At 41.0% G+C, this 72089-nt stretch overlaps 1 protein-coding gene across 1 annotated transcript; it reads left to right on the top strand.

The window, feature by feature from the left end:
* The first annotated feature begins 46733 nt into the window (after window positions 1–46733).
* SLC5A7 (solute carrier family 5 member 7) lies at window positions 46734–70832 on the top strand. Its single transcript, XM_075057426.1, has 8 exons — window positions 46734–46911; window positions 53593–53706; window positions 56745–56900; window positions 61738–61886; window positions 65846–65989; window positions 67872–68025; window positions 69243–69460; window positions 70209–70832. The coding sequence occupies exons 1-8, from the start codon at window positions 46734–46736 to the stop codon at window positions 70830–70832; spliced, it is 1737 nt and encodes a 578-aa protein (XP_074913527.1).
* The last annotated feature ends 1257 nt before the right edge of the window (window positions 70833–72089 follow it).

The following is a 72089-nucleotide window of genomic DNA, read 5'->3' as shown; positions in this document are numbered from 1 at the left end:
ATCTAACAAGGGGATGATGATATTTATTTAATAAGGTGCTTTAACCCAGACACGTAGTGAGGCTAAAGTACTTTTTAAACTGCTTAGAACTTAGTCTGACCCCATCAACAAGGAGCATTTCACACTGCACCGGAGCTGTTTGAGCTACGGCGTGGGAGCAGGCAGAAGCCATGCTATTGAGTTAAGTATGCAAATCTTTAAGCAGGTGAAATTTCAGGTATGTAATTGGATCCTAAGAGGGATTTTCTTGTGAGATACATGATTCTCCCTAACTTGCTAGGGTAATTATTAGTTCATATTTCACTATGGGATATTCTTTTCTACTGTGCATGTATATACTAGCTCTGCAAATATTAAATCATATTCAGATTTAACAGTTCATGACTGTTCTTTCACTAAGATACAATACATACCTCATGCTTTCTGGAGAGAATCCTTATATACTACACTGGTTTTGCTTATAACACCTGTTCTATAAATGACTTTTTTACTATGAGGCATCAGGAATACAGCAGTCAGGATACAGGGTAGTTACTGAGCATATTAACAAAATTTTCATTCTTACCAGCTGCATTAACAGACTGCCTCTACAGAAAAGCTGCAGTCTTTGTCCCTGCCAAAAAGCCAGATGCTCAGATATCCTCTTTGCACCCTGATGCTCACTGGATGACCACTAAAATGCCAACATTATGCCCCTCCCTCCATTAACTTATGAAACATCGTCTTTGTTTTTTTGTTCTGACCTTTACCAAAACAGACTTATCTGTGTATTCTTGAAAGCGGGAACAAAAACATCTAGAAAAAATGATCTGGTGCTGAATTTTTGAAGAGCGTCCATATGTCACAGAGACTTAGTGAGAGATCCAGTCTGAGACGCACCGATGGGGTGTCACTGTCAGCATCGCTTCCCAAGGTCACCGAGCTGGTACTTGACACAACGCGGAGCTCTGCTGTTGTGTTGGAAAGAAAGCATCCGTCTACTGAAAATAAATGTTAAGTATGGCAGGAGATTACAGAAGCAAGAAAACCTCTCAGGACATTTTCGAATGCTTCAAGCAAACTGAAGACAGATGGATCAATATTTAGGAATTATTGTTACCTGTTCTACAGTTTATTAGTAAAGTCAAAGTAACTGCATTAAAATTGTTGAAAAGAATGCTAATAGCTTTTCTTACGAGAATAATCATTAAAGAATACCATAGTATCATTATGAAGTGCACTAGATCTCTTTTCAAACTGTAGCAAGCTGAAAACTTAAGATTCCTGGTACAGAAAACATCACAACACTAGCTTCTTTAGCCACTAGATCAATTTTCCATTTAATGTGGAATAACTTATGTCACTTGATGGTCTTCAGGGACCTTTTCACAATAATCCACTTGACAGGTGAGGCACGTAAGCTTTGCAAGATTTATAATTGATCACTGGTGCTATTGTAGACATGATGGAAATACCATATATAACATAAATACTTTTTAGCAAAATATATTATTGCTTCATAATCAGGTGTAGGTGTTAGTCTCTGATTTGGCATCGCTTTGGCATAATGAGCCTATGGTTCTGCATACACAGAATATAAATATAATGATGTTTTTATAAGGGTTCCAGACGTCTTGCCTGTATATGAAATGTAAATACTGCGTTCAATCTTTAGCCCTTGAAATTGGGTGTGAAGGAGGGATTCTGTTTGGGCCTAAATACAGGCAACCTTTATTTGGGGGCTCTATTCCGATGGAAGCGCAGCTGTTCAAACGCTCTTAACACCCGACAAAGCCAGCATTGTTCTGTGGAAAGGCGTTTGCCGGAGTTGGTGGGGCTCCGGCCAGCTGTAGGTGGGATGACTGCAACAGCGAGAGCCTGTTACTCAGCAGTCCGCTGGACGATGCCTGGTGGCTTCTCGCAGCGGTGACGGACTGCATCTGGCCCGGGGAACGGGCAACGGGGAAACAAAGACCTTGCTCAGACACCGCGCGTGGTGCGGATGTTGCGCTCCTGCAGTCGGCGGAGGAAAGCTTGCGATAATTCTACAGCTAGCAGAAGTGGCTGGTGTGGCCTTTGAGACTTCACCAGCGTCACTTTAGCAGAAATGCTGTTATTCTAACTGTTGATTCAAGGCAACGAACAAAATTCTTGAGCAACTGGAGTGAGGTGCTCGTAAAAGAATACTGATACTCACATTTACACTGACCCTTATGCAGGCACCATTTTCTCAGACACTTCTGACGTGATCTTCACCTGGTTACAAAACAGCAGAATTTGGGGACTATACATTGATTTAGCAAGTAGAACAAGTCAGTGGCATGGAGTACAAGGTCTAGTCCATCTTACTCTGTATTCATACACAAGTTCTATAAAACAAACCACAGGAAGGAAAACCTATTGTAGGAGTCTCAAGCTGGCTGGCAATTCCTGGTCCCTGGGAAGCTGTTCTGTCTGGAGAGTTGCCTACAGGCACAGATACAGAAAACAGGACAGACAGAAAACTTCATCTGTTGCACATCATTGCACCATAAAATTCATAACCACGCAGCATTTTCTGAAAGATTAAAATCTTGCTGAAATACTAAGAAGAACATACAAGAGTCTGTGCAACAATATTATCTGGTGTCATTGCTATAACACTTGGAAATTTCACTGGATAACTATAAATCCTCCTGTTACGAGGCAAAGGGCTAATACTAATCAAGGGGAATGAATAGGTTATTACAAAATACTAACAAGAATTTCTTGTCCATTTACTGGAAATATTCAGCATTTTCTGAGAAATAATATCAGGCTAGATGGCTCACTAATACAGTCTGTGGTCGTAACAGTCATGTACCTGCACAAAAAAAAGCTTTGTTTGAGGATGACATCTGATTGCCAAGGAGGTCTTCCTTTGTATTCATTTTTATAGTTACTGAGTCTGCGCCAGGAGAACACCAAGCTTAGCAGAGTTTTCCTGTAGCTCAGCTAAGGCTATATACCACACAGTCATCACTAGTCTGTAAGAACACTAGTTGGGAGTGAGTAATGCATGCTAACACAGTCCCTCTGTCTTTCTTCCAGGAGTGGTTGGACTTCACCTGGAGTTTTGAATCTGCTAGTACCTTTAAAGTAATGCATTTATTCTTTGAGTTCAGTTGGCTCAGCCCCTCACCTTGAGGTCCTGGGTGCAGCCCCTGTTGGCAGCCTAGCCAAAGCTGCCATCACATTGGCAACATGAGGAAAAAAAAAAGTGCGTATTAGGAGAGGAGCAGAGGAGAGAGAAGAAAATTAATTTGATTCCACTCTTTGAAGTCATTAACACTTAAAAAGAAATATCTTATGCAAGGGATTGCATGAACATGATGCCCTCTTCAGTACTTCATGTGCAAGTGTCCCTAGGGATTGACTTGCTGTAGCCAAGGGCAGAGTACGTACCTCCTCTTCTTGCTGCCGCTATCCCAATATTATATCCAGAGGCTAAGCCGTATGACTCAGCTCCCTCCCCCACATTTTCGTTTCTCTCTTTCCCATCATCCTTTCATTACAGAAAATGAAAAGGGAACACTCTAAGGTCAGTTGTCCCTGCTGACGTTAGCCGCAACACCTATGGGGATGGAAATACAGAATAAAGTCTCTGGTTTTTCAGTTTTCTATATCTCCTATTAGTTTCAGTCAAGATCAGCCATAACACCTTTAAGAATATCAAGGCGCAAAGTTGAACTTACATGCTGATGTTTTCAAATACGGCTTATTTTCCTGCTTTATACGGACTGCCTGTGGTTTTGCAAATTGCGTCGGTTCTTTCGGTTGATAAACCTGTAGATCAGCCAATTGGTCTTAAACTAGTCCTCTGCTAGGAATGCCACATGTTTCACTGGAAACAATGTGATCAACTCTATGAAACTCACAATCTGTATCTTGTTTTTTGGAATTGAAATTAGATTTAGTGGCTTCAGATTTGTGAGTTTGGAACAATATGGTCTAGCTATTAGAAAATAAAATGAAAGATATGGGAAATAAGATTACTCACACAGAGAAATTGATAGGACTGAAATTTCAACAGGGTTATGAATAAAAGTTATTCCCTGAGTTTCTTGAAATTTCATCCTAGCAGTTACTTTCTTCAGCGCTAAAACCTCCTCTGATCACCTGCTTCATACGTTGAATTTATTTCATATTGGGTTAAATCGACCTCTGTATAGCATTTTCATCCTCTTCCCCTGCCTCCTCTTCATCCTGCCCCTGTTGCAATCAGTGGGGCTTTTGCTTTTCTTTCTAGAAGTCTCCATTTTCATTATGTGGGTATACCAAAACTGTCCTGGCATCAGCAATTTGCTTGAGAGAGGCACGTACGTGGAATTTCAGTAGCGGTCCCTGCTGAAAGCAGTGTCACAGACCTGGGGCACGCTTAGCCAAGATGGAGAAACAAGTGCTTTTTGGATGCTCCTGCTACATCCATGAGTTCCTTTGGCCAGTGCCAGCCAGTTGAGTGGTCAAAGGGAATGCCTTCCTCCCTCCCTGCTCCTTCCCTCACCCTCCTCTCTGCAAGAATAAAGCAGGGCAGCGGGATAGGTGGAAAAAAAAAACAACCAACAGGTTTTTTAGCTCGGTGAATTTTAATCCGGAGCTGGCTGGCTGCTCCTGGAAACATGCAATGTGGGAAGCACTCGCTGCTGCTTCATGCAACATCTAAAATGTCTCACCTAAGTGAGACAGATTGGATCCCTTATTATTTTACAGCAGAGAGTGCTTTATTTACAACAGGAATGTATAATTAAAAAAAAAATTATAATCTTGCTAGCACATCTTTATGCAAGCCAACAACAATTATCTTGTTTTAACCTTGAGGTTTTGTTCCTCAGACTTCCTAGATAATGTAAGTCAATTATCAGATGAAGATGTAGGTATTTGTCATTCAGGACTGTGCCACGAGGAACCTGGGGCCACGGAGTAGCTGCATTGCCGTGACCCCAGTTCTGCAATCAGACACCAGTGCGGTTCTGTGTAAGAGCTTACCCAAGTGGAACTGATTGCAGAGTTAAGACCTAAATTTACCCATTAGAGTGCATAGCAGTGGCAAGGTCCTCATGAATAGACTTTAGCTAAATCCCCCCTGTTTCTCTGAATATTCTGATTAAATAAGAACAGTTTGGCTTTTGGTTGATTATACAATTTATTGCAAAAATAATTTTCCTCTCACGAAAAGTCAAGGTTATACTGATGATGTACGTTTATACTAAGAAAGCCTATTTTTTTGTCTTCCGATTAGTTCTTTGAGGCTTTCAAAGGCTTTTATTTTTGCAAACAGAAGCCCTAACGGTCTGGAGAGTGGGTAGTTTGTCACCTTCGGGTAAGCAGGGAAAAGTGCGTTAGGCTCACGGAGAGGCTGATGCTCTCTCGCCAGCCGTTGCGTGCACCGGGTCTCATACCCATCTGTACCATTTGGTGGTATTTTGGTCTAACGGCTATTCGGTCTTAAGAATTTGAATAAAAATATCTCTCTGACAAGGAGAGGGGCATACCCAAGACCTGCAGCATATGTACCTAGGGTGAGGAGTCATTGGTGTAGCTAAAGGGTAGAGCGGGTAGCAGAGGGAAGGGGATGCGACGGCAGAGGGAAGAGGATGCGACGGCAGACGGGACGAAGCAGCCCAGCCTGTAAAGACTCTGGGAAGCGCAGTGTCCGAGCCAAACCTGGGCTCCAGCCCCTCATTCCGGACACAGCGACCGTGACCTCCGGGAACGGCGATGCCGCCTCCTCTCCGGCGGATGGGGATAAAGTTTCAGACCGCCCCGTCACAACCTGTGCATGTTGGATGTAATAAGGGGATTTTGATTTGATGCGTGGACAATATTGTTGATTATCATTGGCTTTCCAGATTAATTCCATGTCCCTTTCCATTCTTCACCTCCAATAATGTTTTCTTTGTTTTATAGACTTGGTGTTTTTACAGACTAAACTTGGTATTTGCTAGGAGGAAGTATTACATGACAAAAGTATTTAGTTTCCCAGGGACCTGGATGAAAAATCAATCTAATACCCTTTGGTATTTATACAAGAAAGAATCCCTAGAAAATTAAATAGGCCTTTTTTTCTTGCCAGTAGCACCTGAAAAAAAAGAGTTACAAAAGGGTTCTTCTTCTCATTCATTTCCCAATGGAAAGATACTTCATTATTGCTTTTGTTACTGTAATTATCATCATGCAATCTGAATAATTACAACAATATACTTCGGCAAACTACAAATGCTGAAAGGAATTAAGTGTAAGAAAATCTAGACGGCATTTTTTCCTTTGCATAATGCAAAAGAAAGTTATAAGAACAACATCTATTTACTTTTCCAAACCAGCTGCTAGTAGTATACTTAAAAAGCGTGAGAAGTTGCTTCACAAATACTTTTCTCAGCCAATATCTAATGGGTAAAAAACCACTTATTCACCCAGGTGTCATAAAATGACCCAATCATAAAATGACCAGACTGCATGAAGTTCATTATCCGATCCGCTGACTTTTTCACGAGAATCAGCTTATTTATAGTATGGTGCAGCTTATCAGCTGCCAAGAGTATGCGTATAGTAGTATTAAACTGTACAGAAAAAAAAACATTTTGTAGCACATTAGTGAGATTCCATTTGTGTGTGTTCCTGACAAATGGCTCCCCTGCAGTTGTCTCAGCATTTACTTGCCAGACAAGACCCATTTACTGCTTCATTTATTGATATGCAATGGAAGTTATAGAATAAGTATCATATCAGTGAATCTAAAGCAGTAATTCATGCGGTTCTTAGAGACATAATGTCTGGAGAGTCTAAAACTAAACTAACTCCAGGAGATGTTTATGAGTACTGTGAATGAAGGAAAAAAAAAACCCACCCAAGAGCGATAACTTGATGATGGGATTTTAATTTAATTTGAAGTAATGCAACCAAACTGCATGAGGGGAAGGAATGGAGGGAACAATCAAGTCTCTTAACCAACACTATTTTATCCTGCCATTAAATTGTTATAATTACCCAGTATTTGACCAGATGGCAAGTCATTTCTAAAGTCAGACCAGGTGTTCAAGATGCAGAGATAATCACAAAGCTGATGACTGTGGTGAAACTAATTAAAAAGTGTGTTGCAGTGGCACAGTGGTGCTGTGGAGACAGAGTGACCAAAAATAACAGGCTAGAAAAGATCTGATGTACTACAACAAAGCGATCTGGAAAATAGTAAGCAAAACCAAGCAGAATTTAATTAATTTAAATTATGAAGTTCAGAGGAGCATTCTAATAAACTATTAGATAGTGCAATCTATTGGGGGCTTTCTGGGGTTTTGCTGCTGGTTTCTAACACAAATGGGAAGACGGAAGTGAAAGGCAGAACTAATAAAGATGAAAACTGTCAACCCGATCAGAAGAAGGGCAAAATACGGGCACAGATGCACATCAAAATGAAATATGGGCACAAAAAATCCTTTTCATGCGGATGAACGCTGATTACATGGCCACAGCTGGAAATTACAGAGAGCTTTATTCATTAAAGACTAACTATCTTCAATTAGGCTTTGCTTTCATGACAAAACAACAGAGTAGCAAAGAAATGAATTGCCATGCTGTGCCTGCGGCTCCCCCGAACACGCTGCCCCGGCACGCTGCTTCTGCTTAATAGACACCTTCACCTTCCTGGGACCAAAAAAGCAATTCGGACAGGAGGGAAAATGCATTTAACTGGGGAGGGGTGAGGGCGAAAGCAAACTTTAAAAACAACCCCAGCAAGTAAACGCCCCGGCATACGATAAGAGAAATCAAAACGTCTTATTGCCAGCTCGGTGCACGTCGGTCCACCCTGCCGGCTCGGTGCTTTGTGATCATCTCTGGCTGTCTGCTCTAAAAATGTAAGTGCGAACGCTCACGCTGTGCCCATGGCCCTGAGGAGATCACTAATTGGCTCCGTGCTATGCCCATACACGAAGCCTGATGCTAAGGGGTCCTGGACACAAGTAAAAGCTGAGACCTATTAAAGACAGCTCTCCATGAGGTTTTTTTCGGTCAAGAAAGGAAGGCATGCCCGGCTGGTTATCTCCTGCAGAAGGGGTGCTCCTCTCTGTGCCCTTGCTGCCTGCACCGGAGCCTGGGGACACCCACGAGGGATGGGGGTTGTAACATCCACAGGCTGAGGAGAGCCTAAAAAATCTTCATTTTTCAGCGAGCATTTTTGCTGTTACGGAACGATGAAAATCAGGGGCACCCCTTCACCCTGTGCTGCCACATTGTGCCGACGATGCATTTTGGCAGAGTTGCACGGGGAGGTTTTGCTAGCAATAGCAATTAGGATTCAGAGTCACTCTGCTGCTTGGCTTTTTTCTCTGTGAGTTTTCAGCTGTGCAAGCTGGCCACGCTTTGCGCAAGGATGCTAGTAGCGTTTGTGGTCTCATCCAGCCCCCCAACATTTGGGAGAGTTCCTCCTTGTTAGAGGTGTCTTTGCCTGCAGAAAAAGCTGGAGATTTCTTGGTGCAGAGATGCTACGATCTGAAATAGGAACAGGTAGCGGACGGAGTTGATAAATCAGTTGATAGTCCAATTAATTCTGCCAGTAAGAGTTTTGCATTCACATTAGTACTAGCAATAACATCTTGTTGGCCCCTCTCCTGACTGGGGCGACAGACCGCAGGAACACTGCTCCTGCAAGCTAGTGTTTCTTCATATCTTCTCCAGAAAGCAAAAGGGGTCAATATGTCAATGGCTGTGAACAACTGGTATCTGTTGTACCTTACTTAGTCATTGATGTCCAGAGTAGAATGAGCTGAAAAACAGTCTGTTAAAACATTCTCTCCCTATTGTTTTTATCAGTTCTCTAGCTGGCTCAAAACCAGAAGATTAATTTTTAATCTATTCCTCTTCTTTTTCTTTTTTTTCTGTCCTTCTTTTTGGGTTTTTTTTTTTGGACCCCAGATTTTGGGACTTTTCAGCCAACTCTGGTTGTGACATTGATGTTGGGAACACATTTCCCTCACTGGAATGAGAAAAATAAAGAGCCATAATTGGAAACAGGAGCGTAGACCCCAGATAACGGTGCAAGTCTATGGAAAACAGTTTACCGAGTTGAAAATACAGCCGCATTCATTCCAGCAGTGCTTCCTCACCACAGAACACACACTGCAGGGTATGTAGCTTTCCAAGTATTTCTAGCCTCTTAGGCAACCGGTATTCTGGCAAAAAATGACCCAAGGCATTTCATATTTGGTGCTTTGCAGTTTCTAATGGATGTTTTTCTAGGGATGATTATGAGCAAGTAGCCCAAGGACTGCAGCTTCTCTGGAAGCTGGTGCAGGCACAATGTCTTTTGCTACTTTTATGATTATTTTCAACAAGTTCATAACCTCCTGCACTAGCTGTTGTTTCTACGCTGTCTTCCTGCTGCCATACTTGCCCGCCGTTTAAACAAGCAGGGGGCTTGCTACTTTTTCCAAACAGGCAAATAAAGATACTTTTAAGGAATTTGGAAATAAAAGCTCATATATGGATTCAATAAGAACACCACAGGCTTGAACTAAGCACACTGCTAAGCCGGGGAAGAAGAAAATTTCCTGTTAACCTACAGATTTTTTAATTAAAAAGGGCCACATAGTTGGCCCTCTGGCCAAGTCTACAGTGACCTGCAGAGGTCTTTAAGGGCCACGCAATCAATTTTTAGTGTTCGATAGGCCTCACATTTGCATGCAGAAGTGAGCGAAAGGCCCTTTTCCCCTCTGGCCCCGCCATACGACGGTCTCTGCTGGTTAGTGGCAGGTAACATTTCGCAGAAAGGACTAAGACTAGGTTAAAGTCTGCTGTCTTCCTTGCACAAGAGAAAGCAGGTAGGAATGTAGGTTTCCCTAAATCAGGTGTGTGCCTTGGCTGTTAAGCATAAAGAGGGAAGAAGCTAAAGAAAGGGAATAAGGGGAGAGAAAAAGAAGGACAAGAAAATGTTTCTTCTTTCCTTTTTCATAACTGACCATTTCCTTATATTAGGAATGTTTAAAAATAATCTCTGGCTATAACTTGATGCATGATATACCTGTAGGAGCTGATCTCGTTGCCTTTCACAGCCAGATTCAACCCCAGAAGGGCTTTGGCTTTCCAAACCCCATCCCTGTGTAATGACCCTGGGAGCATCCCCCCTCCTAGGGGTTTGGCTGCAGGGGCTCACGGCCAGCTCAGAGCTGGTGTAACCAAGGGCAACCCCCATCCCACTCAGGCAATGTCTTTATATCCCTCCTGGGTTTTCTCTCCCTGCTTCCACCTCTTGTACGCTTTGTTTTTTACTGTCAGGATCTCCTTGCTCACCTAGCCGGCCTCCTGGCACCTTTACTTGACTTCCTTCACGTCAGGATGGACCAGACTTGAGGTTGAGGAGGAGATCCTTGAAAATCAACCAGCTCTCCTGGATCTCTCTGCTCTCCAGGGCCATATCCCATGGGACTTTTCCAACAAAGTTCTTGAACACGCCAAAATCTATCCCAAATAGGGGATACAGAGGTCCTAAGAGATCTCCACAGCCTTCCAGGTTATTGCAGAGCAGACATGAGGTCACCAGACATTCATGCAATTTAAAGTAGCCTTGATAGTCATCCGACCCTACGCTCACAGACATGGTTTAATTCATCACACTCTGTGATGAATTTCCATAATTCATCTCAGTATCTGCTTTGGATTTGCTTTTTCAAAATAAACAGTTAAACAAAATTCATATTTTGAACAATACAGTTTGAGGTAACCTTTTTTCCCCAAGAGGAAACCTAGAGGCTCCGTGCTGGTCCCATGCTGGTTTCACAAAAATGCAGCCCCGCTAGCTTCGTGAAAGGCATCAGTCCTGCAAACCTGCTCAGCTGTGACAATTCTGTGCCATTTAAAATTTAATGCATGCTCAAGGACCTCAAAAATCAGGCCCCGCATCGGATTCTCAGTCCAAGTAGATGTAACCTACTGTCATATTTACATATGTTAATTCTGTCACAGAAGGGAGAAGAGCATCTCAGTAATAACTGCACTCATGCTAATAAAACCAAGGCGTCTAGAGAGGATAATTACTCTATGACCTTGCTGCTTCACGGTGAATGACCTTGTAAGATTGGAGAGTAGAGGTGGTTGAAAATGTTCTGGTAGAATGTTTTTCCATTAGAGAATAATCCCAGAACCAGGCCATTCCATAAGAACATATATATTGTCCTGAAGATTTTGACACAAAACGTTGTTTGTTTGAATAATTCTGCAGCTCGCAGCTTAATGTGATGGCAAAGCTCTATTTGAACTAGTGCATCAGGATTTGAAATGCGTAAGGTACAATATAAAGTTCAAAGCAAGAAGCTAAGAATGGAGACTTTCAATAAAGTCACTTCAATGTTTCTCACACTTTTTAATTTGCTCTGTGAAAATTTTTTACTTTCCTCTCCCAACATGAAGAAGAAATGAAAGGTAGAATGTTTTTCATTTTCTAACTAGAGGTACTTAAAGGAGTGTATTACCAAGGCAAAAGACAGACCAACTTCTCCTAGATAGGCAAATAGGTGTCAGTTTAATTATTTTGGACCTCGTTTCAATTTATATAATTAAGGCACTGAGATGATAGCAGTGTTCTCATAGTTTGGGAAGAAATACCTGCATTCTGCAGAGAAAACAGATGTTTTATCAAACTCTGAAGATAATCAGCATATTTACATACACACTTTCATGTTTAACTGCCAATTTCTGTTTCCCAATTAAAGTGGTTTATTTGACTGTTATCTTTAGCTAATTAGTACTTATTTTAGCGAGTGAATACAGAGTAGGTTTCATGGGAAAGTAAACTCATTGGCTCCAAGTAGGTGGAATAGCTTGATGGCTGAAAGAGAATTGCCCCAGATAATGAATTCCTACGTGTTTTGTAATGTAACCTAATGCCTCATGCAGCTACTAAACTCCCAGATGGCCCAGCAGAGGCATATACTCATCAGGTGACATATTAGCCAATTTAAAAGATAATTAGTAAGCACCACTCTTTCTGTATTCTTTAAGCATTAGGAAGATTCACATTCTGCTCTTTCATGTACTGGCCTCCAATTCAAAACATATGGAGCAATTTCTTTTTTTTTTTTCTAGAGGTGCTGCTCTCCTGCTGCTCCCACTGACTTCAGCACATACTTATTTGCTAAAGATGCTGCTGTGCATTTTTGCTAGCGCGGCTTTGTTTTTCCAAGCATCTTCACTTCTTAAGGGAGTCACGCTGTCAGGGTATCTGCCGTTGCAGATGCCTGTTCCAGATTTCAGAGTAGGGGCAATTTATTATTATCTTTCTTATATCAACAGTCCTGATGCTTTACTTTGCCAAGACAGGTATGGTTCAATTACTGGAGGATGTCAGTGCTGTGTGTGTGTTGGCATTAGGACAAGCCAAAAGTTTGATAAAGTTATTCACCAAAACCAGGAGGCAGATGAGGGATGTCCAGGAAATGGGTCCAGAGTCTGGTTTAATTCTGAACCATACTACGGACCTGGATCCTCTGGGTTCCCATCTTTTTAGACAAGCAGATTAGCCCCAACAAACCGAGTGTGCAACTAGGTATATAGCTGAGGGAGTCCAGCTCTTCCTTAGGATTTAGGCTGGGCAGGCTCCGAACCAAAGGGCACAGCTGCTCTGTTCTGGTGTTAAGGAGATTACTAAATCCCTGTCCCCAAAACATCCCAGCCTGATTTCCTTCCCCAAGCAACAAGCAATGAAAGGTGTGAAGTATTGGGCCAAGTCTATGGGAGGAACGTGTTGGGACCTGACCCTTCACCATCTGGATTTCGGACAATTTACCCTGGGTCTGCTTTGCATACCTCGGGTGCTCAGCCCTACAGTTAATTTCTCCACAGACTACCCACATCCATTCTAGCAACTGTTTATAACTTGGAGGGGTTTTAGCTATAGTCAACATACATAGAATTGTTGCATATACCGGATTCAGTTGTCTGTCAAAAAATCTGTTTAGAACTTTTGATCACAGCTGTTCCTTCCTCCATTTTTTTTATCCAATCACTTTTCAGTCATAAACTTCACTTTTTTCCTGTTTGCTCATACCTCAGTCTCAATTTTCTACCATTAAAATCTTGACAGGACAATTATATAGGTATTATAAATAGGAAATTCCATTTGAATACATTGTCATCCACCTACCAGTTAGTCTCATATAAGTGCTTAAGCAGCAGCGTTTAGTAGCAAAATCCTAGAGCCTACCTCTGGATCTGTAATTATTTTATGCTAATCCTTTATATGTCATTCGGGCAGTCCACAAACAGCTCCACCCGTTTGCTCTGTAGGTTGTGGTTCCTGCTGAGTTCAGTGACATGCAGGGGGAGCAGGCGGCCATCCCACTCCTCTCCCCAAATTCAGGCCCTGGAGCTTTTGCAAGACGTTTGCATTTCTGGATGGTTTGGCCTCCACCCCAGGTAAATAACCCACGGAGGGTGTTATTTTCCCAGGCTGCGGCAGGGATGGCACCCAGCTGATCCGCTGGGGGGGGGTTCTATGCTTTGTCATTACTTCTTTTCTTTGTTATATACTTATATATTTTGATATACAGCAATTTCTTCTAAGCTTTCACAGCTGCTCTTCTCCAACAGCCAATAACTGTCCGTCACGGAGTTGTTTATAGCTGTGCAGTCTCCGTTTACAGCCCATGCCCCAACTTTCAAGTCCTTCTCTGTTCTCCCACACTTAAACCCCACGTCAGACCCAGGGACGCCCAGTGCCAAACTCCAGTTCAGACACCAAACTCCCACAACAAGCTGGTGACAAGCCTAGCAGGACACGAGAGGGGCCCGGCAGCGTAAGGCAGCATTAGCAAAAAGCCTGTGACGGCTCTTACTGGGCTTGCTACCTCTCATAAATGCTTATGAGGAGTAAGAAGTCTTTTGTGTCAGAGTGATGTACCAATTACATACCTTCCCAGTCATCGTAAGGACGGGATTCACGGTCTCTGCCCTTTCCAAACTCGGTATTCAGCAACTGATCATTGCACACGCTGCTGATGTGCAGCGGCTCTTTTTTCCCACTGGGAAAAAGAGGAAAAATGGTAGAAAGTTCCCTTCCCCACCTTCAGATGTACCAAACCAGTTCAGCCCCAGTAAATTTCAGTGTGCTGGCAGGGAGCTACCACTGAAATTTCTGTCTCTGTGCCTCCTCTTGGAATAGGTCCCAACCGTAATCACCTAGGTGTCTGTTGCGGATTGCAGAAATGTGGGGAAATATCTGGATTTCATAAGCTGCTGCTTCTGCACTCCTTCAAATTAAGGACAATCATATAGATCTCTGTGAAATGTTGGGGGGAGAGAACTCTAAGACTTAGAAGTGAAATTTGTCACAGCTGTGAATGTATACACAGCCAAGTGTTAAAACCTTGAAAAGGAGATTAAATGTGTAAATGAGAGGCATTTCAAAAAGAGAGCAACAGAAGTCTGCACAGTAAAAATTAGGAATACTATGTAAAAGGTGTTATTCTGAAAGAGGGAACCTACAGGTTCCTGTGAGTGGCGCAAGGTTTAAACCATAATTAATCTCGTTGATGGGCTAGCAATTTTGCCTATTGAAGGCACATTGTTTATAAAAGCTGGTTTATACTAAGAGTATTATGTCTATGAAACTCTAATGATAACAGAGTCAATGGCTCAAATATTAGAAGACAAAGTTTTAACTGTGTGCTGGAGAGCACTTAGTAATGATTGGACTTACAATTTACAATGCAATTATGAAACAGGTTTGTTCTCGGATATCTGTGACATTCAAAGAGAAGACTCTTATAGAAGTTTTGCTGTCCTTAATACCTTCAGGGTTCTGCCAGAGGTTTTGCATTTTACTGTGCTTATTGAAGTAGGCAGCTTTTGGCCCTGAATCTTGGTGACAGGTTCATTAATAGAAACAACACTGTTATGCTGACTTCCACCAGCTGAGAATCTATCTCTTCAGGATGTATTACAGCCTCACATCATGATAGGAAAAAAATATACATCAAAGTCAAATCAAGGTGGTGGAACGGCAATGGGTCTGAGCCGGGCATCATTGCTCAGGAATAGCTCTGACAGGTGCCCAGCGGGTGCTCTCCGTCGGCAGGAGACACAGTATTGACTTCGAAGAGCAAAACCAGCGCTCCCTGAAATCAATAGAGACACCCACACTGACTTCAGCGGGAGCTGCCTCAGACACCGGTGCCCAGCTCTAAAGTTCAAAGACGTTTCATCAATTTTCAGCTAGAGGAAGGGTGCTCAGCAGGACACAGCTCGGGCCTTAGGAGTAAATGTATTTACATCTGGTTGGTGAATAATTCTATATAATGCATATTTTGCACTGCAATATTTATGAATATATGTGGTAGAAGCCTACAAATTGTGTAGCAATGCAGTATCCAGAAGAGTGAGGTAATTTTCAGTGCATCTCAAATAAAGTAAGTCGAGAGAAGTTTAGGTAATATTCTGAAAAATTGGTACAGACTACTCTTTTAACATGGCAAAAATTATCTATAAGATTTAGGGAATAATTATATTCATTAAATTAATGGATGAAAGCTTATATATTGCAGGAGTCTCCTCCTACTCAGCATTCCTATAAATTATAAATAACATTCAATTTCATGTGACTCCATAGAGAAGACAGTGTCCTTAATCTTCAGATAGATTTCAAGCTTATGCCTTCATTAATCTGAAGAGAAGGACTTCCCTTCACCATGCTTTTTGGCAGGAAAAAGAAAAGAAAATCTACACATTTTAGGTGGAGAGTAAAAGTGAGAATTCTTTCCCAGAACCTCTACAATGAAGAAACAGAGGTTTGCACATTCCTATATAACAAAACTATTTAGAAAGAGAAAGAAATGTACATTTTTCACCCTGGTTCTGATTTACAACTCAGAGGTCATAGCTGTTTTCAATTCAGGACAACCCAAGAGCTTTATTAGTTTTGGTTTTGAGCAAACTTATAGGAAAAGCACTGTAAGTTCAGATCTGAGATCAAGGCAAGATTGGGCTTGATTCTGTGGTGCAGTGACAAAACATACCATTTCTTCGTGTTCTTCTGATGTCTTTTCATGGCTGCAACTAATGATGGATGTCATGTAAGATTAGTTGACTTTCAATACAAGACTGTGCTGAACTGAGACTGGGTTTGAAAGGAGGATCCTTAGGCAAAATTGTCTGTATCTGTGCAAGCCAACAAGGCCCTTCATGTTCCAGAGCTGACCTGTAATTATAACTGTAGGTTCAGATTCAAGTCAGATGATTCAGTATGAAGCACTTAAAAATGCAAAGAGATTATACGTTGAGGCTCCATTACTCAATCCCTCTCCCCCCTTCCCCTACCCAGGAGTGCTTTACAACTTTTTTATTATTATTTTCCATTATAAGTGGTGCTTTCTGGTCTCCTTTCCCTTTTTCCTCTCATAACCCCTGAATGTATTGCTTTGTTCAGACATTAAAAAGCTGCAAGTATTATAATAAAATTGCTTAAAATCATTGGAAAGAAGCACTGGAGCACAGGACTTTGCATTCCAGATCGTAAAACCAACACAAATAATTTAGTTCAAATTGGGAGGACTGTAACTCACTGTTCACCAGAGGGGCCTGCTGCTGATCCATATTTTATGGAACGTACATTTTTAATGAATAAGGAGCGGCTTTCCATTTCGAAATGGAATGAAATACTGATTGTTCTGTAATTTAAAAAAAAAAGGGGGGGGGGAGAAAAAGAAATCTCTCGCTGCTGCTGGCTGCAATGACAGACTTGATTGCTCGTTTCCCTTGTGGGTCAATTCTATTACCTCATTTCTCCCGTTCCCCAAAGAGCACTATGCACCCCCTCATTTTTTCCTCCTCTTCCTCTTCCTCCCCCGTCTCCCGACCCTTTTCCCACAGGTACCACCCCAGGACTATCGCTCCTTCCCCCCGAGCGCGATGCCCACAGCGGTCCCCGGTGGGGTGTTGCCTCCACGTCCAAGGACGGTGGAACAGATTTTCCATATCAACACTTGTCTCGGCCATCTGTGCGGGACACCTCCACACTTTCACTCCCCGAACAGGGCCGTTATTCAGAACCCAGGACCCCCCCTCCATAAATCCACGTGCCCTTCTTTGCCCGGAGCCCTTTGGGCAGGGCGGTCTAAAGAGACGATTGTTACCCTGTGGCTGGAACAAGTGGGGTTTGTGCTGCGAGTTTCATCTGTCATTGTGGGTTTATTTTGATTTAAGGTAGCTACTCTACTGTTCTCAGATTGCCTTTCGCCCTTATAAAGGGTGGTGTAGATTGATGGCATTGGCAAAACAACACAAGGAAAGGCGAACTGCAGATGCCAGCTCCCTGTCTGGCTTGAAGAGAAACTTTCTCCTTTCACAAGCACCGTACAAATGCCCAGTCATCCATTCCCTAACAGGAATAAGGGAGAAATTATCCCGGCCTCCGGCTCGTTGCCAGCGTCCCACAGGGATTCACAGACTCTACGGAGCGGCGCTGCATTTCGTATATTTTGACTCCCAGGCATTTCTGCAAGAGCCACCGCTGGATCTCTTGAATCGGCCACCAGCCCTTGCAAAAGGGAAGGGGGAGGATTTGGAAGGCCGGTTAACAAGAAACCTTCCCGCAGAAGAAAACCTTTCCAGGGGCTAAAACCAACTGAAATCAAACTTTGCTTCACCAAGCAGCAACGCCGCTCCTCTGCCTCCCTCTAGTGAACTGGCAGCGCCCGGGACAGGCAGGAAAAAACTTTTGTGTGTGGATTTTGCTCTGTAGCTCTTCTCGTCCTCTTTTCTTTCACTTCGCAGAAGTAGGGGTGATTAAGCCTTTGCTGGTGATTGCAAAACTCCAGGTGTTTGAAAAAGAAAAATCGCTCCATATTTAGTTCTCCTAATAAAACATAAGCAAGATGAATGATTTAATAAATTCTGACGACAGCATCCAGGCAGCTGTTGTCAGTCCTATATTAAATCTGACTAGTAAATGGGATATGGTTATTCCACTTTAAAGAGTATCTTGGAGGATGTTTGGATCAGGTCTCTCCGTCAGCTGCGTCTCAATTAATTTTGTATTATAGAAAGTAGCAGTACAGAGACCGGCAGCCAATGCAATTATTTGCATCCTCCTAACACAATCTTCTGGTGCAACAGCACGTCAAAAATAGTAATTCACATTAGGTGAGTCATATGCCTTTCCTTTAAAATGCAGACAGTCTGTGTATACGGCCATGCAGCACCCTAAGACTACTGCAGTCCTACTGGTTTAAAGCCAACGTTACTTTAAAATTAATTTAAAGCTTCGTATCTGACCAGCAAGTACAGCATGTGAGACATTTTCCATCCTCCACCAATAAAACACTCATTCTAATCTCCAGGTCTATGTTCTTTTTTTTACAGCAAAGCCAAAGGCAGAATCTGACTTCTTGCATTTGATGAATGTTCTTGCTGGAGCAGGAAAGTTAAGAAGCCAACTTGCAAACTCCCCAGCTGCGGCGAGGTCCAGCTCTCTGTTTTGGACTGGTCCTTCCTTCATGCACTGAGTTACCGGTTGGTCACTCTAACGAGCATGCCCGTCAGTCACGTTTCAACAGTCCCACACAGAGGGCATTTGGTTTTATCTTTACATCCTACAGAAGCGCAGTATTTTTCTAAGACAATAAATTTGAAATCAAGAGGGAACACTTAACCAGTTCCACAAGGTGGTATCGCTCTCCCTGATCAAATGTGTGATTAATCTATAGCAGGTGAGAAAGTGAGTCCCAAGAGGGTGATGAGGGAAGACTGATGCTACCTTTACATCATGGTTAATCTGTAACAAGAATCCATTTAAGCCTGGAGATTTGATGAGCCTTTTCAATTTGTACATTTATTCAGCTACAGATTGATTTTAAAATATGTTAGCTGGCCCTTTTGAGGACAAGTGGTTCTTCTAATCAGTTCCACCACAAAACTAGATACTGTTTACATACTATAACTGCAGGCATCCTCGACTTCTGCAGATTTGCATTCTACAGATCTCTCTTCCTTTTTTCTTCTGGCACTGTTATGGCATTATAGAAGCAGAAGACTCGTCTGCCAGCATTAGTGATCCTTTTCTTTTTCTTTTTCTTTTTTTTTTTTACTGTTGCTCTCTGCTCTGTGTATTCCTGACATGCACAAGATTTGTTAGAAACATGCTCACTAATTGGTGTTACTGGTTTTCTCTGCTGCAGGGTGTACTGTGAGAATGTACATTTTAGAGAGAAAAAGGAAATCAATGACTTTCTAGCAGTCTATACACTGTTTTCAAATATCTTCTACCTTACTTCCCATTCAACATCCCAGAGGAGGAAAGAAACTTGGGTGGAAAATCAGTGGAAATAATGTTACTAACTGCAATACTATATGTTAGATATATTATGTGCACATAATATGTATATAGATAGAGTTTTATATATGTATATACTTAGCTCCTCTTTCTTCCAGAAGAATCCCAGCATGGTGGCAAATTCCTGCACTGGTTTTGCCAGTGTTGTAGTGGGGCTTGGAGTAGCTCAAATCCCCAGTATGAGGCAGTACCTGCCCCAGGATGTCTGAAGACAAAGGACACAACTTGAGATAAAAATCACAAAGAGGCAAAATGGTGCTCCTCAGATTTCCAAACCATGTCACCAGACAAGGTCATGCGTCAAATCAGGTGGGATCTGCAAGAAGTTCAACCAGCTGTACCGGTATTTCAGGTAATGATTGAAAGGAGACAGAAAAGCAGTGATTTATTATCCATGTTTCAAATTCCAGCTTCTAAAAGTGACAAGTTCCTGTTTTCTGTGACATGTGAATAATAAACAGTGTCTCATTTTTCCATGCTAAGGCATCAGGTTAGCTCTGGCTCACAAGAAAAAAAAAAAATCCTCCTATTAGGTAATGAACATCATGACCTGCAACTCTCAGCACCTATTAGTCACAAGGGAGAGGACTCCTTAAAAGCTGTATTAGTTAATTCAGCAGCCAGCAGTAGAATAGACAGGACAGTGGTTTTTGCATGTAAATAGATCCGAGCTGATTGCTTTTAGGTCTGTAGCTAATTAGGAAGTCTGGAAACCTCTGATACTAAGCTACTAACCTCAAGAGAAAATCATTGCAAGAGAAGACATTACAGAAATCTATACCCAGCTGTGACTGTTGTTGGGTATGGCTAGCAAAGCTGTTAGCCTGTGCTGCTAGTCTCTCTCTGCCTCGCACAGGTAAAACCACAGAACGGCAGATGAAAACCTTTCCCCAGCCCTTTTTCAGGAGCAATCGACTTAATTGTTTGTCCGGCAGGTGGAACCCTCCTACTTCTTTTGCTCCTACAAAGTCACTCGAAAGCAAAAGGCAGTGCCCTGCTCTCCCTCCCCATCTCTGCTCCCACTATCACTACCCCCAGGAGATGCACAGGACCTTTCCAAAAAAAAAAAAAAAAAAGGAGATAAAGTTGTTTCCTGTGGGCTGCGTTTCATTGCCTGGCTGCAAATGAAACTCTGAAATACTATAAAAATAGAACAAGCCATTAAGCTCTTTTGGCAAATGTGTGTTTATTTTCCCTCCTGTCTGTGGATAAGGAGGTTGCTTACGAAGCTGTATGTTATTAGCCAGAAAGGATTCACACTAACCACATCCACGTTTCCCCAGCTCACCTACGTGCCTCTTAGACATCTTCTTTTCCAACAAGCGAGACAGAACCTCCTCAGGTCCCACGACCGGGGATGCTTTGGCTGGTCAAATGGGAAGATGCTGCAGGGACCATAACGGTACGCGGCGGCTGGGAAGAGGGAGAGGGATGCTGAGGGGGTTTTTTTGGAAACGTGGGGTTGCATGTCAGAAGCGGGGGTGACAGCTCTGCACTCCAAATATCTGAAGTTAAGGCCTGGCTGAGGAGGAAGACGAAGAAGGACCTGCAGCGGGACAGTCGCCCTTGTCACCCACTCGCCTCTCCTTTCACCAGTGGAGGCTGAACTTGGTTCCTTCCTGCCATTCCTGTCAGGTTCCCCCAAAATTCATCATGATTCAAGGACTATCTAGTCAAAGAGCTCTAGGACACTGATTGGAGCTTTAGCACTTAAAGCCTGAACATTCAACACCTTTCGCACAGAGTTTCTGATTTAAGCACAACTTTTGACAAGTGGTTTTTCAATATTGTTTCTTTATTATTACTTTGCTTTCTCACTGTCTTTTTCCATGTTCCACGCAGGGATTGACTCACTCTTCTCCCTTCAAACACATCACATTTTCAGAATATTCCTTCTGTTTGTCACTATAGAATTATTTGATTGGGTAACGTAAAATAATAATCAATTCTTTCCCTTGACATTTTCACCTGTCAATTAATTGCGAATTGGTACTTCTGCTGAGCCCTTTCTTCAGTCAAGGTGAATTTTTTTTTTCTTTTTTTTAACTTTGTATGTAAAACAGACCCTCTTACCTCTGGAGTCACTCTAACCATGTGTAACCACCAAGGCCCAGAGCCAACAGAGTCATATGGGAAGAGAGCTGCCGCTTCCCAGCACCTGATGTATGTCCTCGCATCCCCCCTTTCCCCTCCATCCAGCTGCACGTTCTACCAGCCTTTTCTTTTTAAGCTATATTACATTGCAAATGCTTACCTCTACATCCTCTTTGCTTTTAGCATTACTGCTCCAGAGGTTTTTCCTTCCCATTGCATACACGTGTGTCAGCTTAATTTTTCTCCAGATGGATTAGCTTCATGTTTCCAAGTTCATCATCGCTCCTTCCCCAAGAGTACTTGCAACTGCTCCCCAGTCTCCTTTCTGGGAAGCTCTATCACTCCTAAGGGCTTCAGTGTTTAATGCTCCTACTCCTCTTTTTCTGTTTAACTTTCTTCTCTGAGACAGATCTGTCATTTCCTGGCTTGCCTCAAAAGAATAGATAATGTAAAGAATGAGAGACTCAAGTCTGAAGCTCTTTTGGAATTTTTGCTTCATTATTCATTGCTCTTCAGGAGCTAACACTTTTTTTTTTAGATATTGAATTCACATTGCCTCCACAGCTACACTTAAACACATACCGTATAGAAGTATGCTTTATATAGTCTTATATCAGAATTCTTGTTTTCTTTTTAAATGTTTAGGTTACTATGATTTTTTTTTCTGCTTTGTCACTGCAAATGATTTTGTGTTTTATTACAGTGGGCTGTTGTTTATACCTTGCTATAAGGTATTTATATTTTCCATAAAATAAACAGGAAAGGCAGCACACCTAACTTCATACTGCTCTGACTATCTTCCCTTTTTCATTTCCCAAACTTTTTTTTTTAAACTTCAAAATCTGAAATAATAGTGGTACATCTTCATCATTTGGTACGGAGACTTTTCACTTCCAGTCTCTGATGTTTTCTGACTGACCAATGGCTGGACCTAAATTCCCACTGTATTCCAAGAGGGAGTCTTAAGAAACTCATGTTACCAACATTACTGAAGTGAAAAGGGTTTTTTTGAGGAAAAATGTATATTCATATTTGTATATTCAATGAAATGATATATATTCCATGAAAAAAAAGAGTATATTCAAGACGTACAGGAGTTGTATCAACACTCATCTGAAATTATTAAATTCTGGAGACCTAGAAAACCTGCACTATCCTCTACATCGAATGACGACACATCTCTGAGCATGACTACAGCCAGGTCTCCTGCCCACTTGGCTTCCAGCTGTTTGTGGATGCAGCCAGCTCTGACCCTCTATTTTTTTTTTTTCTTTTGGCATTTCTATGAGTTTTGAACTTGTAAAAGGTCTCTAACTGGCAGCATCAGAAATGGGACATCTGTATTTATTCTCATAACAAGCCTAGCACGAATAGCAGCACCAGTGCTGCTCTGATGCTGGCTCTACCACAGAAAAGAACAGGTCCAGTTCCCCCCTTCTATGCCAATGGATAAATCACCTCAAGTGCAGAGGGAGATGCGCCACGTAAACAACCAAAAAGCGGAGCCCACTACCACGAAAGCTAAATATATCCTTAGAATATGTCATTAAAGTAACGGTGACTCTGCTGAAGCTGAGGTCGCTTGCCAGGGAAAGGAAGAGCCGCACGTGACAGATGGCAGGCACGTCATTTTGGTTATGAGCACAAGAATAAGATACTACAGCGTAAAGATATTGATTTGTAACGTCAGCTCCATTGTGGTAACTGCTTGTGTTTACCACAAGATAATTGAGAGGCAGCTTATTCCTAAGGAAACTGAAATCAAGCTGCCCCGTGTTTACCAATGAGGCAGGATATGCCAATAAGCAATAGCAGTGGAATAGCTAATAGTAAATCCACTCCCTCCTGTACGTGGTGTCCATGCCTGTAAGGATTTCCTGAGGTGTGTACGAAGTCCTTGATGATTAGGATATATGAGAGTCTAACCAGAACTGGAAGCAAATGCCCATCTTCAGCAGCCAGTTCTGGATATTGTTTTGTTCCGAGGTCCCTGAAGATTGACACCGAGAGCAACAGCTCATTCGCAGCAGACACCCAATGTTTGCAATATGTTAATACCTTCTGCCTACATTAGGTCTGAATTGTGAATTGGAAGCAAAACAATTTTCCCAGATTATCCCTTGCTCTTTACTAGCTTATTTTGCTGTAAATAGTTGTTTTCTGTGATTTGGTTTGGAGGCAGGGGACAAAGAAAATAGTGTTGTTCTGTCCTTTTTTCCTTTCCACCTGTGGATATAGAATATATTTGGTGAGATCCAAACCCATTATTCACGCAGGCAGTGAAAAGCTGGGTTTGTGGTGAGTAAAGCTATATATATCATCACAATCTTGATTTTTCCAATAGTCTCCTCTGGTTTTCCCGCAAGAAAGATCCAATACGGCACATCTGTATGACCTTGTTACCCCAGTACCAGCTGGGATAAAGGGCTTAAAAACCCGGTCCTATTTTTCACAGTGCTGCTTCTAAATAATAGGTCTGAGGAAGGAATGAAAACTCTTCCCCTCTTCTCTTTGCTCTCCTTGAATGAGCCACGGAGTAGAAGCCATGTGAGAGTATCTCTGGTAAGAGAATTAAAGAGTGAATTTCCCATCCATGGCCCCTTGCGCCCACTCAGGGAAGGAAGCCCTGTTTCCACCAAATGCTGAGGAGAGGTGACAAGTGTTTTGTTTGCCCACCAGCCCCACGGGAGGTCATCGCTCTGTGACACTGCAGGAGCAGCTCCCCTTCCCTGAGCTGCGGGTGCTGCTTGGTGAGTAATTGCCTTCACTAATTCCGGGCTTTTCACACTCCGGCAGATATCATACACTCAGCTGCAATCTTTACTCGTCTCAAGTGGCTCTTCTCACACAAAAGGTCTGGAATCGCAGTACCTTTAAGCTGCTTCTTTCTTTTTCTGCTCCTGGAGGAGTTTGAGATGCAGCCGGGTGCCTCGTGTTGACCCCATGCTCAACGCTGTAGATGTATAGCAGCCCTCCGCAGACATCATCCTGCAATATCACGTCCAAACTACATAGCATACAAAAGCCTTTCCAGCCTGTCAGACTCACAGAAGTCTTCTCTGGGGTCCAAAATCCAAGCTAGCAGCAGGATGAAAGGATCTGTGAGAGCATCTCCAGTTGCTCCCGCTTGCTTCCAGTGCCTCCAGTACCTCACTGCTGCCCCATGCAGGGCCTTATCTGCAAGCAGTTGTGGCAAATCCAATGGAATTATTTCAGAGATTGTATGGAAATACAGTATTTCACAACTTTGGGGGAGTTACACTGTGGTCCCAAAACCAAAATGGACAGACATAAAAGTAATCACATCAGTAGCCCTCCTCTGTTTTAATTAAATATCAGTACCCCTCCACTGTTTTAATTAAATTTCAGTACCTCAAAGCAAACGTCTAATGATTATTGCTCAGTACTGTTACTGCAGGAGACTGGCATTTCTAAAACCATCTAACACCCAGTGCTCTATCTTAAAAAACATCAGACTTCTGGGGCCAAAATTTGGCTCTTTGTCATGAATAGAAGACAAAATAGACTGGACAACAGGGTATTTGTTCAGAAAAAACTTTTGTAAGAAACATAAACAAGTGAAGCATTTTGCAAGGCTAGATGCCGTTGAAAGATTAGATAGACAAGATTTCTACCTGGGAAAGAAAAAATATTCTAAACCAGCTTTGCCTTCTATGCTAAATAAAAGCTGAAGAAATCACCAGATGGCTACAAAAAAAACTGAATTTTCCAGAAATTTTGGGAATTGTCAAAGCAGCTGAATTATCCTAGTGGAGTTTGGAAGGTACCAACATTTACCCAGCTGGGAGCTAATCACAGCTCTCTTAGCACCTTCCCACCTCCATTAATATAAACCAGGTAAACAATCAGATCTAGTGTCCCACACTAACCACGCACCCTTCTCACCACCTCCAAGGTCTGAACCTCCATTAAAAAATCATTTTATGATACTGAGACACTCATTCTCACCTCTGTTGAGCATTCAGTGTCCCTGACAGAAAAGCAGCATGGATTTTCCGGAGTACCCCGCTGATGAGATCACACCTATTAACAGGCAGGCAGCTCTGTAACGGGGTGTCAGCAAATCCTCTTTGCCTCTTCTGCTTGAGGCAAAAGCATCTCTGCCTGGGGAGGTGGGAGCCTTGCCAAGGGCGGGGGGAAATATTGTCCTGGGGCAGGAAAATAAAAAGAGGGAAGGTTTGGCTGTAGGGGCACAGGGAAGGAGTGACAGTGCCAGAGCCACGGCGGAGCGACGGGCAGGGAAGCATCTCTCCCACCGAGCTCTCCTCTGCACCTCCATCCCTTGCTGCCGAGCCGAGCTTTCCCAGACAATTCCTATTACCACCTGGTGATTTATAGGCATCTCTCTCTCAGATGGACCAAAACGCGTCTCCTCTGATGGACTGTGTTCTGCAAAGCGTGAGGTTTCACGATACAGCTGCTACGTGTTGTCTCCCACAAAGCAAATGGGGGAATATTTATATGTTTTTTTAATACAACAAAAATATTTCCCCAGATGCTCTTGAGTGAACATGTTGCTAATGGGAGTGTGTTCAGCTTTCGAGAATAAAATGCCTTTAGAAAAGAGAGGGAAATATTAAAAAGCGCAAGAATCAAAGCTGATTTTTTAAAAGTAAAACAACCTTTCAACTGCATCTGTGATTCTTTCTTCTCACAACGGCTCTAAAATCTACATTACAATATTGCTCATTAGCTCCTCCTTAAAACTTAGCATTGCCTAGAGGAGATGGGTCATACTAGCTGGGTAGGTTCAGCACAGCAATGGAAAGCAAGCAATGCCCTACCATGTGAGCAGGCATGTTGTATGCTCACGGTTGAATATACGTCCCGCGAATGGGCTGGAAACTGAGTCAAATATTAAAAAAATAGCAAAAAAATATTTTTGGGTTGGACAAAAACTTTGCTCTAGTTATTTCAAAGGTTATATGACCACTCTCCTTAAATGTCCATAAGGCCATTTCCATCTGTACAGCTTGTTTACTGAGAAGTGTTAATAGATGCCAGGAAGTCAGACCATTTGTTGTGAAGTGCATCACCATAAAATGTTTCCTTAAACTGGAATTAAACAGATTACCACAATCAATTCCTGGATATATAACTTGATGAATGTTCCTATTGATTCTCAGTCTCGCTGAAATGAAGGAAGCATATTTCATTGTGAAGAATAAGATATCTCAAAGAATTTGAGAATCACCAAGAATATCTTGACAACTTCAGAGCAAATGCTTTCTTGACAGTCCATTTTAGAAAAGGGTCGCTTTCACATTTCTATGTGATTGATCAATTATAACTTGTCAATTTTTTTGTGATCCACAGTCACTTGAGCCTTCTTGCCACAATCACCAGGTTACTTTTCTTGACTGAGAAATGCTTATGATATTATGTGCTAAAGAGCTATTTTCAACACAGTTGGCAATTGCTGTTATTAACGCACCTTTACTGACCATCTTTAACAAACTTATCTTTGCCAGCTGCCCTTTTTGTATTTTGTCACGTGTGTTATCAACGTGCAAGCTGCTTCTTCCGTGGTCCACTACTCTGCTTTTATCACAGAATTAAATCTAAAGGACACACATTGCTGCTCGTGTGCTCAGCCCACTAAATCCCCTTCCATGATTTTTTTTTTTCCTAGTGAAATAAGGCTACTCCTACTTAACTTCTTTGGAATTCTGTAACACTTTCCAGGCTTAGAAATTATGTCTAGAATAACAATATCTAGCTATTAAATATAAACTAGCAGCTTGCTTTGAAATCTATATATGTGCTACTAAAACCCATCATTCTCAAGCATTTAGTATAAAGTGCAGTAAATATATATATATATGGTATTTTATGGATGCTAACAAAGAATTTTAATTAGAAAGATGCTTAAAATTTCTCAAGTTTCAAGGTAATGTTCACATGATTAATTTCTCTATTGAGCTATCTTGCAATAAATTCTAGGGTCCACTGAAAACAATGGCAAAATTGTCACTGAATTCAGTAGAGAAAATATATCAATATTTAATTTTTAGCTGTATATACTGAGGTACACAAAATGCAAAAAAAACCCCAACAAACAAACAAACAAACAAAAAAAACAAAAAGGGAGAAAAAAAGAATTAAAATTATAAACCAACTCCCAGTCATATAGCTCGATACAGCTGCAAAACGAAAAGCACCATTCTGACAAATATTGAAACAAGATTACAGACTCTGAGATATTGAAATAATCCAGCTGATTGATAAACTCAGCTCTGATGATAGTAACCTTACTGGAGTACTGCATTTTGCTTTAGGCACAAAATTTTGAGGAAGATAAGAACTCATTGAAGAGAAAAAAGCAGAGAATGACCAAAGGCCATATGACTTTACCAATGAGGAAAAAAAGCATAAATTAAAATAATTATAAAAGAAGAAGGAGATGACCACATTACAATACATAAAAAGTTGTCTTCGGAAGGAAGAACTTCCTTTTCACTGGTGGGCAGCGATATGCTTAAATAACAACAACGAAGATTACGGTTAGACATTAGAGAACAGATTCTAATAGTAGACAGACCCAGGCCCTGGAATAGATTGCCTGGAGACGTTGTCAAATCATTGGTAGATCTTTGGGCAGATATTGCCCAAATATTTTTCCGAGGAGATCTAGGTATAATTAATCCTACCTTGCAGAAAGGCATGGAATTTTTTGGAAATTTGGCCACATTTTTTGCTTTGATTTTATGTTCTTAATTTTAAACATAATATTTGCTAGCTTCAGTGGGTCTTTGGTTTGTACTAAAACGGTTTTGTGAATTGAGACAAACCTTGAAAGAGTAAATTAATTTTTAACCTTACGGATGCCAGGCATTCAATATCGAAGAGCATTTTTGAAGATTTCCTAATCAATACCATTTTCAGGTGGCACTAAAGGAATTAGGTGATCAGCTGCTACTAAATTTGACTAGATCTGTGTGTTGAACCTCCTCGGAACAAACCAGATCTAAGAGGTACTTAACCACATTTGAAGATTTTTTCTTTGTTAAGAGAAATTCCTGCCAATTCAGAAGCTAAAGGCTAAACCAGAATGGAAAACAGACTAAATGGCCTCTTGGAGTGCCTTCCTGTAAACATACCTTTACAAATAAGATTACACTATAATCTTTATATGCTTGCCTCTACTGCTGGCTGTTTGCTCCTGATATCTTCATGGGCTGCAGGAACATTTGCATTTCCCGGGCTGTGTTCATACCTTGAATAGAGATAGGGCTTTGTCTCCAAACTTTATTTGGATACCTTCACCATCACTAAACTGTGTACAAAGAACCCAAACTTCAGGTAATGTATGTCAACAAAGTACCAAGAATGCCATGGCAGCATGGTAATTCAGAGCAGTGGAAGATCTAGTCTAAAACTGTAATTGAATGAGGAAAAGGGCTCTGCCCAGATTTACATACCTTGCATAGAGTAGTAGGATTACTGTTTTCGTTTAGCATTTTAGTGTTTTTATAGGCATGGATAAAAGTCCTTCTTTACGCAAACCTGTTTGATAAGAATAATCTCTTGAGTAATATCTCCCCTACAAATTTATTTGCATCTCACATTTTGAGAATGGTGTGTACATAATCATTTGTGTTACTGCCACAGCCTCTGTTTGCTCAATTGATTGCCTTGTTATTGTTTTTCTGTCTGCTCATCTATACAAGTGAAATTATCTTGCCCTTTTCTCTTTTCTGCCTGTTTTCTCAGATCATTTAACAATGAGCTACATTTTCCATGTAGCCCTTTCAAAAGAGATGAAAGAGGGGAAAAGTATGGGGGGGGAGGGACAGGAAACTGAAAAGTCAGCGTCAGATCCATATGAAGTAATTTCCTAGCTGACAGTGATTTTGCTCAGTCTTTCAAAAAATCATTGTGTTCATGGTTATATTAATTTCATTGTTTCTATGGGGTCATACTTCAGTGATTCATTACCGCAATTTAGCTTTATTTCAATTTGGAAATGCTGAGAGTGTTTTTCTCTTTGGAAAAAAAAAAAAAGATAAAACAAAACTGTATTTTTGTTATGGTTACTATTAAAAGGCACTGAAAATTACAAGAAGCTATTAAATCATTCAACTCCCACTTCTCTGACCTTTTTTTAAAAAATGTTATTTACAGTAATATTGCCACCTTATTCCTGAATAACCAAAATTGTATGCAATAGTCTGCAGTGAGGGCCTTCTTGAACTCTCCTACTGGGTCTGTGCCGGATTGTAGCCCAGACGACATGCCTGCTCAGGGGATACTCATACTTTGGCATCACCTCCATATACCGCAGGTTGGGGTGCTGGGTCCGGTGGTTGCTGAGTACCCCGCTGACTGACCAAGAGAATGGGTAAGGGAATGGCACATACCCGACACCAACTATCCAGGTACGTTATTTCTGCTTTTTGTCTAGCCTGATAGCAGATGGGAGCAAAGCCAGAGCCAAAGTGGGAGCACGTCTGTCTGAGGGGGGATTCCTTCCCTTCACTGTGCCCCACGATGGCACCCGTGGGTCTGCCCTGACCCAAGGCAGATTGCATGATCATGGTCTGACATGTGAGGTGTGAGCTCCACGGGCTTAAACAAATAGTAAGTATTCAGTTCCCTGAGTGGTAACATGTTAGACTGTAAATTCTCTATGACACTAAATTGTAAATGATAACTGAAGAGTACATTGTGCTGTGGGTAGTATTTAAGAAAACCATAAATAAACAGCTGACTTTTTTTTTTTTAATACATCTGTCACCTACATAATGCACTGGTCTAGGGCAGTACAATACCATTTAACTTCATCAAATCAGCTTTCAGTGTTACGAGCCTGACACATAAAATAAGAATATTTCTGTGGTCTGCGACTCTTCCCTCTGTGCAACTGAACTAGGAATAAATAGAATGAGGAACAAAGCAGGAGGGGGAATGGCCCCTCAGCGTAGGCTGGCTATTGAAGAGTGGGATGCAGTCTAGACATAAAATAAGATTGTCACAAACAATTTCCCCTGAAGCAATGTAGAAGCAGGGAACCAAAATGTGGCCATTGCTTTTTCTTGATCTGCTATTATTACAGCACAGCTATGCCCTATTCTGCAATGAGAGGAAATAATATTGTTAGGAGGAGAATCACATAAAGAGGAAGAGAGGAGAGGAGAGGAGAGGAGAGGAGAGGAGAGGAGAGGAGAGGAGAGGAGAGGAGAGAAAGATGAAAACCTGCTCTATGATCCCTGATGTCCCCAGGTGGGTCTAAACTCTGTGGCAAGAATCGTAGAGGTGCTCTGGGTAACAGAATGGAAATGCCACAGCAAATTCCTTATTATAAAGAAGTAATGTATTTCCAGTATTAAATGTGAGATTTATGAATACATCAAGTGGGACAGTGGGCTTTTTCCATTTGCAAAAGAAAAAATAAATGTTTCTTGTACTTTGGGTCATTATCAGATTTCCAGTTTTAAGCATACCATAGACATTAGTAAAATCTCTGGCACTATAAATAAGTGTTCCTGACTATGGCAAATACAGTAACACATTATTCAATCCTTTCTATACCAAGAAATTTGTTTGTACTGGGTTTACATAGCAAGGTTTTAGTAGGAGGTGGGCAATCAAAATCTGATGGCATCAGAAAAGCTGATGACTGCATCAAAGAAACTGCCCTCTTGCCGGAGGAAAAGCTGAAAGTTATAGCAATTGCATGTCCTCCTTTCTGGCACATAAGGAGTTTAGGCAACAGCTTTGAACTGTGGGATAAGCACCTCAACTTAATCTACTGAGATGATTTTTCATTCACTAATTTGGATGGAGGGGGGGCAGAGAGGAGGGTGAAAAGGACCGTGTGTATAACTTCTGGCAGTGAATGGAAGTGCCTGCAGAAAGACCTTAATCATGTAAAATTTCCCTGAAAAGTGAACGAGACAGAGATCTTAGTAGATGCTCCAGTCCCATCTCTAGAGGAAACCATCTGTCTTCCTTGATTGTATACATAGCCTAGGAAAAACTCACCTTTTGGCTCAAGTAGCTCTGTCAGACACCTAAAATTGGGTAGCATGTTTTCAGCGTTCACCTTCAGCCTTTGTCATTTATCCACTTCATTGGATGAGTTTAGAGCATCCTTCCCATTTCCTGAAGCACAACTGTTGCTTCAGGCTGTCTGCAGATTCAAGAGGACAATACTGCATTAATTTTTTCTGCATTTGATTTTCATTGGACTAATAGGAAGAAGAGGTTTCATTCAAAGCAGGATCTTAATTCAAAAGAGAGAAATTTAAATACTTTTCCTTTAAACACCTCTATCCTATAATGTAAATTTTATCTCTATCTTCTCACTCTATTTTTCCTGTATCAATAGTAGATACCTAAAAAAAGGGGGTAGTTGAATTGAGACATATTTTTCAGCTTTCAGTGTCTCTTGAGTCATTTCATTTGTTTTGACTGAAGTTTTTAGTGGAAAGGATGTTGAAAAATCATATAAACTAGTGAAGTATAACCAGCATCCAAGACAGTGAGGAGAATGTAAAGCTAAATTAGTTATGGTCTCATATATAACACTTTTGTCAGAGGCTTATATCTGAGATATAAAATGCATACAAAGAAAGTTTAATGTGTGGACTTTTGCCGTTAGGTTGTATTTCAGGATGAGTGGAAGTATTTGAACAAGTCAGATACTATTTATCATCTGATGGCATATCCTCCGGGTGAGTGTGGGGTTGTGTGGGGCTTCCCAGCAGCCTCCCCACCCCTAGGTATTTAATCCTCCCAAAGACATTGGCACTTCTAGATGCTTGCCCAGTTGCTTGCATACTGCTTAGTGTCAGTGTTCAAGGGCTCTGTCTGGATAAAAACAGGCATCTGTAGTGAATGTGTCTACTTCTGAAGCAGTCACCCCAGTGTCCCTTTTTAACCACTGGAAAAAATCAGAGTGCAGTTTGTCTTGTCCTTAGCAGATGTCTTCAAAAATTCAGGTGACCTGCACCCTTCACTTCAGGTGAACACACACTTCACTGACCATAAAGGGAGTGACTAGCTCACATGAAGATGCCTATGATGGTGGTGTCTGAAGTTAGGTAAGAAGGCTTGTTTTTTTGTTAAGATTGTCACAGATGAACCACAGCCACTACCTACTGCCACTACAGTACCTGGGTTTGATACAGGCTTTCAACTCACCTAGTAGGAAATTTATTTCCCAAGTCATTCTTGGATCAGAATCATAAGAACTTGATGCTATTGACAGGATTTGGGGTTTGTTTTTGGTTGTAGTTTGGTTTGGGGTTTTGGGGGTATTTTTTTTTAATAAATGCAATGTCACATGTAAATGCAGCTTTGACATTTCTGTTTTATGGGAGTCTAGCCCCCCTCCCAGTGATACTGTCCAGTGTTATTCTTCTCCACGGGAAGGGAGGAAGAGAACAAAATAGCCTGTTAATTTGACTAATGCTGTCATCTGATGTTGCTCAGGAAACTTTGCAGTTCAGTTGCCTAGTAGTGGTCTAGTCCATAATAACTGAAAGGTTGTTACCTAACAAGTAGGGGGGTCATGACTAATATTACTTGCTCAGAGAGGTTCCCTATTGTTTTTCAAGAGTATGTGCAATATGCCAGACTGAAAAACAAGGGAAAATAAAGTCCTACCTCAAAGAGTTAACAGTGTCAGAGTAGTTTCTTTAGCTGGTAAAGCGCGATTTACTTCATTTTTCATTGCAGTGTATATTCTGAGGTCTTAGAACTCACGAGACCTTCACACGCAGCAATCTTTCTCTCCTGGCTCCCACCACACGGATTATCTGGGTGCCTGGAGCTGATCTGTGATGCCGGGGATAGGCTAAAATTTGATTTAGGCCCCCAGTCCCTTGGGAGACTTTGGCCATTCCATGGGCTCGTGTCCCAGGAGCCGGCTGGGAGCCGCCTCTGTCCATGGTGCTGATCAGCGCCCACCCCGCCCGCTGCCTGCGGGGGGGGGGGGGGGCAAGTAAAAATAATAGTCTTACTGGAAAGTCAGGGAAATTATGGGGTTAAAAAATGTATAAATTAATTTAAATAATCTATATTAATCCTTATAAATACAAGAATTGATAATTACCATGACGCTTAATAATTAATACAGTAGTATAAATATCAACGTAATCCCTTGTGCCAATTTGTATGTCTCGGAATTCCAGCACAAAACCCATCTACAAACTACAAAAAGAAGTTAAAAAAATGAGGAAAATTCATGAACAAAGATAAATATGTGCCTTTCAGTTTTCTTCCATATGCTAGTATTTTGGATTACCCTAAGCAGAGAGGGAGAGATTGCATTTCAAATACTTATATGCAAATGCATTTTAAAACAGTATACAGCCATAAAGCACATATATTGAAACACTAAGTCAGAGTCAGGAGGCAAGCGGGAAGGGCTAGTGAGTTTCAGGAGAGCCCCTCTTTTGTTGTGATATGTTTCACCAGTTTTGTGTGTAAAAGCCTTCTTTTTATATTGTTTGAAAGTTACTTCAGGTTTGCTATCTTCTGTTAAAGCACACAAGGTCTTTTTCTTGTTCTCATTATGTCTAACAGCTGCAGGATGGATAGCCCGTATACCACAGAGTATGTAATAAATAATGAATCACTTTGAAACATTGCTTTCATGAAAAGTCACATACAAATATGATGTTTACTTGTAATTTGTTTAAGTTATAAAAACACTAGCTGAAAGGGTGACTTCTCAATAAATCTGCTAGAGTACTGGGTAATGGAGCCTAGCTTCTTTTCTTTTCTTATGTTTTAATTTTTCACCTCAGCTAATTTATGAGCCCTTTCCAAAATCATGCTCCAAAGCACATTTTTAGCAAATTCCCCAAGTGAAATGCATCTATGGAATTGTCACTGAGTTCACTTCAATTTTTAATATCGTTTTTTCCCAGCTTCAATTTCAATGAACAACAAATCATAGAAAAATACCAGCTTTCATGCTATTTGCATTTGCTTCCCAAATGTGTCAAAGCACTAATACCTTAAGGATTCATTCACACATGTGAGCTTAGTTATTTATATTTTTCATAAATAAAGCAATAGAAGTAATTATTCTAATTAAAAATGGACTGAATTAAAACTGCCAAAGAAAGTTGCTCTGACAATGTCAGTTGCACCACTGCTTTAGTAACAATTACATATTTTAAACTACTTAAGCTTCTTACAGATTCACAAAGTTTTGCAAGACTCTGCAAACTTCCTTCTTTCTTGGTCTGCTATGACCCAGGTCTGCAGGAACCACAGATCTTAAAAGGTTGTGTGCTCCTTTCCTTGAGTACATCAAGATTATCAACTGACAGCAATTATGACTATGAAGTGTGGGCTTTTGACACACAGAGAACACAGAACACCTTTGCAAACAGTACCAAAAGCCCAAGAAGGTAAGTAGCTGTAGGTACAAGGTTTTCTGGCCAATATTGGCCATTCCAATTCCAAGGTCTTCTTTCAAAATCCTTCTTGCTGACTGAAAATCATCAAAATCAGGTGCTGTTTTATCAAGTATCTCTGTCTCACAACCTGGAAAATTTTTTGCCATTTACACTATACTTTGCAAACTGTAATAAATAAATAATTCTGTAATAAATCTGTGGCATTTGGGGGCTCAATTTTATTTCTCTAATTCACCATTTTTTTACATCCTGATCCAAATTTCACTGCAGTCAGTTACAGTAATTCTGCCAGGCACTGGAGCAGTCCCCTTGAATTGGGATTATGGACTTACTGATACACAGAAGCTACAAGAGTGTCTTGGTTTTGGCTGGAATAAAGTTAATTTTCTTCTTAGTAACTGGTATAGTGCTGTGTTTTGTATTTAGTGTGAGAAGAATGTTGATACCACACTGATGTTTTAGTTGTTGCTGAGCAGTGTTTATACTAAGTAAAGGACTTTTCAGCATCTCACACTGCCCTGCCAGCAGAGGTTGGGAGCGCACAAGGAGTTGGGAGGGGACACAGCCAGGACAGCTGACCCGAATGAGCCAAAGGGGTATTCCAGACCATATGATGTCATGCCCAGTATAGAAACTGGGGGGAGTTGGCTGGGGGGGGACCGTAGGTGGGCACTGGTCAGTGGGCAGTGAGCAATTGCATTGTGCAGCACTTGTTCTGTATATTCTATTATTATTGTTGTTGTTGTTGTTGTTATTTTCCCTTCCTTTTCTGTCCTATTAAACTGTCTCTAACTCAATGTACGTGTTTTACTTTTTTTTTTTCCCTGATTCTCTTCCCATCCCACCGCGGGGGGGGGGGAGTGAGCAAGCGGCTGTGTGGTGCTTAATTGTCAGCTGGGGTTAAACCACAACAAAGAGACATTATTCAGAATTTTATCAAAATGGATTTGTGTGCCAAATGCTTTCTGACTGCATTTAAAGTACAAATGCTTTAGATCAGAGACACACAGAAACAAAAAAGTGCTTTTTGGATGAAAGCATTCTTACACAAAAGAGGAGCTAAGACATTTTTGTCCACAGTCAAGAACTTTTCACTGAAGTATTTTATAGCTTTGACTTCAGTTTCAAGACAGCTGTAGGTGCTAAGGTTCTGATTTAAAGAATTTTGTAAACCTGTTAGTGGAACCACTGAAATCCAACAGATTAGCCTGATTAGCAATTAGTTATCCATAGGAGGTCCCGAATTACTGAAAGCAAAGCCCAGCCACTATATAGTGACAATGGACATCAAAACACAGAAATAATATATTTTAAATAGATTTCATTACAGATACGGTAAACATGATGTTTATTTGTAAGCAGCAATGACTGAAACAAATGACAAAGTGATAAACACAAAAGAAAGAACTATGTTTTGTGTCAAATACATATGTGTACAAGGCAGTGCCTATGCCCAGGCAGTGTCTAAGTTTTACTGAAGCCCTTGAACTGAGATAAATATTTTTATATTGTATCCTTAAAAACAGCGAGGTTATGATGTTAATCCAGTTGTCTTCCCATTCCATTCCAAATCCTTTTAAATTACTGTTTGATTTTAAAAAAAAAGACTTTTTTCTTGAAGTTAGAGGTGTTGTTTAAATGCCATCCATTTCAGCAAACTTGTTCTAAAACAAGCAGAAATACTCCAGTCAACTTCAACCAAGTGTTATGGTACTGTGTTAGACAACATTTATGAATCTGCATTAGTAAACAAAAAAAATACAAACCAGTGTACTTCTCCTGTGAAGTCTGAGGTCACTCAGCAGTCCTAAAATAATAACTTGTGGCTAAAAAGGACTGTCCTGGTGAAACCAGACAGTATTTCAGGCCAGAAGTATTGGCTTTGTGAATCTTGTCATTAAATGTGCAGGTTTTCCAATTTGACAATTTTACATAAATTCAGGACATCTTTAATGAGATTTAACTACTGTAGAGCATGCAGTTAAACAGTATCTTTATAAACTCCTATGTATTCTGCCTAATATTATTACTAACCCAAAAAAACCCCCCACATTTCCTTCAAATTCCTCCAAGGATATATCTACTATGATATTATTTTCCCACACTGATTACAAACCCTGTTTACAGATTCCTGGTAGAAGTAGATGTGCTTATAAAATCATCTCCTATCAGTTGAAGGTGATGTGAAGAATGACTTCAGAGGGGATAAAATCAGAATTATTTTACTGTTTGTTTTCATTTTGGCTGCAAATACTATTTTAAGTTGTCTGGCTTAACAGTAGTGAAATGATACCTTTTCCATTTTTATTTAGACAGATGATTTAATTTGAAAAGACCAAATTGCGTTTCTCATAGATCACTTATAAACTAGATCACAGAATTCAGAAAACAGCTCTGAATTGTGCCCTGATGACTGTATGCAGCTCATTGGCTACTGAGAAGCTGACACTTTTTTTTTTTCAGTATAAGTGGCTTTTACAGTAAGCATTACTATTTTCGTTCTCCTCTGTTTGACCATGCACTTTGTCTTGTGTGTGCTTTTTAAGACATCAGTAAGTAAGTACATACTTTAATTTTCCTGAAGGAATGGAGCAGTGGAGCAAGTGAACCGATATGGATGTTTGAAGAGATACTGGGTAACTCTGAAGACAGAATAAATTTCAAACCCCTGCAGAAGATAAGTCTCATGTTTACTCTGAAAGCTTTAGAAGTGCAAAGAAGCACAGAGATATCGTGGCTTAATGGGTTACTGCCTGTCAATGACTGACCATCTATGTAAGCCTCACTTTCATTGCCTCATTTTCATTGTGAAACAAAACATGCTAGCTTAAATCATATTCTGTGTGACTTTCACAACAAGCTAGGCAGGTATAGACTTTATTTAGATTCCTGTAACTATTATACAGGAGATCCATAAATTGTTCTGGCAAGAGTTGCATTAAAAACTAATTTAAAGCTGATATATTTTTTTTCTTTCTCAGTATTCTGAAATTGGCTGACACTAGTTTCAACTTTTTCTTTATTACAGACCATGCACATAGCAACAGATGAAATCCTTGCCCAGATAGGGTTACCTGACTTATGTTGCGTGGATATTTCAGCTATACTACTCCAAAGTTACTGCTGTTTAAAAAAAAAAGGTTTGATTTATCTAATCCTAAAATCCTCACAGAATCCAATCAATATTTTCAGATTTTCCCTTAGCCAAAGTGTATAAGCATGAGTGAAGAGAAAGTGAGTCCAAAGAGCACCAGTTTTTGATATATCTGTCTACCCAGTGCCATAGAGAAAATGGTTTTATACTGGTTAGGATTAGTTGCTGGTAGCGATGCCTGGAAGACCACTTTTTCACACTGCCCTCACTAGATGTTTCCAAGGAAATTCCCATGGTTAAATCTCAATGGGATTTTATTCAATTTTTTTTGCCTGTTCCTACTTGATCAAAACTATGCACTGAAAATGATCACAGGGTTCATTTAAACATATCTATAGTAAGAACATAAGCACCATGCCTATTAATAATAGTAATATTTAAAGTAAAATTTATACAGTATCTTCAGCTCATAGTTAACAAAATACAATTTCCGTGTGGTTTCATTTAGTGCTTAACATTTTTATCATATTTTTTTGCTTTTAGTTCTGTTTGCTTTCTGATTTCTTAGTAGAAGGTGGTATCCATGGATCTATAAAAGATATATTGCTCAGGTGAAGTTCATAATGAGAAAGAACTGGTGATCAGAGGCTTTACAAAAACTTTTCACAGATTTCCTGTAAAGGCTGAAGTCATGTTAGAGCAAAGATTGAAGCAGCATGAAGCTGGGTGGTTGGGTTTTTTCAGGGAAGGTACAGAACCACTTTTTTCTAAATTCGCCTAAAACTGCCTTTGTAAAGATCTCTTCCATGCTATCACCAAAAAAAACCCTTCCTAAACTAAATTCAAAAACTTAATGTTCTTGAAATACTTTCTCAATTCCTACTTCTTTTTTTTTTTTTTTTTTCTGAGACAGCAACAGGAAATTGGCTGGTAAATAACGGGCGATTTGAATTCAGACAGAGTAACGCACAGCCCTCACGACTGGCACTGCAGAGCAAAGTAGCAGAGTGTAAACAACAGCTGAGACTGGCTTAAACTCACCTGCTAGTTTTTGCTTTTTCTGGCATCCCTTTCAGTTCAAAGCCAAATTTAGGACTACAAGCCGTCTTCAGCATGGGTTAAGAATATTCACATAGTCAGTAAGAGCTCCAGAAGTGTTTCAGAAACTTCTCTCCCTCCGTTGCTCTCCCTCTTTGCTGTGATATGGCACTTGACTGTCTCCAAGGTGTGCAAACAGATCACTCATGACTTTGTGACTTTATTTTCCGGGGTAAAGCTCTGGCACCCTCCATTCTCCACGCTCCTCTTTTCAGCTTTGGGTTATATTTGGATTTCTGTTTCCCGTGGGGATGTGAAGTACTAATGTGGTTTCAAGGTCATAATGCCCATGCAGGCATGCTCCTTGCCCTCTTGGGTATGTGATTGGGCACTGACACACTGTAAGTCGTCATACAACGCAAATTAAAAGTGGCAGAAATGCTAGCCTAACTCAGGGTGTTCCTATGCCAACTGTCCACCAGTTCAAAGGCCTTTTGCTGTAAGCTTGATAAATGGTGGGTCTCCATTCCGACAGATTTATTGCTCAGGGATAGATTTCCCCAGAAATTCAATAAGCATTTCAATCAGCTAAAGCTCATTTAGTTCAAGGCGTGCCCAAGAAAGGTGGATCTTTGGTTTGTCTATTCCCCTTTGTTGGTCCTAACTCGCCGTCTTTTTCAAAACTCAAAAGAATGACAAGCATTACTTCCGAATAGCTTGCCAATTTTGCATTATGTCCTATATTAAGAATCAGTAATTTGCATTATGGTTTTATTTTGTTACAGTTATTTTGTTTTGCTTACTCCTCATGTTGTTCGGTGATGCTGATCAACAATGCAGAAAAGCCTAAAGGAAAACATGTAGTTTCTGCATCAGGGTCTTCACCTTACAATACATTTGCGTAGCACTAATTGCAATGGAGCTTTGATGTGACTGGCTTCTGGGAACAACTGGCAATATCAATATTAAATAATGATAATAATACCCAACTTCCTCACTTGTTTCATTTTAATCATATGCTTAGTATAATTCAAATACAGCAGGTCACCATAAAGCAGTGTATATTTTTTATCTGAATCACTCTTATTTACACTAAACAGGAAAAATGCAATACAGCTGGTGTCAGAGAATGAAAAAATTGAACACATTCTATTTTCTCCTTCAATCCCTTAATTTCAAAATTTTTATGACAGCTTTCTTACAACAGGTGTTGAAAAGCTAGTTCAGTTCAGGTTGCCTGAAATTTCTCACAATAAAAGCCTTACTTTTAATTGCATACAACTTTGCCAGGCATCAGGCTACCAGCTGAAATTTTTCACACCAGATGTCTGACTTTTAGATTGAATATTGATTTTCTTTTCTTCAGCATTTCAGCAAAAACAATATCAGTTGCTTCTGAGATTTGCGTAAACATTGAATAAAGCAGCAAGAGAACTTGACTGGAGCTATATTCTAAGTATATAAATCTGTACAAAAATGCCATCTATTCCCTTAGTGAGCTCTGTAGGTAAAATTATCTGTATTTGTGAAGCACTAATACTCTGCACTGCAGAAATACCTGGAGAAAATCACCAGTTTTGTCTTCATTGCGAAGTTTGAATGAAGTGTAACGTGGAAGACCACATGATTAATGAGGAAGATAAATGGAAATAGTGAAGATTTACTCTTATTGAAAGACAGACATCTCAGGGAAATAGTGGTGCGTGATCATGCAGCTAAAGCCTATCGTAAAAAGTACATGGAGAGGAGAACTGTACTAAGATTTCACATGCAGTCTTAACTCTGCTTTTCTTATGCTTTTAAGTACTAAACTTTACAGTCTTATCATTCTTTTTTTTTTTTTTAATGCTGTAGACTGACAGAAACTATGCCTCACAGTATTAAACAATATGTCACGTGTAGTATTTGCCACAGTAGGAAACAAAGAACTGTTTCTTTGACATTTTACCCAGTTTACTATGAAAGGGTCATATCGGTGATCTACACTGTCTGGAATCCTGAACGCCAAAAGCTCAGAACTGCAGCTGTATCTGTATCTTCCCGCAAGGTAACCAGGGACAGTTAATACCTATCAAATATATCTTCTAAAAGAGTTCTCATCCAGGTGGTTTTTCTGAACCGTTGAGCAAATGGATGGATAATTTCTTTGGGGACTCCATGGTTAATAAAGAAACTGCAGAGGGAATCTAAGATGGATACTATCCCAAAACCCACAAACTGATCGAGAGGCCCTTTTTTAGAATAATTCTACCATAAACCTTGCTGTAGCATCTGTCTCAGGAAAGTTTTTATTACAGACCTTAAAGTAAGCTGTAGTAAAAGCTTTCATACTAAGGGAACACTCATCAACCCTGCCTTTTTTTTTTTATGGAAGCTGGTTTTTTTTTAAGTAACCCTGCAATCCAGTCTTATAAAATGCATAATTACACCATGCAAATTTTAAAGCATAGAAATCTATCAGAAAATAGAATTTTACCTCAAAGGTATATTTAGCCAGATAGATATTTATTCCTTAGAGGTTTTACATCATGACTTAAACCTGTGGCTTCTCAAGCACTGTGAATTACAATCCTTAACATAGATGTTCACTGGGGTTAGACTTCAGTTTCTGTCCCTCACATTTCCTATTGTTCAGGCTCCTCTGAAAGACCAACTAGCAGGAGACGTTAAGAAAAAGAAACTGGGTGGCAGTTTAGCCTAACTAACTGGCCCTAAAAAATGTTTCTATTTCGATCAGCTCCATGAGTTATATCCAGCCTGACCTTTTTCTTATCCAGCCTGACCTTTTTCTAAGCAAAGACTCAGTGATGGACATAGGTTTAAAATGCAAAAATCTTTACTGTTAACAAGAGGGAGTTCAAATAACTATATGCAGGCTCAAGAAATCTTTGGAAATATTGTACCATCTTTGCTTAAAAAAATGACAAATATTGTACATGAAAGCTAACTTCCATCGTTTCCACAAAATAGCTGTGTAAAGAAATTAAGGAGGAAAGGGTACCAGATATAGCTGCAGAGCAAGGACTGATCGGAAAAGTAAAAAGCTCAAGTTAAGCCATCTAATTTGGCATGAAAAACTGTTCCGAAACAATCTGAGCAGGGACCGCTACTTTTAGCCTTCTGCTCCTTGATAGGTATCCTGCCTCTTCACAAACTCTCCACAAAAATATCCAAAGGATTTGACTGTCACTGAAATAAACATTCCTTTTAGTATTTGAGAAATTGCCACAAAAAAAAGAAAGAGGACTTGAGGCCAGTTCCTGTTAGTGGAGTAAATCTCAAGTGCATTCAGCAACTTAGTTTGAGTTGTTCCAGGTTTGCACTGTGGCTAGTTAAAGTAAAACCTGACCCTTCATCAGTGTTTCATAAAGCCTATAAGGTAAAATTGAGAGCCGGATAGCCCAGTGCGGGATGAGCCTTTGGAATCTTGCAGCAGGCAGGAGTGAGGATGCGGGGTTATTTCCAAAACTTTATTTGCCAAGGCACCAGTATTCATCAGATTATTCTGCAGCCCTTCATACTGATTGATCTAACTTAACCTAAAATGAAAGAGCAGTAAGGGATCTTCTGTTGACCCACCCTACCTGCCAACTCCGGACTGCCCCACCATGGGGTTATCAGCTCGACGACTGTCTCTGTCAGAGCCAGACTTTTACGAGGCAGCCCATGGAGATGGGCAGCCACAAACCACCACCAAGGATAGAAAAACTTGAACACGTAAGTTCAAGGTAAGTAAATGCAGGCTTCTGTGCCAACTTACTTAAATATGAAAACTAAGTTTTAAGATTTCTTTTCTGAACAGTGTGTTTTCAAGCTATGTTCTTTAAAAAAAGAAAATTATGTTCAAATGAAGAATAACTGTTTTAGAAGCCACAAACTGCCAATGGACCGCCTCTTTCCTGGAAAAGATGACCTCAGTTCTAAGCATTTTGATAGCAGAAGTAATTCTCCTTGGGAATGTGGTCAGGTCTAGTCCGGAATCTGCCTTGCAGTTGCAATCAGTATCTCTAGCATCATAGCGCATCTTTTCCCAAGACCCATAAAATTTACTGCTCCTCATTTGTGCGCACCCTCAGATACCATGAGAAACGAGCTTTGGTTTGGCTGTGGTTGATGGATGCTGTTGGGGTGCAGCTGGCAGAATGCACACAGGGATCTAGTCTGGCAGGGTCCTTTCCCAAGAGAAAGCACTGGAAAACTACCTGAAATAGTAATAGTGGATGAGCAAAGAAGGGATAGTAAATTATCAAATCACCTAATGTTCACACCTCACTAAAATTATTGTCTCGGTCTTTCCCAGCTACATCCAGGTGAAGGCAGCTTCAAAACTCAAAGCCGTATCAGCTCAAGCAACCTATAGCGTAAATGAACATCTTATGAGAGAACGTATGGTTTCACTTATTTGTGGTTAAGTAACTACAGGAGTAGATACATGTGTAAGGTAAAACTTGGCCAGTGCAGTTGATTCGTTGGGTGGAAGGTTGCAAACCATTCCTGAGTATCAAAGAGACAAAACTTGTCAAAAGAGGCTATGCAAATCAAAAATAATAAATTTTCAGGATTCATTTTAATGAATTTCAGTAAAATATAATTAATTTAGAATTAATTTATTTCTAGACATGAAAAAAACCGTTTCCCCACTCCAGTGCCATAAACAGGTGCTAATGATGCCCACTAAGGACAACAGGAATTTGTTATAATCCTCAGTGAAGACTGAAATTGGGATTTAATCTAAGTATTAATCTAAGTGTTGTGGTTTAAGTCCATGTATTGCAGGTGTTCTGGAGCTTCACCCTTTTCTAGGGCATGGGTTTAAGGCCAGCTGGCAACTAGGCACCACGCAGCCACTTGCTCCCTCCCCCCCACTCCAGTGGAGAAAAAAAAAGAAAAAAGTAAAACTCATAGGTTGACATAAGAATGATGTAATAACTAAAGTAAAATAAAATGTAATGCTAACAATAATAATAATAAAACATAGTAATAATAGTAATGAAAAGGAATATAATAGGGTTTTTTTTTAAAAAAGGAAAAAATAGACTAAAATGTAATTAAAACTTTCTGTGAATTTCACTTAACATCCATTTTAGCATCCAAGCATTTTCTATTACATTTTAATAGCTGGAACTTGTTTATTTATTCCTAATTGAAACACCCTCAACATTGTTTCCAAGGTCTCTGACTTCTACTTACAATTTATATTGTATTTAGTTATGACAGGATTTCTGTTTAGAAGGCGCCTCGATGCTCGCCTGTGTCTAAAACGTGTCCCCGTTGCCTTTTCCTGGGAGGAAGTTTTGACTGCAGTCTCCCAAAGCAAACATTGCATCACACAACAACCCCTGGGACCGGCTGACAAAAATCATCACATTTCTAACCTTTAATTCTTTGGCCACCTTTATTTAGGCTTCTTCAACCGAGCCCAGGGACTTGAAAGCAGTATTACGCACACAATTTATGAGCGTGCAATCATAATTTATTGCGCGTAATGGACGTAATGAATGGCTGGGGCTAACGTGCTGCTTGGCGTGATGTGCTCAGCGGTCGGTGAGCAGGCAGCCGAAACCTCTCGGCTGGCCAGGCAGTTGGCAAACAGGAGGAAAGTGCCAGCCCTTGGGTCGTTCCTTGCAGCGGGCCAAGCTTTGCTGATTTGCCCCCGTCCTCCTCCCTGTTCTTACATCTTCCCACGTTGCGTTTTCCTCTTGAGTCTAGGATGATTTTCTATTTTCTGCTTTGCATCAGTTCTTTTACCAATCTCAGTTCTGCACTCCTGTGGGCTTTTTATTTCTACTTTTCTATCCATGAGCCAATGGCCCACGTTAGCTGCCTCTCAAGAGCGGGCAGCGCCTGCTACAGCTCAGCACGATCTTCCCTTTGTAAAAACTGGGGCAAGGGCACGTGTGGGTCCCTTTTGCACGTGTACCCTTATTCTCAGCACATCGAGGCTCATTGTCAAGCCTCATTTGGAGACAGAGAGCAAGAGTCCTTCCACGGGAAAGCCGACGCTACCATAGTTCGGCAGGTGAGGTTTAGAAGAGGCATGGCAAAAAAAAAGGGAGAGCCCCAAGAACTTGCCGCCCCGCAGCTGGGGAATTCGGCTGGCACGTTCAATCAGGTTTGGAAGGGAGCTGTGGGGAAAGGTGGTCCTGCCCAGCCCCACGCAGCCGTGCCTTGGCTCGGTGCTTGCCCAGCACCTTGCTTGCCCTTGGTTAGGCCCAAGGCTGGGGCAGGATGGGTGCCAGGGAGGGCACGGAGAGCGCAGAGCTCCCCTTCCTGCTCCCGACCTCCGCTCTCCCCCTTCCTCCAGCTCTCGTCTGGTTTGATCAGCTCTTTCTTTTCTTCCTTTTCCCTGTCGGTTTGGCATGATCCCGTTCCCTCCTTTCTCCCCCCTCATTCCCTTTTTTTTTACTTCCTAACCCTGTTCCCCTGCCATGACACGACAATCCCTCTCCCTTGACTCATCCTCACATCCCCCCAACGTCCCCCAGCCCTCTGACGTCTTTCCCCCTTCCTCCCCCCCAGCTCTGACGGACACGGTCCTCTCACCCCACTCAACCCTCCTCCTTTATAAAGGGATTTTCCTCTTTTTTTTTTTTTTTTCCCATCCACAAGCCCCCCCCCCCCCTCCCCTATCGCAGCCCTCACCGCTCCTCCAAGAGAGACGATCCTGCCTTTTGCTCTTTTTCCCCGAACGGCAAAACCCCACGACGGGAACAAACCCCCCCACACACCTCAACCCCGACCCCCCCCCCAAAAAAAAACCCGGGATGGGCGACCGTGCCCCGGGGGCTGCTGGCCAACGCGGCTGCGGAGCGCAGGTGGGGCGGCGAGCGCGGAGCCGGGGTGGTCGTGGGGTTGGGGGGGGGACACACGGGACTCCCATCGTGGGTGCAGGGAGGGGGGGTCCGCAGCCACGCAGAGATGCGCGGTGCCTCCGCGGAGCGCGTCTCCTCTTCCCCCCACCCCCCCCCGGTAGGTAGCGCTGGCTCCGCGCAAAACTCCGCGTAAATCTCGGTGAGGGATTTTTTTTTTTGGGGGGGGGGGAGGTTGGGGACAGAGGAGCCGCTGCTGTTGTCGGCCGGGAGTTTTTTTCTTCTACCCGCCCCGGCTTGTAGTTCGCGTGGCTCCAAAATTTGGGGGGGGTTCGACGGGTTTTGAGTGGGGCAGTTAGTTCTGGGATGGAGGGTGGGAGCGGGTGGATGCGTTTCATGTTGGACGGTTAAAGGGTGCAGAAAAAAAAAGATTTTTAAATGCGGGAGGTGATAGAAAGAGGGAAGGAGAGCATTCCGACACAAAGACTTAAAAGATGTGTTTTGCTCTCGGAGCTATTACTTATCCACAGTTCTCATACAACTTAAAACAGTTCTGTGGCTTGTCTTCTAACTAAATAGAGACTTTGGTAACAGCCCACATGGCCAAGATTTTCTATCCTGTTCCATGTACCAAACTATTTCTTGACTGAAGAGCTCCCAGACACCGGGGACCTGGTGACACTAAAATAATTCCGTGCTCAGTAATTGATTTGTAAGAACTGCGTAGCTTTCAGCCACATCATTCGTTTCCCATCGTAATCGCAGGTTACAATTATTGGCTGTTGCTCCACAGGCATTTTAATTGGCATGTAAACTTATTTTCAATTACATCTGAAACACTCATTTCATAAATACACCGGAACAGTCCGAGTGTCCTTTGTACACTGACTCTAAAAAGCATCTTACCAGGTTTGCTAACAGCAGCCGTATCGCTGCATTCTCTCCAGAGCTCTTAATGAAATAGCAATCAAAGAAACAGTCGGGACTTCAACATGGCTTTCCATGTGGAGGGGCTGGTGGCCATAGTTGTATTCTACCTGGCTATCCTGGCAGTGGGGATATGGGCTGCTTGGAAAACCAAGAACAGCGGCAGCGAAGGAGATCGCAGCGAAGCTATTATAGTCGGTGGAAGAGACATTGGCTTACTAGTTGGTGGATTTACAATGACCGGTATGTAAAAAATCACTTTTATTTTTTTGCTAACCAGCCTATAACTTGTCAGTTTTCTGTCTGAATGAAGAAGTGTAATCTGCATGTTGAATAATGCAAAATGGAGAAAATATATATACTTTCTTTCCAATTGCTGCTAACATTGTATAGTGAAGAGCCAAATGTAACATCTGTATAAAAACAACAAATATTTTAAAATGATACAGGAAGAATATATTAAATTTCTTATTCAATGCTTTCATATTAATCTGTAGATCAGATATGTTTGGGACAGAAGTATAGAATTTATATAGATTAACCAGAAATCTAGTTTTAAAATAACTGCTATTGTTGTTAAAACCATCCAAATTAGTGAGTTATATTTGTTTAATCTGAGTAAAACAAAGTTTATATGCAAAAAGATGGGGGGGGGGTGCAGCAGCAAGTTTCTAAAAGAAAACTGGCATAAATCCAAACGTGTAATTCCACTGCTTTCAGCAAACTTACTCTGTGAATTCTTTTAGCTTCTTTTACAGCAGGTTGATAAAATAATACATTACTATCAATAGTAGTATCAGCAGGAAAAGCCTGGGTGAAGGACAAGTTCTTCACTAATTTGTAAGCAGTGCTGTGTGACTCCCAGAGCCAGTCAAAGGAGGTGTCTTACCTGGGTAAACAAGATATTCACAATATTGTCCAAAATCTCAAGTCTTACAGCTAACATATGGGATGGGAACAAAAATGCATTATAAGAAGAGTGAATTGGCCCACTGTTTTTATTTAAGCAATTTAATTTTTAAACATGCTTTTTTTGTTTGTTTGTTTGTATTCTAAATCCTATTCAGGCAAAGCCCCTTCAATTACTAAATTGGATTTATCAGGTTATATTTATGTTTTGCTGGTTTGCCCTGTTCTGTTCTCACTGTTATCTAATAAGGATGAGACACACAAAAACTTGGGCCAAATTTCTGTGTTCTTGAATCAAGAAAAATTCCGATCCCCTTGCAAAGGCATTTTGCTCATTCAAAGACTGAATATTTGGATATTGAGTAAAGAATGTTTGTAAAAGTCAATAAAGTTTGAATCCAGGCAGACGTTCTACTTTTAGCACTTTGCTATAATTTACTCTATCACATATCCATTGGCTACTGAAGCATCAGATATGACAAGATTCTGCTTATAACAAAAGCTGGTTTGGTTGCTTTCTGCTGAATGAAATGTTTTCAAGGGTACTGAAACTGGAATATTTTGCAGAGATATTGCTTGCCACAAAACCATAATCATTACATCAGGGGAGTGGAGACAAAACAAGACATTCCCCCCGTGAGTGGTTATGAGTAACAGCTTTGCCTGTGGAAGAAGACACAGATTCTGGTCTCCTTAATCCCATTTTACAGGAATATTTTTCATAACAGCTGAAGCAGAGATGAGACTTGAACTGGGGCTTCCTATATTGCAGGCAGTGTCTATAACCACCACAATTCCCACCCACGTACGCTCGTCCCATTTCATGCAAGCTCTAGAGGTGGCATAGTATATCATCTCTGCGGTACAACATCAAACTGATCCTAAAGCCTTTGTGCACCTAAAACACTCATGAATTTTATACTGTCAGGGTTCACATACTTTCTCACCTCTACCTTCTGCAAATATGGCAGTTAAAGCTGGAGATGGCAAGCAAATTACACTTCTAGTTTTGGGGAACCATGCCTGGCACAAGAAGTTAGGTGTGGGCACAAGTCTACTGAGTCAGGGGTTAGTCTGAGTTTTGTCTCGGTGAGGGTGATTGGAATACTTCGTTTGTAAAGCCATAACAAAATAATTGTGAAGGCAAGCTGATCAAAATCCACACTAATTTTTACTAAATGGTCACATTATTCAAGGGCATATTTGCTTCTTTAAAAATGATAGATGCAGATTTTGCACCTCATAGCCATGCCTCCAGGGATATACAGCTATTACAACATAGGCTTTATATGTTACAGATTTAATTGACTAAATATGAATTAAAAAGCAAAGCCTGCCCCATAAAAGGAAAATAAGAAATTTTTAAAGATCTCCAGAAAGGATATTGTTAGTATGGACATGAAGTACTTTGGGTTATGAGATAAGACCTAATTCTGTCTTTCTTGCCCGAGACAAACACTACCACATTCCACAGCTATTGGCTATAAAAATGGTAGCAGTTTTGGGGCTACTTGGTGGGGAGCATGACAGAACTCAGCCTATAAATTTAAAATCAAATTCAGGGCACAAGCATCGTGACTTCACAGGGACGGACTCAAGATTCCTATGTAATTATAGCTGATTTTCTTAACGGCATTTAAAAGCCTTAAAACCAGAGCACTGCCTACGAATAACGGCTGTGGACATACTTGGATGTATATGATGATCCTGAAGAAGCAGCTGTATCAACTAACTGCTGAAACGCCGAAGGCTGAGTGTGTCTGCAATTATCAAAATAGGAAGAGTGGGAAGCTTCAGTTGGGGATGGATCACAGCAGCTCATATTAAAATGAGCTAACATAGTACCACAGTAGAGATGCCTTTAATCTGTGTATCATTTTTACTTAATTATAGTTAAAATGTTGCATTAAATATTAGCATTCCTTAATTTGTGTGGGTGAAATTCTTAGGAAGTGGTATCTGCAACAAACTTGAGTCTATTCTGATTTTGGTGACTGAGCTTAAACCCCAAAGGAAATATTTGAGATGACATAATAAACTGCTTACAAATATGCCCAAAAAGTTAATCACTATTGATGTAATTTCTTCATTTTAGTTGGATGGAGCTACATATCCTTCCACAAGAAAAAAAAGAACTATTACAAAATTCTATTTTTCTGTAATCCTTAGGTCAGGATTTTCATTTTACAGAACTTGATGGGTTGATTCAATAATTTGAGTGGTCAGACAAGGGATCATTCACAAAGAAGTGCCAAAAAATCTGATTTTCTAATATATATCAGTATATATGAAGAACTCTGAGATTAATTTCTGTGTTCCTCATATGAACTAGGAGCAGAATTGCACTCCATATCCTTAGTATTTGTCTGATCATTTTTTAGGGTGCATGTTTTAAATGGATGTTGGTATTTGCTGCATTTTTTGGCCCTTCAGACGGCAGGCAAAGAGAGGATTAAAATAGATTACGACATGAGTGTTTCGATAGATTATTAAATTTTATACTCCTTTTGTCTGAATTAGGAAAAAAAAAAGAATTTAACCAAAAAAGGTATTAAACTAACTTTAAATTGTGGCTTAGCAAACTGAGGATCAGAAAATTAATATCTAAGGTTGAAATCCCATCCTATCATATCCCATTATTTCTTTTCTAATGTATTTACTGATGTCAATGTACTTGCTGACTACCCATTCACCCCCTCAGAAAAGCCATATAGCACCTTCCTAGAGCTCTGAGGTCCTTGGCAGATGTTCCAGAACAGTCACGTGCACAGAAAAATTGATCAGCAGCTGGTTTTCAAACCCTAATCCAGAAATCAAGAAAGAAAATTGAAAATAAGTGCTAAATCCACCATGCCACCTTACCCAGCGATATCTGCCCGTGGGACATTGTTCCCATCTCCAGCCAGGGGAGGGCAATGGCCCCCGCAACATCACACAGAAGGGAACTGACACATCTCCCTCCAGAAGAAAATCAGGGAGCTAGGCATAGCGTCCAAGTGCTCCTTGGAGAACACCCGCCACCTCAGTAGTAACCCCAGGCAAATCGACTCCAGACGTTGAAGCCTCCTTGCACCACAGCTGCAGCAATGCTGGACATCTGTCCTTGACTATGGGATATTATTCCCTGTCTGGAAGTGGGTATCATTCATGCAGGATTGGTGCTCATGCTGTTTCCAGGGAAGGAGACAAATACAATTCCCTTGCTAAATATTTACTTTTGTTATTTTATACCGGTGCTTACAACCTATTCCGTAAGTCTGTGCTGCCTGAGGCACAATAGGCAACACACATCCCAGGTAGTCATGGACTCAATGGTCAACGGCTCAACGTCTGGGTGGAGGTCAATGATGAGCAGTGTCCCTCAGGGGTCCGTACTGGGACCAGTATTATTTAACATCTTTGCTGGGGACATGGACGGTGGGATTGAGGACGCCCTCAGCAAGTTTGCAGATGACACCAAGCTGTGTGGTCGTTGATGCTCTAGAGGGAAGGGATGCCATCCAGAGAGACCTTGACAGGCTGGAAGGTTGGCCTGTGTGAACCTCGTGAAGTTCAACATGGACTAGTGTAGGGTTCTGAACATGGGTCGGGGCAATCCCAAACATGGATACCATCTGGGCGATGAGGGGATTGAGACCAGCCCTGTGGAGAAGGACTTGGGGTTATTGGTAGATGAAAAACTGAACATGACCACCCATGATGTCTGTTTTCAGCCCAGAAAGCCAACTGTATCCTGGGCTGCATCAAAAGAAGTGTGACCAGCAGGTCGAGGGAGGGGATTCTGCCCCTCTGCTCCGCTCTGGTGAGACCTCACCTGCAGTACTACGTCCAGCTCTAGGGACCCCAGCATAAGAAAGACATGGTCCAGAGGAGGGCCACAAAGATGATTAGCGAGCTGGAGCACCTCCTGTATGAAGACAGGCTGTGCGAGTTGGGCTTGCTCAGCCTGGAGAAGAGAAGGCTCCAGGGAGACCTTAGAGCAGCCTGCCAGTACCTAAAGGGGACCTACAAGAAAGATGGAGAGGGACTGTTTATCAGGGAGTGTAGTGGTAGGACAAGGGGTAACAGTTTTAAACTGAAAGAGGGTAGATTCAGATTAGATGTAAGAAAGAACTTCTTCACTGTGAGGGTGGTGAGGCGCTGGAACAGGTTGTGGCTGCCCCATCCCTGGCAGTGTCCAAGGCCAGGTTGGATGGGGCTTGGAGCAACCTGGTCTGGTGGAAGGTGTCCCTGCCCATGGCAGGGGTTTGGAACTAGATGGTCTTTAAGGTCCCTTCCAACCCAAACCATTCTGTGGTTCCATGATTCTATGATTCTAGGATGCTGGTAACCAAAGTATCATATTCCCACCTACCTTAATTCACACTGTCCAGAGGCATAAAATGCCAAATGTCTGACAACTTTTTATGTAGACTCTGTATCTCTGCTTTTCCCATCAAGGATCAGTGTTCACTCATCTTCTCCATGTGGTCGCACAAGGGCATCACTCACCTCTTGTCTTGTCTCTGAAGTGCACAATAGATCTCGATACCCAAAAGTCTAGCAATAACAGGGTTCCTTGGGTCATTTCTTTTGTTGCAGACATTCTCTGCATGCACATCCCTCATACAAGTCTATTATACTATTTCCAGCAACAGAACGGTCCATTCCTGTGCTTCAAAATGCTGAAAGAGGGACAATTGTAATGCTCTGATTGCTGGAGATCTTTGATTCTAAAGCCATGGTGTAATTTTATATCAAGTTAAAAAAATACCCTCTGGTAGTATTTGAGAGAGATCACAGTTAAGCGGAAAAGAGTGGTTATCTAGATTTTCATGAAATTTCTTTAGGAATCTTAATTAAATTTTCTTCATTTGTGTTTACCTCCAATTGTTTGTCTTAAACATAAAATCAGGTTTGCTTGTATGATGGTAGGTGCTAGGAAAATTCTGAAGAATCATCAAGGAAAACAAAATTCTTACAATTGTGAATTTTTGCACAGAAAGCCTGAACTGCTTTTATATGAGAAGGCAAAGGCTTCTGAGGTAAATCAAAATAGCATGCAAAAATTTAGTACTTTCAATGATCTGCCTGCCCTTGTTCAAACTACAGGCCCAGATTCATAAAACTTATTAGAGGAAATCAAGATCTTCTTGCATGGAATCTGCAAACAAGAAGACATAAACTTTATTACATAATTTGTTATGAATTATTTTTGCAGATGTAATCACAATACATTTATGTGTTGGAGACTTTCTTTCATACATACTGTAGGTCCCAAATTATCAAATGTAGAAACTTCTCTTCAAGGCAGAGACTTAATTCAGTAAGGGTCTGAATTAGAGAGATAAAATCAGAAATATTACAGAGAGCACAATTCATGGTGGGAATATGTCTTCAGCAAGCACAAAAATAAATGAGTCAAAATTTCTAACTTAAATAGCAACACAAAACCACCACAGCCCTATATGGCAATATAGCATTTAGGGAAGTCAGAGTTTACTAAATGTGCTTCGTGTAGCCACAATTTAAAATTTAGCAAGGTTTTAAGTGCAATTTTTTTCATGAAGGCCTTAGTAAATGATGGCTTCATTAAACGCTTGTCAAATTTAAATGCTCTGAGTTTTCCCAGCTGGGATGACTTTATCAATGTATGTTTACTGTTCTTCTTCAGATCTCCCCTTACATCTCTCCTTCATTTGGAGTAACTTAAAGAAAATGGTAATGGTTAATGAGTCGATGGGCTTCGTTCATTGTAAACAAATAGCGAGGGACTCAGCCCTCACATCTTTGCTGACTGTACAGATGCTTAGACGCCTTGATGATTGTCTCAGTACACCTGACTTCTTTTTTCATATGCTTAAGTTGTAAGTTTTTTGAATTAGGACTATCTTTTATGGAAAGATGCCATGTCTGCCACTTGTACAGTACATAAAAAATAGCAATATTATGAGTGATGACAACTTCATTCTGCAAGGTGGGAGGTTTTTTCTTTTATTGTGCACATTTAAGTCTTTTCCACCTCTTCTTTTTCAGCCACATGGGTCGGAGGAGGTTACATCAATGGGACAGCAGAAGCTGTGTATGTCCCAGGCTACGGTCTAGCTTGGGCTCAGGCACCTATCGGATATTCCCTTAGTCTGGTCTTAGGTAAGCAAAGAACTAAACCTAATAGTCTCTTATTTTAAACAGTTCTGATGACAAGTCCATCATTTGAAATGAAACAACCAGAGTCTGATAAAAAGATACCAAGGTAAACTGGATCCCTTCTGCTGATAGCTTTGGCTATTAAAAAGAAAAACAGAAAATCACTATAAACAGTTTGAATATCTTAAGTCTCCTGAATGCCTTGGCAAGACGTATTTGATTATTACAACCACAGTGATCTATGGAGTTCACAATAAGAAAGGTTTTGTTGTGGGATTTTTTTTAATTATATATACTAAGCTTTATATATTCAGGGTTTTTTAAGTGCCTATATGATCTAGAACATGATACTATCAGGGCATCTAAGAATCTTGGAATTCAAGAGCGGCAAATATCCTTTCAGGTTAGGGAAGTGCTTATACCTTAAAGATCTTCACCAAGAGTCTAAGTAACTTGTTGAATTTTGTGTAGGAAGTCTGCAGTAGAACCAGTCTATTCCCTTAAAATTGTACCAAGCATCCTCTTAAATGCAGTACAAAACTCCAAATCACCTGTCAAAATGCAAATACACAATCCTGTTATATACAGGGTCGGAGTGTAAAATACAGGCAGCATTATAAATTTAATGCTGTGGCCTCTAATTCCTGAAATGTAGTCTCAGAAATCACAGCAATAAAAAATTTCTCACCGTGTCTCAACCACATGGAGCAGCTTGCAACGAAAGTATTGCCTTGTGAGCCATGAGGAATACTCCACAAAGTTGTCAGCTACATCCTCTCAGTTTGTGAACAGATCATGTCCCTAAGGCAACTACTGATGCAACTGTTTAGAAAGAATGTTGTTACAAAAAAGATCCCGTGTTTTTCACCTTTCGTTAATATGACCACTGTATTAGCTTTTCTAATAGTACTTGACCTCTCAGTCTATTGTGAGTCTTTTCTCATGGTCCTCCTTCCCAGTCTGTCCCTTTGTTTCCTTTGGTTGCTTAACCAGGTCTTTTTGCTCTTTTTATTTCTTCCTCTACAACCCGGGTTCCATCCTGACTATTTTTTCCCCTGGGAAATGCTTTCCTACGGCCTGTCCTGGCTGTCCTCTCTTCCCAGGCAGAAACCTTCCCCCTCGTAGAGTTCCTCTCTGGCACGCGTGGGCCAGCTCCAGTTCCAGTCGTAGTTCCCACCCCTGAGAGCAGCTCTGTTTCCTGTAAGGAAAAGAATACCCGTAGATGTCTGCCTGGAGATCAGCTGATGTCATTATGAGGTCATGAGGGTCATGATCCATCGATGTCATTAAGCGGTCGTTAGGATTGTAGTCACAAGCATCTTCCTGACTCTCAGCCTCTGTAGAATTGACACAAATTAATAACAGCCTAGAAGGGGTTGAGTTAGCCTCTCCCCTCATTTCCAGCTGTTTTTAGATATCCAGCATTTTTTTCCTGGAAATTATCATGGCCAGTGCAGAGAAAAGAAGTCTGTATCATGTAACCATAGATCTCTCCGCAGAGCACAGAAAAGAAAGCATTTCTGTAGGCATGATCTGTACATGCAGGTTGGAGGGGGAGAGTGGTTCATCCTTTTTTAAAAACAAATAAATCAAAATTATAAATACAAGGCTAGAAGAAATATTACTGCTTCAGACTGGAAGGATTTAAGATTGCTATAATCTCCCTGTTAGTTCAATGTTGTGCTGCATACGACTCTTCCTAATTTTCAAGCAATTCAGTTTTAAAGGTTAGAATATCTCCTATTTCCGTTGACACTTGCTTGAACGTCCTAATAGATTGGAACACCAGTGACTCTTTTTTTCTTCTTTTAGTTGTCTTTTGTGATGATGACATAAGAAGTAGAATAGGAGCAGGATCCATGACCAATCCAAGAATAGTAAAAAAATGCTGAAGGGTTTCTGCATCCAAACAACCTGCCTAAAGACAGCATTAACATAAGCAATATAAATAACTTGTGATTGGTAAGCTGGCACCTTCTGCTCAGGGAACTTAATGAAATGAAGAAATATGGGTGATACAAGGCAATACACAGAAAGATGGAAAATCTTCTGTACAATACAACGAAAACATTACACATCTTGTGATGAAGAACCTAACTAAGGGTCGCCAAATACTGTACAGTATATTTTATTGGTAACTGGTTTTCCAGGTTTTTTATTGCACCTTATACATTGCATTCAGCAGTTTTACTGTGGTAAAAGTCTACTTCGTTACAGTCATGTGCAGATCTCAACTACACAGGTTTCTATACAAGGGCTTTTTCAGCTTTCCTGAGATATGTCCTTTTTTTTCCCCAGCCTGAAAGAATTTGAGGACTGTACATTAGAACAGTGAGGCCTTTGCACATTTATGTACATATTCAACCCATATGCCAGGCAGGCAGAGCGGAATTGTGATACATCAAAATTCCTGAATGTGCATAAGTGAAATAAGTGTATGACAAATGTTCGGGTAGCCTGACACCTGCAGAGCCCAGAAGGCATCTTACCTACCCTGCAGGTGTAGTAAGGTTGATTTAAGCATACATAATAAATCTGAATTGTCCTGAAAGAATCAGATCTGCTGTGTATGCACTAAACTATGTGTGAACTCATATTTCTGATCCAGGAATCCCAGACAGTTTTATTTTTAGAGTAGGATCATGTGAAAATTCATGCTGGATTCTGCTCTAAGAATGAACAGGATTAGGTAGAAAAGCCATTCCCTTAGGCTGATCCAAAATTAGACAAACCTCTGACATCATCCATAATGGCAGATTAAGTAAACTGAACCAGACAATATAAGACAAACTTATTTTTCATTATCAGCCATAGATGTTAATGGTGTGGATGTGTTTCTGTAACTCTGTAGACAGATGTAAGGTAAGAGTTCTTAGAGGATATATAACTGTACTCACTTCTTTAAAAAAAAAAAAACAAAAACAAAACAACAAACAGCAATACCGATATTTTTGTATGCTGAACTAACAATCAGTGTTTACCCCTTAATAGCAATGCATTTCTCCACTGCAGCTGGTGTCTTATGCTACTTTTCTTTGTAGGTGGCCTTTTTTTTGCAAAACCCATGCGATCCAAAGGCTATGTGACAATGCTAGACCCTTTTCAGCAGCTTTACGGAAAAAGGATGGGAGGACTGCTGTTTATTCCAGCTTTAATGGGAGAAATGTTTTGGGCTGCTGCCATCTTCTCTGCCTTAGGTAAGGAATAAGCAGTATAAATATTAATTTATCACAGGTGGAAAGGATTAAGAAAAACAGAAATGCATTAAAATTCTGGCTTAAAATGCTAACTATCCTAGACAAATAATTCAGAGTGTGACGGTTCTCAGACCTGTGCTAACTACTAACTAAACCTGGTAATGGTACCCCATTAATTGTTTTGGTGATGGAAAGACACACAAGGTATCTATTCATAGAATCATCAAATCATCGAATCATCAAATCATCAAATCATCAAATGGTTTGGGTTGGAAGGGACCTAAAAGACCATCTAGTTCCAACCCCCCTGCCATGGGCAGGGACACCTTCCACTAGACCAGGTTGCTCCAAGCCCCATCCAGCCTGGCCTTGAACACTGCCAGGGATGGGGCATCCACAGCTTCTCTGGGCAACCTGTTCCAGTGCCTCAAGTACCTTCAAGTTTTCCCTTTTCAAGGGGCATAAAAAGATTTAACAACAAATTTCCTTTAATTGTGAAGGTGACATGAGTGATTGCAAGTGTCCCTTTTATGTCAAGGCTTCTCTTTTGCACCACTGAGATCACAGAAGGCAGTCAAAATTTCCCTTGAAGATATGAAACATAATTGCCAATGCATCTAAACAAAACAATCCTTTGCTTATAGGAGACCTGCCTATACAGAACAAATAATAGAAGTAAAACAGATGCTGATCAATAAATTGAAGTATTATTCAATTGTAAATGGCTTTCTACTTGACAAATTTAAGAAAATACTTAGGATTCAAGAAAGGATACAGAGAATTAGTGGAACTATGACTCAATAGAAAATCACCCAACTACTCATTCAGTCCTGAAAAAAAAATCAGTTTCCAGGGTTTTTAATTATATTTCAGGCCTGAATTTAGCAATCCTTTCAAGAACTGAGAAAGCCCTTGAGCTGAAGCACCAGTAGTTGACTTTTACCAGCTAATCATACTCATAGTGCACATGCATGTGGTAATGCTTTCTAGCGCAATCTATTTTAAACAGAAAATAAACTTTGAAGGTACTCTCCAACTGTGCTCTGATGAACTGCAAAGCAATGGGGGGCTTGTTTACCACAATTTCATCACAAAACCCTAAAGGACTAAGAACAAAATACATGCTGAGGTAATAGAACTTGAATAACTTGAAGAACACTCTGAGTATTTGGAATATACTTTCTTTTTGATTGAGGAAAAGCTAATCTCTGATATTTCAAAGCAAATGGTGTCAATACCTTTCTAGTAGGTTTATATTAACAACTGACAGTTAAAGACTGTCAATGATTACAAAGGTCATTGAAAGTTTTTATTTTAACTATTCTGTGAATATTCTGGTTATATTACACCTCCTAAATTGCACACCTATCCTCACTGATGAATATTTAATCCCAGTACTCTTCACTATTTGACCTTCCTCATGACTCCTTGCTTGGCAGCGTTGTAGAAGGGAAAGACAGGGCTTCCAGCTTGTGAAAGAGGTCTGTGCTTGTAATCCTTAAGCACATGGACTTTGAGGGCTCACTGTACAGCAAAAAATCACCTAGCAGCTCCCAGCAGCTCTTATATATCATACATCATGTTCTGTTCCATTGCCAGAACTTTTCCATCTATGTGGTCAAGAATATCCATCTACAATACCTGCAAGGACTAGAAGTTATTGCAAGATGTTTCATTTAAATTGCCCTAATTAGAAGGAGAGGAAATCTTTAAACATGGTTTTAAAACACTGCAATCACTTGAAATAACTAATACATCTAAGGGAAATGTATAACCATCCTGATAGCTGCTAGGAGGGCACAAGCAGTTCAGGAGGTTTCTTGAACGCACTAACAAATTCCTGACACAAATGATCAGGGATCTGATGAAGGGAGGTGCTCTGTTGAACCTGTTATTCACAAACAAGGAAGAACTAGCTGGGGATGTGAAGGTCGGAGGCAGACTTGGCTGCAGCGTTCATGAAATGGTGGAGTTCAGGGTCCTGAGAGGAGGGAACAAGGCAAAAATCAGGACTGCAACAATTGACTTCAGGAGAGTAGAGCTTGGCCTCTCTGGGAATCTGCTTGGGGAATCCCATGGGAGACAGCCCTGGAGAGGAGTCCAGGAGAGCTGGTTGATATTCAGGGATCACCTCCTCCAAGCTTAAGAACAGTCCATCCTGACAACCAGGAAAACAGACAAAGCTGACAGGACACCTGCATGGATGAAAAAGGAGCTCCTGACTAGACTCAGACAAAAAAAGGAAGAATTCAAGAGGTGGAAGCAGGGATGGATGACCTGGAAGGAACACAAACACTGTCCAAGCATGCAGAGATGGGTTTAGAAAAGCCAAAGTCCACCTGGGTTTGAATCTGGCCATGAAGGGCAGCAAGAAAGGCTTCTATGAGTACATAAACTAGGGAAAACGTTGTCTGCTGTTGAATGGGTCAGGGGACCCGGTGGCAAAGGATGTGGAAAAGGCTGAGGTACTCAGTGCCTTCTCTGCTTCATTCTTTGCTGGTAAGACCAGCCTTCAGGAATCCCAGGACCCTGAGAATCCTAGGAAAGTCCAGGGCAAGGAAGGCTTGCTGGAGGAGGATCAGGTTAGGAAACATTTAAATAGACTGGACAGACACAAGCTCATGGGACCTTATGGGATGCATCCCATGAGTGCTGTGGGAGCTGGCTGATAGCATTGCAAGGACACTCTCAGTAATCTTCTGAAGATTGTGGTGATCAGGGATGTTCCTGAAGACTGGAAGAAAACAGATGTCACTCCCATCTTCAAGAAGGGCAAGAAGGAGGTTACCAGGAACTCAAGGTTGGTCAGCCTCAGCTTCATCCCTGGGAAGGTGGTGGAGCAAATATTCCTGGAAGCTACTTCCAAACAAAAATGAAGGTCAAGAAGGGGATTGGGAGGAATCAGCATAGATTTATGGAGAGGAAATAATTCCTGACCAACCTGACATCTTCCATCAGGAGCTGACTGGCTTGGTTCACGAAGGGAGAGCAGGGGATATTGTGGATTTCAAAAAGGGCTTTTTACACCATCTCCCATAATATTCTCATAGACAAATAGATGAAGTAAAGATTAGATAAGTGGACAGTGAGGAGGACTGAAAACTGGCTGAACTTCTGGGCTCAGAGGGCTGTGACCAGCAGCATGGACACCAGCGGGTGGCCAGTCATCAGCTGTGCACCCCAGAGGTCAGTACTGAGTCCTGTATTGTATAATGTCTTCATTAATGACCTGGCTGATGGGACCGAGTACACCTTCAGCTAGTCTGCAGAAAATAAAAGCGGTGAGGAGACGCTGAAAGACCAGACGGTTGTACTGCCATTCAGAAGGATCTCAACAAACAACAGAAATGGGCCAACAGGAACCTTGTGGAGTTCAGCAAAGGGAAATTCTAACTCCTGCACCTGGGGACGTGCAACCTGATGTCCCAGTAAAGGCTGGGGGCTGACCAGCTGGAAAGTGGGTTTGCAGAAAAGGACCTGGGACTCTTAGAAGACAAGGATGTTGACCATGATCTAGCAATGCGCCCTTGTGTCGAAGCAAGCCAATATTATCCTGGGCTGCATTAGAAGGACCATTGCCAGCGGGTTGAGGGAGGGGATCCTTCCGCTCTACTCAGCACTAGTGAGGCCACATCTGGAGCGCTGGATCCGGTGCTCCCCAATACAAGAGAGAGGGACATACTAGAGAGAGTCTAATGAAGAGCCACAAAGATTTTTAAGGAACTGGTGTAGCTGACATATAAGCAGAGGCTGAGAGAGCTGGGACTGTTCAGCCTAGAGAATAGAAGGCTCAGGGGGATCTTATCCATCTGCATAAATACCTGATTTGGCAGTGAGGGAAACAGAATAAAGAAGATGGAGCCAGGCTGTGCTGCCCAGTGACAGGACAAGAGGCATGGACACAAACAGAACTACAGGAAATTCCATTTCAACTTAAGAAAAAACTTTTTTTTACAGTGGGAAAGGTCAAACGCTGGCACAGGTTGCCCAGAGAAGTTGTGGAGTCTCCATCCTTGCAGATAGTCAAGACATGACTGAACATGATCCTGAGCAACCTGCTCCAGCTGAGTTGAGTGGGCACTTGGACTAGACAATCTCTAGAGGTGCCTTTCAGTCTCAGCAGCTCTTTGATTCTATGAGCTGTTTTGTGGAGACTGACTCGTCAGCTCAACATTGTGGTTTGCTTTCTACAAATGAAACGATGGTGCTTGGAAAAGTTCTTGGTTTCTAGATCGACAATGGAGGATGGATTCTCCAGTTTGCAAAGAAACCCACCTTTGTCCCACGTAAACAATTCAAGGGCACTTTAGGAGGGTCAGTGGACAATTGTCCCTATAGCTGATGTCTCCTCTACCGTTCTTTCCTTGGTCAAAAGGAGCTAGCTCAGAGCATAAGTGGGAGAGATACGAAAGGGTGTGTGTGATACGTTGCAGCAGACCTCCCCTGTGCCTGGTCCGCGCTGCAATGACACCCTTGCTCCCATGCAGCTGCAACTCACCCAGGGAGACTTCAGCTGTCTGTGCGTGGCTGCTTTTCCCTAGGCAGAACAAGAGTTTGTAGTCGTTACAGAGCTCAAGCAATGTAGGGAAAGGTTGTTGGGACCCTTCCCTCCTCCATTTCCTAAGAACCTGCAAAATGACAGATGCTAAACTTAGACCAACAGGAGCCTTGCTTTTCCCACTCCCTTCAAAGGTGCAGAACGGGTCTACAAAAGATAGAGGGGAGAATATCTTCATGCTATTGCCAATGTCAGACCAGCACCTTAACAAAGGTGACCCTTCTCATCGGACATGCTGTGACATAAACTAACACACAGCGCTCTGTTTTTTCCCCACAGGTGCCACTATAAGTGTGATCATTGACATTAATGTCAATATTTCGGTTATTATTTCTGCCCTGATTGCAACTATGTACACGCTTGTGGGTGGGCTTTATTCTGTGGCCTACACCGATGTAGTTCAGCTCTTCTGCATCTTCCTGGGATTGGTAAGTTTGGCTTTTTTTCCCTTTTTTGAGGATTATGGTCATTATTCCCTGAGCATTATGATTGCTGAGACCTATTGCCCAGATTCAGTTTTGGAAATGTGTCTTCACTGAAAGCACGGAGAAGGAATATCTCCACTCACAGAACCCTGACTTTAAAGACTCTGCCTTTACATCAATGAGCAGCCCGTGCTTTGACAATAATGCTGACTGAGAGGCTCGATTCTTTGGCTTTTTTCCAACCAGTCTGATAGCCCAAACACTCCTGCAATTTTCCTGCAGAGTGTACATCTAAGTCCGAATAGGACTGGAGCTGACTCCTTCCCTATCTGTCCATAGGACTGTGGCACAGGCACTGGAAGGAGGCATCGGACGTAGGAAGCAGTCGGTAAAGCAGTCCAGAAACGCTGGCATCGGACTTGCAGAGCTGATACTCTCCTGCTTCTCTTTCCTGTAGCTGTCACCTACTCACACAGCTTAGTTAATCTTCTGCTTTAAATCACCTTCTTGGTTTTTCCCTCATTTCCCTCCGCTGTCCTTGGAGACCATAGTATAGGAAGTTTCACCAGATGACTTTGCTGTTTGACTATGGTGGTATGAATATCCCCTCATCAGCTACCAATGATATGCTAAAGGGTAGCCTTTGCTTTTATTTACTGCTGGTTTTAAGCCCAACTCTGAAAAACATCGATGCAACGGGGCTCAGATCGCAGGGGTGCAATCAAAGAAGCTGCTGTCTTTGTTTGCCAGTGGCAGTAATAGATGGTCGCAGGTGTGCAGAGAACCGAGACGGGCTGAAATAAACGGGGTGGCTCAAGGTGAGGGAACTGAATGGCACCTTGGGGACCCAGAGTTGTTCCTCTGCTTTCACCAGAGTTCTTGTGCAGCTCTAGGGAAATTGCTTCAGCCAACCAACCCTGTGTGTGTCCTCACTCTGTGGCATCCCACTGTGAGGTCTATGGCCTTATTTGCAGAAGTGCTATGCGTTCCCCGTTGTAACTGACTTCATGGGAATGGTGCTAAACACCCTGAAAAAGTAAATCCAAGTGTTCCAGCTGGCCAGCTCAAATCAGAAGTTATTGCAGATCTTCTCTTGTACCTTTGTTCTTCACCTGCACAGTAGGGAAAATACTGTCTCCTTCCCTAACATGCATGTTAATATTTGTGAACCATTCTGTTTCTACAGATGGTGTGCATTACAGAAATTCCCAAAATTGTAGATAAATTACAATACAGAAATGCTTTTCCAGTGAGAACAACTCATGCACTGCTAAAAACCTTGATCCTGTGGGAATAACATGTGATCCTGTATTAAAGGCAGCATGAACCTAATGGGGAGGGGAAAGCAAATGAAGATTGTATAGCAGTCTTCTAAATGATGGGATCTGTAGCTTTAATAGTGTTCTTTTAATTCAGGTTGGGCTCTTTGTGTAATTTCCCATTTGAAATAAACAGCAATAATGTCACGTAGAAGAAACCATATTCATAACCTCAAGAGTCATTAGTGGGACTGGAAGCATCAGATAGCATCTAAACAGTCACATTCTAGGTGAGGCAGTTTTAGATGAGATGGGAGATTTTCACAGTAGATATCATAGCAGAGGATGTCACAGGCTCAGGTATCCCAGCTTCTCCTCCAGGCTCTGGAGCAGTTTGTATTCCCACTGGCCAGAGCTTTACTGCTCATCCGTCTAATGTCTGTTCTTCTCCGGCTCCTTACCCAAGAGGAGATGCTTGTTGTAACCACTTCTGTTCCCTAGCCTGGCTCCTCATTTCAGACACAGAGCTTCTTCCTTAGGCTTTCACAACATCTACCCCAGCCAGTACTTCCCCGGTTTTCTCTTTACAATCCCATGTAGTCTCTCTCCTTCCCTCCTCACTCTCCTGTACCCACATCTGCAATTCTCAGCTCTTTGCCTTTATCTTGCCCGGTGAGTCTTTCCCTGATCCTGCACTGTATCCCCACTATTTACAGACTCTCCATCTCAGCCGTATTATTAATTCCCCATTCTAAACTGCCACCATGCAGAAGTCCTTTTCTTCTGGTTTCCAACCCCATGAGGTCCAGGTCCTTCTAGCTACCTGCTACTTCTATCCCTAAGCTTCAAGTCCGAAGATAAAGTCCCAGTTTCTGCTTCACTTTCATGAACCTCGGTTTTATTTGCCCTGCATTTAAAACAGGGAATTTTCTGTTTCCGTTAGGAAGGGCTCAATGAAGAAATAGGGTCTATGTCTATATTAAGCAAGTTAAACAGTGCCAAAGTGAAAAAAAACAGGATCATCCGTAATGCTTAATTAACAGAGTTAACAGAGTCCTGGCACTGTTTTGGCCCATGCCAACTAGTATTTTCCCAGATAGTTCCCACAAAGAGTTCAGGGCTGTCCTTTTTGGCAGGGAAAGGAGTCTAGATGTATGGATGTAAACCATGACATGTCAGTGAACTGCAGGGCCAGAGAAAGTGTCTTGACTTGTTTTATTTACTAATGTAGAGGTAGTCCTTGAGACCACAGAGAGCTAGATTACTGTCAGGAACTGGTATGGATTACAAAAGCTCATAATGCATTTGCAATACAATACCTATGAAATCCTGGGCTGTGGCATGGAGGCTACAGATGGACCTTCAGAAATTTACCCTACTGAAAATCTCAGCTGAGTATGGGCAAACTACAGATCTTCAGAAGCACATCACTTGGACACGTCTGACATTTGAGGTTCACAAACAAAGATTAAAAAATCCATTTGACATCCTTGTTCCCCATGAATTTCTCAACAAGAAGAGTATTAACGTCCATTAATTTTGACAATATGTTTTTCCCTCAAAATATCTTGGACACAGTTCAAACATTTTGGTGACCTTTCCCAGGCAGACAGTGAGAAGGGAATCTTTCTGCCCAAGTGCTTAAATTGGCAAAGTTTAACACGTAACTGAGAACAGAATACTATGGTACGTGATAAACAGCCTGAATAACAGGCAGTGCTGCAAAATATTCTTCACACATTATTGCAATAATTGTGCAACACAGTAGAGGAAGATGTTTGATTTCTCCCCTCCTTGCTCTTGTTACCCCACACGCTTAAATGGGATCAGTTGGATTGTGGTAATCTGTGTGGGTCTGGATATCATTGGATCCTTAAGGATGTCATGCTTGTGAATTGTCTATTCCATATAGCACAAAGCCTGGTTTTCATCTCAGTAGGAGCTGCTAAGGCTCTCCGCATAGAAAGTGAGTTACATCATTGCAAAATGAGTTGGCAAGTAAATGCGCAAAAAAGTCAGCTGGTGAAGGAGATGAACTTTCTGGCAGAAACTGTCTCTGGGAAGGGTTTCTGAACTGATTTTTTGGCCTAGATCAAAAACAGAGACTGAAAATAGTCAAGAGCCCAGACTGAAGTCACCCTCAAGGGAGAAAAGTGCTGTAACACCGGGCTACTGGGTGTTCTGGAGCAAGAAAGATGGGAGTTCACTAGTAGTACCCCTCTTTTGTCACGATATAGTTTTGTGTTGAATTAAAAACAAATTCCCAAGCCTTCAGGTGTGTTTGTGATGTCTCATGCCTGTATACTGGCAAATGCTGATGCTATTGCACACAAGTTTATATGTAGATGTTTCTCTACAGTGTGGTCCAGGAAAGAGTGTAAAGAACATATGTGTAGTTTAGGGAAAATAAAATGAAGATGTATAAATGTGTCTTTCTTGCTGATTTTGCAATTTACACTGATTAATTCTCTGCTCATATTCATACTCTGCAGGACAGAGGTACACTACCCATTACCTAGCTCCCTGGATTTTGGAGATGTTCCACCAACACATAACCTGACTTTTCTGCAAGTCAGCTGAGCAGTTTGGCATTTGATCTGCAGCATGCAAGAAAAAGAAAAACAGATCCATGTTAATATTAGAATTTCACAGATTTAAAACGCCTTCTTTAGACCTGAACAAAGTGTCTCTCTTTGGTTGCAGTGGATCAGCGTACCCTTTGCGATGTCCCATCCTGCAGTGACAGACATTGGGTTCACGGCTGTGCACCAGGTGCACCAAGCACCTTGGCTTGGATCTATCAACTCACTTGACATTTACACATGGCTGGACAATTTCCTTTTACTGGTAAGTGATGGTTTGTATGAAGGAATGAAACATTTAAGCATTCACACTGTGTTACTGTGACAGCTGAAAATAATAGAGTCTAGTTAAGAGTTTCCAGCAAACTGAAAACTTTTGCCCTCTTGACTCCTTCTCAGTATTTTTGCACATTTGAATGATTTCAGTGAAATAGCAGTAGAATATTGTAGCAGAGCTGTCAAAGTCAGCATTGCCAGGAATGCAATTTAAATATCATCAGGCTGAAAGAGTTGACTTATGCTAAAATTAATTAAAAGTGTGCAGCTAATACTTAACTGATGTCATCGTTGGCAAAGGAATTTATATATTGCGGAAGGCAATAAATATGTTATACAAATGATTAAATATGCCTTAGGTATAGCTGATGTAGAAAAGCTTTGCAGAGATGGATGGATGAATTCATACAAGCACACATGCCAGAATGAACTGAGGGCTTTCGTTATTTAATACCTATGCATTACACATGGGATCGGTGGTTATTAAGCACTTTCCATTAGAAGATCTCGCAACACATGCTAACATTTTCCATTCTTAGTGTCCCTGAGCAACTCTACACTGTTTTTATTATCATGTTGTACTTTGGGATTCCTTTCTCTGCTTTTTTAAAAACTCTCAACCAAAAATCTTCAGAGTTTTCTGATAATTGGGCTATTAAAATACGTTGTGTTATCCAGCTTAAATTCTTTAGAGATTCTCAGAGAGCCAAAGTATGTCATTAGCTCAGGCAGCTGTATTCTGTCTGGCAAGCCTGAAGGTTTCATCTCTGCTGATGACCAAAGGAAAGCTCTGATGTCGCCAAATTGTGACACATTTTCTTTTCATCTTGTTTGTTTCATTATAGCTCAAGAAATTTACCCATGCTTGGAAAGCTTTGTTAAAGGAACTTTATTAAGACTGCAAAGGAAAACAGTCATAAATAGCAAGTCAAAATCAGAGTTGCCTGTAAAACGTTCATTTGGTCCCTGTGTGTGCATGAAACATGTATGAAACACCTGTATACACACTATTTGGTCGAAATGCCTCCTGCCTCATTTACTGTGTAGAACTGGACTGTGCACGTTTAGTGAGCAATTTGCTTTATTTTCTTTCCATGCTGTTTAGTCATAGGCACTTATTTACTTAGTGGAGACTATTCAAATCCTGCTTTCAGGACAGAATTGTTAGCACTTGGGGGTTTTTAGCATTTGGTAATACTCTTTTGTGTCATATTTTGCAGACATAATTTTAAGTCTAATCAGGATCTTTGCTGTTATATACCCAAAACGAGAGAACGGTTGCCACCATAAACGAAAACTTTCTTTTACTGCTTTGTCTTTAATTTCTATTGGTATCATGGTTGCTTAAGACAACGGGAGAATAATTTTTCAGATTCTTTTGTTCAATGTATACAAAATGTGTTGCCTTGTTTAGATGGCCACATACATTCATAAAGGAAGATAAAAATCTAGCTTTCAAATCCTACTAGAGTCTGATCTAATTTTGGTTGGGGAGGGTACTGGAGGCCAAATTCTTCAAATATGAAATATGAAAATAGTATTTTATAACCTTTCATAAGGCTTTATCAAGTCTTTATACAGCTCTCGATACTTGGGAATTACAGAGACTATGTGAGTGCAAAGTGTTGTTGCTAATTGTACAAAGGAATAACTTGTCTAAAAGAATGGGATTTAAGTGGATTTACAAAGGCTTGACATTACTTGTCAGAACGAAAGCTACAGCTATTACTGACTGATATTCAATAAATAAATGAAAGAGCAGCAACACAGCGTTCAGCATTGAAGTGATGCTTCAACGTGGTCTCTATAAGGTGATAGCAAAAAAATCCAGTTTGCCCCCAGTGATGGGATGCTGCCAATTGTGTTTGCAGACATTAGGAGGAATCCCATGGCAAGCGTATTTCCAGAGAGTTCTCTCCTCATCTTCTGCCACATATGCTCAAGTTCTGTCATTTCTGGCTGCTTTTGGCTGTCTTGTGATGGCTCTCCCTGCAGTACTCATTGGTGCAATTGGAGCATCTACAGGTAAATGATTAAAAATGAATACTGCAATAAATGTACAATGAGTAGTACAATAAATGTGTGAAAACCCTACAAAGCTTACGTTAGATATAATCTAGCCAGGTGACATCATTAATCAACTCATAACTTCTTCAACAGGAAAGTGCACTGAAAAATAATATTATAGAATATTTCTCCCGGGAGAAATTGCTTCTACCCCAGTGGCTGAGATTAACTCATTTTGTACATTCCTGGTATCTACAGACGTAATATTTCTATTTAATGTTTTAGTTAGATTCTGGTACTTTTATTTGGTCCTAATAGTAATAATGAGGAACAGCTGAGGGAACTGGGTTTGTTTAGCCTGGAGAAGAGGAGGCTGAGGGGAGACCTCATCGCTCTCTACAACTACCTGAAAGGAGGTTGTAGGGAGGTGGGGGTCGGTCTCTTCTCCCAATAACAAGTGATAGGACAAGAGGAAACAGCCTCAGGTTGCACCAGGGGAGGTTTAGATTGGATATTAGGAAAAATTTCTTCACCAAAAGGGTTTTCAAGCACCGGAACAGGGAAGTGGTGGAGTCACCATCCCTGGAGGTATTTAAAAGACATGTAGATGTGATGCTTAGGGACATGGTTTAGTGGTGGACTTGGCAGTGTTGGTTTAGTGGTTGGACTTGATGATCTTAAGGGTCTTTTCCAACCTAAATGATTCTAAATGATTCTATGATTTATCAGGAATTTCTTATCTTGACCAAAACATCTTTGTCAAGGTCTTTGCCATAGTGAGAGTGATCCCCATCACAGTGATCATGTAGCTAAACTGTTAGAAATGTTCTGTTAGAAATATTTAACACATGGCTTTGAGTTCTGAGTCTGTAATCCAAGAAAGCAGTTAAACACATCTCAAACAAGCATGGATCCCAGACTTGTTTTATTGAGGAAAACAACATTTATGAGCAATGCAAAGTTTTAATATTAACCTTCCTACTGGATAACTACCAGCTGTGGTCAGACTGAGCTTAGAGATAAGGGAAAATGCTGAGCAGAATTAAATCTGCCTAACAGAAACCAGTGGGACGCTGCCTCTCTGAAATGCTGTCAGTCTGGCCCTGGTAACAGTTTGGCCATTGAATGTGAATGAAAATGTGGCAATATGAATAGCTTACTACACATGAAGTCAAGAGATGCTGTAGCTGATGACTACTAATGCTACTAATAACATATCGGTGTCCGTATTGCAGCCTGGAATGATACTGACTACGGTTTCCCTGACCCTATGGCTAATAAAGAAGCAGATATGATTTTACCGATCGTGCTCCAATACCTTTGCCCAGTCTATATCTCGTTCTTTGGCCTCGGTGCTGTATCTGCCGCTGTGATGTCATCAGCTGACTCTTCAATTTTATCAGCAAGTTCTATGTTTGCTCGGAACATTTACCAGCTTTCCTTTCGGCAAAATGTAAGGTTATATTTTCATTTTTACTTTTAGAGAATATTTTAGGTGAGACCTTAACTAGGTGATGCATAGACTGTAATTTCATAATGAAACACCTCTTTCAAATTCCTGCCTAGGACTAGAAAAAGTGTAGCATTTTGTTCCTAACGGTATATTGAATAAACTGAAAGTCATAAAAGTATTTATGGTTGTGACTGACGATAGAGGTGAAAAAGCTAGCTCAGGGGAGGCAGCTTTCAAGAGTTTTCATGGCACTGCAGTTTATCCAAGCAGCTCCTAATTATTGCTGCAACCATAAGCTTTATTTAAATCCTTAACAAAATGAGACATCTTTCTGAATTATTGATTTAACAGGAAATCATTTGACAACAGAATGGGCTAGTGAGTCGGAGTTTTTCTTAGGAAATGGAAAAGAAGAAATTCTGACGCTGACAGTTTTTTCTGGTTGAGCCATATTGTGCTTATATTTAAAAGTTATTTCTAACACTGCTGTTGTTTTTTTCTTTGATATGTTATCAAACTTCTCCTTATTCTCAAAGATTAATGACTTTGGGAATGGCAACCAAAGCTCTTGGGTCTCTTTCTCTGTGCTTGAGATGGAGACAGAGACAGATATTTGTTTGTAAATATTATTGAATATGTCATGCAAATTTCCTTTTACAATGCAGTATCTTATATTGACTATGTGCATAAATGTAGGCATACATATATCGCCGTGAAAAATACACCTAACGCTGCCCTTTTTTTGCAGGCTTCAGACAGGGAAATCGTGTGGGTGATGAGAATCACTGTTTTTCTGTTTGGAGCGTCAGCAACAGCAATGGCACTGCTAGCTTCGTCAGTGTACGGCCTGTGGTACCTCAGCTCTGACCTGGTTTATATCATCATATTCCCCCAGCTCCTGTGCGTGTTATTTATTAAAGGAACCAACACCTACGGTGCCATTGCAGGATACTTGTTTGGCCTTGTTCTCAGAATAACTGGAGGAGAACCGTACCTCTACCTTCAGCCCTTGATCTACTACCCTGGCTGCTATCCAGATGAAAATAATATTTATATCCAGCGATTCCCATTTAAAACACTTGCTATGCTTACCTCCTTCTTTACTAACATTATAGTCTCCTACTTAGCCAAATACTTATTCGAGAGTGGGACTTTGCCACCAAAGCTGGACTTCCTTGATGCTGTTGTTGCCAGGTACAGTAGAGAACACATGGACAAAGCGACTCTTGTAAAAAGTGACAATATTGTATTAAATGAACTTGCACCTGTGAATCCACGACACAGTCTAACTTTGAGCTCCACTTTCACAAACAAGGAAGCCTTTAATTATGTTGATTCAAGTCCAGAGCTGTCCAACACTGAAGATAATTAAAAAAATCTGATAGCCACAGAAAAAACAATACAAAGCAGGATATTCTACAAAGAATAGTAACAGGCATTTTATCAGAAGAAAAGCAAGATTTGGGAATAAAATGCCGCTGCACAATTCTTTAAGTTGATTCTAGGAGCAGGAGCATCCCAAGGGAGGAACTCTTTTCTGTTATTATCTAACATGTTGGATTAGATCATAGAGTGTGTACCAAAAGATACACTCAGATCCCATTCTTTCCACCCAGAACTACATACTGTGTAATTAAAAAAATATTTACAATTGAAAATATATGTAGTAGAAAAAGTGCAACGGTTATTTAGCTAGGACATCATATGAAGAGATTATAGTACAGTCATTCTGAAATACTATCAGTCAACATTTTATTGGCATTAAGTGAAAATATATTGTTACAGCTATAAGTGATTTATTAACTAAAGAGCTAGTTGCTTGAGCAAAGACAGATAGATAACTTCCCTGGGTTTTTGGTCTGGTTGTTCTTTTCCTCATAAAGAAATTCAAATAATACAAATCTAGTATTTTATTATTTGTAAAAGACAGTAAAATGCGCAAATAGTAATAAATTCCTTATAGGAGTGCTAAACATCATATATTAATTTAAAATGTTAAAATGAAGTCACCAGTTTAAAATAATTATACCTAATGCAAGACAACCTTAAGCAAAATATGTTACTATAGGTGTTCTTTTTTTCCTGTGGTTAGTGGCTGTCACCAATGGAGGATGGCAAAATTTTTAAAGCAATAATTGGAGTTGAAACTCAGCTTGTGAAAAACGACAGAAATCTTACAAACTAAATAGAACTTTTCAATGTTGAGAAAAGAAACCTTATCTTGACTTATCATCCAAATGAACACTGAGCAAAGCAGTCTGACACCAAGCAACTGCAGCAATGGAACAACTATTAAAAAGTAAGGAGAGTCAAGAAGGCTTGAAAAAACAGAGAGGGTTTTCCATGGGGAAAATTCCCTTTTTTCACTTAATAAAAAAAGTATTTTCAAAGACATTAAGAAGTCTTTTGGGTTGGTCTTGCTGGGATTACTCTGGAAAGTGTAGATTTTCCATGGAAAATCACGTTTTCTCCAAAATTTGATTTCCCGTGGGAAAAACAGCCTTGCCGGACAGCTTTCCGCGTCTGTAAGCGTCTACCTCCGAAAGCAGCAGCAGCTTGGAGGGGAACTGAAAGGAAAGCCGAACCCACAAGTGTAGTGAAAGGCAGAGCCGTGTCTTCCCCGAAATGC

This window comes from Buteo buteo, chromosome 25 (genome assembly GCF_964188355.1).
Source record: "Buteo buteo chromosome 25, bButBut1.hap1.1, whole genome shotgun sequence".
Taxonomy (NCBI): Eukaryota; Metazoa; Chordata; class Aves; order Accipitriformes; family Accipitridae; genus Buteo; species Buteo buteo.
Note: the sequence above shows the minus strand (reverse complement) of the source record. Positions and strands in the feature narration are given on the sequence as shown.

Excerpts from the sequence above, each read along its gene's own strand:
- SLC5A7 (XM_075057426.1), top strand. The coding sequence starts at position 46,734 with ATGGCTTTCCATGTGGAGGGGCTGGTGGCCATAGTTGTATTCTACCTG. Across the intron at positions 61,887-65,845 it reads TCTGCATCTTCCTGGGATTG|TGGATCAGCGTACCCTTTGC; the intron begins GTAAGTTTGGCT and ends CTTTGGTTGCAG. Across the intron at positions 65,990-67,871 it reads TGGACAATTTCCTTTTACTG|ACATTAGGAGGAATCCCATG; the intron begins GTAAGTGATGGT and ends TTGTGTTTGCAG.